Here is a 72,089-nt window from a genome sequence, read left to right as displayed (position 1 = left end):
AAGTGGTGGTGTCCAAATTTATGCCTCCTAGCATTGTGCTTTGATCTAGTGGATAGATAGAGCTTGTTAGTGAAAGCCTTGCTTTTTTTGACAATGCTGGTTATGATGATGCTTATGAATCTGAAAATATTTCATAGGGTATCTTGTTATGTCATTATGAATACCCCCTAGTTAAGATGGAGCATTGAAAATGTAATTAGTGTCGGTCTTCATAATGTAATAAAATCAATTTTTTATCATTACATATTTATTATTATTATTTATTTGTGGTCAAAGCATGCTATTCATGCTTGTGAGTTAAAAGAGTAAAAGATAAAAATTATTTTCAGTAAAGAAATTATACTTGAGTCGGTCCTAGTTGGGATTTTGTAAAGAAAAATAAAAATAATTTTTTATTGAGTCAAAGTCCACCAACACTGTCAAGTCGGCCCTCCTTGGGAACAAGTCATCCTAGGCTCCAAGATTCACCTACTCAACATCCTGGATAGATATATATAGAGGATAGATCAATCAATTTGGAGCACATTCATTCATAATCATCATACATATCTTCTACACCTAACTAATGAATAGAAGGATGGAAAAGAAAGAAAGGAAGAGCTCACACATGTGGGAGAATTTCTGTGAAGAAAGACTGAAGTTTTGATCCAGTTGTAGGCTTGAAATTTCAGGGGCCAATATTTGCATGTGGGCTAATTTTCCATGATTTTTCCAAAAAAAGATTCGCCAATGTCCATTTTTTATAAAATTGGTTTGCCCAAATTTTAGAATATAAAATTCTTTTAAATTAAAAATCGCCAACATTATATAGAGAGTATATATAAAATCATTATAAATTTGAATAATTTTACAATTACATCAATAAACATTTTATATTTTGCATATTAGCTAGGGACTATGAGATTCACCAATGTTTTTAAACTTCAAGATAATTTTCCATCCTTAAAAATTTTCCTTGGTTGAATTTGCATGTGGAGATGACTTAGAGGAGGGCTAAATTTTTGGTGGTAATTCTGGTCCTGGTCTTGGGTCTTAGATATCTCATTTTGATATGATTTTATAATAGAAGGATTTGTTGGGTTTTACCTCTTATGGGGTTTTTCCCTGGCTTGGAGCCTAATTTTTGGTGTCTTCTATCTCTTGTGCATTATGTTCTTTATATTTTGCTAATATGTAATTGCTTGATGATATCACTAATCAAGCAACAACTAAGAAAATAATGAATATAAATCACAAGTAATTACCAAGAAAATAAATTCTATCATCTACTCAGAATTTCAATGCTCCCAAATACTTGAGGAGTATGTTTGGAATATTTTGGGAGATACCCAACATTGTGACTTTTTTTCTAAATTCGGTGGTGTACTCCTTCCACGAGGGATTCACTCAATGAACCTCTGACATATCACGTGCATTCATGGCATACTAAACAATACCCCTAACTTGACTACATATTGGAAAATACCTCTAAAAATCACATTATTTAACCCCCTACCAATATAAACCCAATACACCTTCCCAATTTTAAAAACCCCTACTTTCACTAGATATTATAGGTATCCATTTTTTCATTAATATTTTGTATACCCCTTTATATTTTTTCATTAACTTTGAGCTCCATTTTTTGTACTTGTCAATATTAAAACCCGTTACCCCCTAATATATGCTCAATATGTTATGTTAATTTTTCCTCAATATATATTCCCCAATATGAATGCACATGGTATGGTATTTCTTCCCTAGTGAAGTCCTTGTGACTCCTTCACACTCTACCCTTGCTTTGCCTAAAGTAATGCCAACAAATCCATTGGTTCTCTACATACTCGATAAGGTGAAACTATGACTTTATGAGGGTTTTGAAATCCTACCAATTAGTCACTAGAGTATCTCCCTCCAGCCTCAATATATCCATGTGGATTTCCCCCCATATTGAAGCATGAACCTCTAATTTTAGCCAATAAAATAAAATATTATATTCTTCCTCTATATGATGGACACTAAAAGACACTTTTGATTGTTGCAACCAATGATTTAACTTCGAAGCATCAATATCACCTTGATATGGCTTGATGTTGACCTTAACTTACACTTCGAATAGAGCTCATGAATGTTTCATGGCACTCGAAACGGGTTGATCTTTTTTAGGTTCTTTCTTTGACTCCTTCTTTGTTTCTTCCCAATCTCATGATATTGTGTATGATCAAACCTCTGCATTAGAAGGCCCATATTCTTTGAATAGCTTGAGCTTATTCGGAAATACTACTACGAGGAGGCTCACATTGTGGTTTATATTCGAAGTTGTGCTTCCAACTGAACAAACCTCTCATTTGTGGTATCATGAAGGTTATTCGCAGATTCGTCAGTCATTACTAGTGCTTTTTACTTTCGATTTAACCAATCTGATTCCCCTACAACTCCCCATAAAATACCCAAATAAACCTACTATGATACTAATATGATCTATAAATTGTCATGGAAATTCCACTAGATAGTTCATCACAATAGATTTGATAAAATTATGCTTAAAATATGAAATATACACTATGAGGGTTTATTTCTCCTTAGATTTCTAGACTTGTAAATTAATTTTTATTCCATATGCATGCAAACTATAATTATGTAGAAAATATAAAATAATGAAATAAAACTCACAAAACCATAGGTTAACACAAGATATAACTTTGGAAATCCTTTCTGGGAAAATACTGGGTGGAAGGTGAGGTTGTCCTACTCCCTTTCTCTGAATGGAAAATGGACACAAGTACAAAAAAATTAGGCATGTGGCCCATGGGCTGCTACGATGCACAAATATTAATGTAAGAGCATTGAAAACATGGTTATGGGTGAGGTAGAAACCAATGAGAATGAAGATGGTGATGCAGGGGGTACTAGGCACAAGTATGAAGACTTATAAAGGAAGAATGGTTGATGAACAATGTATGAGAAGGGGTTTCCTAGAGAAACAATAGATACAGTGGTTGATTACCATGTACTCTAATGGAAGGATACTCCTTTATATGGACTTAATCTTATGTTAGTGTTGGAGATACAAAAACAAAAGTGGAGAAGATCAGGAATGAAGTAGACCATAGATCAATCTAGGATGAAGAGAAATGACAACAAGGGAAAGACAAAAAGGGGCCAATTTAATACTCATTAAAAAGGGGGAATATTAAGGAATGATTCATGTTTGTAATGTTTTATGATGATATTATGAAAATATAATAATAGAGTAGACTTATTCTAGAAAGTCTAAATAGGGATGAGAAATGGAGAGAATTGAATGAATATGGGGATGAGAAAATCATAGAGAGATTGTGGAGAGAACATAGGATATAGTTAGGGAGCTTGTCAAGAGAATAAAATAATTATTTTTCCATTTGATCTATTTGTTATGGTCACCTCATCTTATATAAAGGGATCATTTGTATACTAAATGTAACATTGGGAGAACAACTTAATTAATAGAATTTCCCCTAAGGGGGGATTACAATATGCTACCTGTGTCCCTTTCTTTGTGAAAGTGTGTGTTTTTTTTGCTAATGCGACTTTGATGGCATAATTTTGGTATTAGAGCCGGTGTAAGAAATTCTACCATAAGTTAGCAGAGGAGAGTAGAAATTTTGAGTAGATTTTATCACAACATGTTAGCCATTGTTGGTGGTTATTGTTGCATGTGAGAGTTTTGTGTTTATGAGTATGCCAACTATTTGATAAAGCCATGTTGATTGTTCTTCTGACAATTTTTTATCGAAATTAAATTTTATTAATGTCATGGATATGTTCTAAAGTAGTGTTGATCTTTATTTGTGTTAATTTCTACCACGAAGACCAGGATTTTGTTTCACCAAGGAGTTAGAATAGCATGATTGTAGAGTGCTTTGAATTTTGTGTATTTTGAGTGGTGGAATGGTGAAGAATTGTGCATGAATGAAATGTATGTAATTTTCTATGTAAAGGGAGAAGATGTGAATCCATATGTATATTGGACTATGAGATCTATCTCACTGAGCCATTTTCTTATTGGAATCAACTGTCGAAGAGCTATTTATCAACACATGCTCTGCTTCACAACACCCATAGATGTTTGCAAGCTCTACATTGTCAATCTTACATTCTGATTGACAAGAAGTTTGAACCCCATGTGAGAATATGACATTTATAGGTGTCCAAGAGCACACCAAAGCCTAGGTATATGCAAATAGAGAAGTCACATGTGAATCCATGGTCCTCTACACTTACCACCTCAACCAGGTGGCCTGTGGTACCCATATCAACCAGTGCATTTTTCCTTCCGACACTAGAGGTTATGCTGGAAAATGATCTAGAAATCCTCTTAAGTCTTACATGCTACACATGAGTTACTTGATGATGCATGTGGAGTAGGTAGGAGACAATAAAATAAAGATGAAATGGAGGAGAATTTCAATGAGGATCTAGAAATCCTAGTGCCACATTTGAAGGTAAATGACCATGATGAGAATAATGTGAATTTAAAGATAGCACTTTGAGTTACTTATGAAAGGATTATAGTGACATTGTCCAAGTTGTTGGGCTTTCCATTGGGGATTTTAAGAATGAAAGTGATGCTTAAAGCATATAAGAATCAATGGAACCCAGAATAAAGTGTTGGAAACTATGATGGATGAGTGTAATTCAACATTGGATACTCGTCATGAATTAAAGGAGGAAGAGCAAACAAAACTTGAAAAAATTTCATGAGTGCGATATCTTAAGTATTCCTCAGGTGGGAGGAATGCACACATAATTTATTCTTGCTGACCACTATACAAGTAACAACAAGTACTGAAAATAGTTATTGATTGTGTGTTACACACTCAGGTTGAAGGTTGTGAAGGCACTCACGTCTATAATGAGAATGTAGACTGAGGTTGGATGAATACACGTGGGCCAAGAGAAATGGATCAACATCTACAAAATATATCTAGAAATTGTGAAGAAGAAGACTTGTTGTGTTGGAAAAGCCAAGATGAAAGCATAAGTGTTATCTTTGCTAGGATAGATGCCATGAAATTCCATCAAGAGCACTTCAACTTATTGCGAAATATTAAAAGGGATAGTGTGGAACAAACAATAATCATTCACATAATAAAATTAGTATGTTGTTGAATAAGTAAGATATTGGTTGTGGATTGGGACTCCGTGGAGACCTGACCATGGAACAGTATGGAAGCATGGAGCAACATAGAAGTGGAAAAGTGTGTAAATTGAAGACTAATGTGATGTGTGATAAAAATCTATATCAATAGTTTGTAATGATGTAGTGTAATGAGTCAATGATTTTGACTTCAGGTTTTACACCCTCCCCTTATCGACGACCTTCCTCCAGCTGCCTCCCATTGAATTGATATGGGACTCATCCATATTTTTCTCTGTTTCTAAAATGTTCTCAGTCTCATCCATATTTTTTCTGCATCGCAGGCTCTATTTGCCTCTTGTCAAGTATGAGACGACGTTTTCCTACCACTTTCCACCCCAGTTAAAACTTGTAGTTGTAGCTTCCTGCGTTTAGAGCCATTTCTCTTTTCTCATCCCCTTTTTTGGCGTCTAACCTGCTCGAAAACCTTGCACCCCTACTAGAGTCGAATTTTGAAGCACCTGCAACATGACATGCCTGTAATCATAAGAGCAGAAGTCAAGACACCTGAGTGAAACAATAAGTTTTGTCAATTGAAGTGTTTGTGATGTGTTGCTTGCTTGTTAGTTTAAGGAATTGTTTCTTATACCTCTTTTTTTTTGTTCTAATCACCTAGTCATGTTTGAATATCATACTGTGGGGAATGTAGAAATAACAATTGAGCCTCATGATTATTTCATTTTGACACTCTCCCTTACCTAGTTTTCCTTTCCTTGACCATCATCATCAACTCAATAGGCATCAAACTACAAGTTTTTTGACATGGTAATGTATTTAATTGTATTATATTTCATATTTTATAATGTTACTTATTATTGAGTTAATATTTGTATTAGTTACCGAATTCGCACGATTTTGCAACTAATCTCTGTTTCTATAACCGATTCCATGGTTTACCAAGATCAGAGGTGCCAACTAGGAGGAGAAAGATATGGAAATGTGGAGATTGATCCTTTTAATGATTTTCTCCTATTCATTCGAACCAGATCATCAAAAGGACTATTCAATTGTGTGGTCAAAGGATAAAGTCAACGTGGTCGCTAAACAGGCAAGCGAGAGTCCAAAATTCCTACGCTTCATGATTTTTTCTTTTCCAAATAGCAAATCATGAGCAATGATATCTCGATAGATGTTAGAATCTTAATTTAGAATTCTATTAGCTAAGGTAGGCATAAAAGCCTCGAACAATTATTGACACAGGATTTTATAAATATCGTGCAACAAACATGAACAGAAGGTTGATTTTTATGTATGCGACAGTGATGTTTTAAAACTTTGTTTTTACTCTGTTAATGAAGAAAATCCTTTGAAGTTACAATGCACAATTCATTGTTCGATTGAATTTCTATGACCGCCTGTTTGTGCAGGGCCCCTGCAAATAGTCAAGGTTATGCATTCACATATCTTTTCTTTATCATTTTCAATTATTCATACATTTTAGAATCGATTTGCAGTCTTGATTTCATTCAGATAGTGATAGCAATATTTCATTAATTGTTCCTTTTTCAAGTTAATGTATAATGATGTTAATGGTAATGTAATTTCTTTTCATAGATTTCCTTATGATTGCAGAGTGTTTCATTTTAGAGTTGATAGATTTCTTTATAGTTTCATTTTACAGTATTTCATTTCAAAGCATGTGTGATTTCTTTATGATTTTCATTTCAAAGCATGAGTGATTGATAATAAGTAAATGTGTGGTTTTCATTTTGAATAGAAGTTAATTTCATTTTGGTTTTTATGCAAAGGATTGTTAGAATGTTAGATGAATGATTCTTCTTTTAGATTAAATTTGTGTTGCAATAGATCAGTTAAGTTTTCTTAATGAGATAATGTGAGTTTGCTTTAAGTTTCATTTTGCAAGTGTGAAGAGAATTTTTTATTTCATTAGAAAGAAGTAGGAATATTTAATGTGTTAAATTCATTTTTCTTTGAAGAGTAAGATAGGAATAAATTACATCCTTAGAAGTAAATTTCAATAACTCAATCATGCACATTAATAATCTGATTTAATAAAAGGACTTCTAGCATATATAGTGCACTTTCACTTCACAAGATTACCAAATTTGATCGATAATTCCTGTAAATATTTAAGACAATTAAATTGACAAAAAATTTGGTTCCGTTGTCGGGGAAGTGTAAATAGAAGTCTTAGTCTTTTTCATTTTGATAAATTAAAAAAAAAAAAACAAACAACAAAAACAAAAACATGATATGCATAGGGAAAGAGACTCTAGGGGTAGATTTGTAGGTATAGGTAAGAGTTTAATTCCAACAACATCACTCACCCTACCATGACCTTGTAGTGCCACACCACCCACACAAACTTGAATTCCATCCATATCAGGCAAACATAAACTCCCTGAGGTATTAAGATCTGAAATCCAACCTAGAGATTCACCAACTTCATCAACAAAAGCCATAATAGAAGAAGAAGATGCCATATCCCTAACAACATGAGTATTTTTCCTATCTTCAACTGGAGAACAACTTCTAGCTCAAGAGCTAGAAGTTCCTACTGAAGAAGAGGAATAAGGAACCTATTTTAACAAACCATTGATAGAAGAACTAGAGGAACTAGAGGAATATGAAAACCCAATTTTGGAATGAGAACCTATATTAGTTCTGAATAAGCTACACTGGTTGGAGAAGGGGAAGGAGAGGTACATAATTTTAATGGTGAACAACCTAGGATTGGAGGAGGAAGAGGAGGAAATATTGGAGGTGTAAGAGGTGGAGGAAAAGGAAGAGGGAGAGGAGACGATATAAATCCAGAACCCTTTGGATTTCCTATCCTCGATGAAGATACAACTGTGACAATGAAAAATATCTCACCCTCTATCCTTCCAAACTTTCATGGACTAAGGAGTGAAGATCCTAAAACATTTATCTTTGAATTTGAAGTCTTGTGTAGATCATATGATTATATGCATGATGCTCAAAAGTTGAAATTATTCCTGGCAACCCTTAAAGATAAAACATTAAAATGGTTTATGAGTTTAGGAATAAACTCCATAAGAACATGGGAACAAATGAAAACTACATTCTTAGAGAAATATAAGGACTATTGTATGCCCCATAATATTAAGGATGAAGTCTTTAAAATGGTATAGAAAGAAGATGAAAATCTTGAAGACTTCGTTGAAATATTTTCCTATAATGTTAAAAGGGCAAAAATGAATAATCTAGATGAGGAAAATTTGAAAGCTCTCTTATTGAAATCCATTAGACATGAGTGGATTGATATTCTCAATATAATGGGTAAGGGAGACATTTTTTAGTTGTCACTAGGAGAAACTTGTGAGTTATGCATACACATTTCAAGAGGCAAAGCAAGAATTTGGAAAAATCTAAGAGATCCTCTTTTATCAAGGATTAATAAATCTGCAATTGGGACAACAATTATATCAAAATTAGGAAATTTTCTTGATAATTTTAAAACAAATATTCTAGGGAGTCTTAGTGAACAAATTGACACCCTTAAAATACAAAACAAGCAACAAGATGAAAATGATGCATTGTCCATTTTTTTCCCTAAGTGCAAAAGGAAACATGCCTAGAGAGAATGTCCTCTTGATTTAAAGAGTGTAGAAACTTGTGTATATGTGTGGAAAAGCATGATAAAAAAGAATGCCCCTCAATATCAGGTCTTAAAGTTGTCTATCAAGAAGAAGTAGTACCAAATTAGGTAGACCCTCTTTGTTTTATTGCTAAAAGGCCCTGGAAAAATCCACAACCAATACAACTCAAGGTTTTAATACTCAACCATTTGCACAATCATTGCAAAGTAATTGTACTACCCTAATTCCTTGGAAATCTTGGCCACAAAATTGGCCACAAGGATGGAAAAATCCTTATGGAAAATACCCTCAATATCCTCAATTTCCACAATTTCAACAATCATATCCTACTTTTCCTCCACAATATTATCTTCATCCTGTTCAACAAACTCAACCTCACAATTTGAATCCACAACTTTCATTACCATTTCCTCAAAGACCAAACCAATTTCCTGCCCAACCACTCCCAAATCCGAACAATAATAAAAACTCACAACCTATTTACAATATGGAAGGACAAAATTTTCAAACTTACATGATAACTCCACTAGATCTAAACAATGTTTAACTTAGATCTGGTAGAATATTAGAGAAAAAGTCCCCATCAGTTGTTATTCAAGAAAGTGAAAAAGAAAAGATCTTTGAAGAAGAGAAGTCTCTTAATGAAAAAGAAAAAAATCAAAAACAAGTTACTCCAACACATTCAAATAACTCAACTCCTATTATGGAACAACCTTCAGTATCTGTTTCAAAACCACCTTTTCCTGAGAGATTAAAAATTGATGAAGGGGTAGAAAACATATTTCATTTCCTGATTATGACATGTTAGATGAACTAAAGATTTTTTTCATAAATTCATTTGCTACAAAGCCATTAAGGAAATACCAATTTTTGCAAAGAAAATTAGGGAATTAACATAAAAAGAACAAGAAGGAAAATGAAAGAAGTCAAAAGAATCCAACTAGTTGGAAATATTACAGATATCATGATGGGTAAGACAAAAATTCAGAAATATCATGATCTAGGAAGTTCCATTGTGAAAAAACACATAAATGGTGTAGATATCCCAAATACATTGATTGATCTAGGACCAACTATAAACATCATGAGTAAACAAACTATGAATCAATTAAAACTTTCTAATATTCAATATACACCTACACTGTTACAATTGGTAGATAGATATGTAATCAAACCTGATGGTGTATTAGAAGATATATATATCGTTAAATTCTTGGGAATACATTGTCGATTTTATTATTTTAACACCCAAGAATAACTTAGGAGGACATCCATTGCTTCTAGGAAGACCATGGATAGCTACAAATGATGCTTTTATAAGTTGTATATCTGGTGATATGTTTATTTCTGATGGGAGCTCAACAAAGAAATTCGCACTATATCCACCTGCAAAAACAACAATAGAAGTTGAAAATGAAGAATGGATAAATGATGACATTTATATAAGACCAATCTTTGCCACTTCATAAATAGATGAGGAAGATCAAATTTTGAATTTAATGGAAAATAATGAATCTTCATCATATTTTGAATCTATTCAGAGTTTTCAAGAACAATGCAATATTGAATATTTATCATCTCGTCTACTATCCTTTCATTCTATGGAAAAAAATTGGCAATTCTAAAATTGAAATATTTCAAGGAAAATTTTTGAATATCAATAATAATTTGGAATCATTTCAAAAGAAATAATTAATAAAGATTTTACAAGAACATTATTTTTCCTATGCATGTGAATATACTGACATGAAGGGAATTGATCCTAATACTTGTATACATCATATCTACATTTAAGGAAATGCCAAACCAATTCAACAACCTCAAAGAAGAATGAATCCAAATCTAAAGGAATTTGTTAAGGAGGAAATACAAAACTGTTGAATGTTAATTTCGTTTATCCAATATCAGATAGTCAGTGGGTTTCAGCCTTAGTAGTTGTTCCTAAAAGGAATGGAAAATGGAAAGTGTTTATTGACTATAGATAATTGAATAAAGCCACTTTAAAAGATCACTTTCCACTTCCTTTCATAGATAAGGTTTTAGATGCATTGGCAGGAAAGAAATATTTTTCATTTGTAGATGGTTTTAGTGGGTATAATCAAATCCAAGTAGCCATAGAAGACCAGGATAAAACTACCTTTACCTGCCCATGGGGAACTTATGCTTACTAAGTACTTCCTTTTGGATTCTGTAATGCACATGCAACATTCCAAAGAGTAGTATTAGGTATTTTTTTCTGATCTAATTCATGATTGTGTGGAAGTGTATCTGGACGATTTTACAGTTTATGGAAATTCTTTTGAAGAAGCTCTTAAAATTTTGAAAAGTTCTCATTAGATGTAAAGAGGCAAACCTCTCATTAAGCCCTGAATTTTTTTATGATGTTTACTGAGGGAATTATTTTAGGACACCATATTTTAAGAAATGGAATTAGTGTGGACACATCTAAAGTAAAAGTTATTTCTAAATTATCAATTCCAAATTGTCAACGAGATGTTAGAAGTTTTCTTGGTTTCACTGGTTACTATAGAAGATTCATAGAAAACTTTACAAAAATTGCATCTCCACTTTTCAAACTGCTCACAAAAGACTGCGAATTCAATTGGAATTCTTATTGCCAAATTCCTTTGAAACATTAAAGGAGAAAATATCTAAAGCACCCATTCTTAGAGGACCAAACTAGAAACTACCTTTTCACATTTCAATTGATGCTTCAGACATAGCTCTAGGAGATGTACTAGAACAAAAGTATTTAAATCCTTATGCCATTTATTACACTAGTAAAAATTTGACTCTTGCAGGGTTAAATTATACTATAACAGAAAAGGAGTTTGTAGTTGTTGTCCATGCTATCAATAAATTCAGACATTACATCCCTAGCCTCAAAATTTTTTATAAATACAAATCATTCTACAATTAGGTACTTAATGAATAAACCTATCACTAATGGAAAAATTACAAGATGGTTTTTGTTGCAAGAGTTTAACATCACTATTTTGTATCGACTTGGGAAACAAAATACAGTTGCTGACTTTTTGTCTATAATTCAAAATGATAATAATGATGTACCTATAGAAGACAATTTCCTTGATGAATATCTTTTTGCAGTATCTACTAAATCACCTTGGTTTGCAAATATTGCTAATTATTTGGCCACAAGGAAGTTACCATCATATTTATCTCCTCGATAAAAAGGAAGGTAATTAAAATTAGTGCATATTATTCATAGATAAATGAAGAATTATATAAAACAAGGCCAGATCTGATCATTCAAAGGTGTGTTAGAGAAGATGAAGTACTAGAGATATTGAAAGCTTGTCATGATGAACCATGTGGAGGACACTTCGCTGACAAAAGAAGTCCCTATAGAGTCCTTCTCTTAGGATACTATTGGCCTTCCATTTTTAAGGATGCCAAGGAGTATGTTAAGAGATGTGATAGCTGTCAAAGGATGGGGAAACCTATTCCCTCTAATGAAATGCCTCTACAACCTCAGATATTTATGAGCCTTTTGAAAAATGGGCTCTCGATTTTGTTGGTCCAATCAATCGACCATCGAGACAAAAAGGGTACATTCTTGTTTTCACTGATTATGTTACAAAATGGGTAGGAGCTAAAGCACTTCCTTTTGCTACTGAAAATGTTGTAGTTTCATTTCTTTTCAAGGATATATTTACTCGTTTTGGTGTCCCAAGGGAAATTATAACAAATCAAGGTACTCAATTCACATCCAAGTTGGTACAGAAGATAATGGAGGAGTACAAAATCAAACATCAGAAGTCCACTCCATACCATCCACAAGAAAATGGACAAGTGGAGTCCACCAATAAAGTAATTGAAGCAATTCTCACCAAAACTGTGCATCTGCATAGAAGAGACTGGGTAGAAAATCTTCTAGAAGCTTTATGGGCATATCATACCACATGGAGAAACACTACAAGGCATACTCCCTATGAACTTGTTTATGGGAAGAAAGTCCTTTTTCCTATTGAGTTTTAAGTAAAAACTTTCAAGACAACAGTTAAATTGGTTCTTGATATTTCAAAGGCACAAAAACAAAGAATGGAGATGATAAATGAACTTGATGAGATAATACAAGATGTAATCCAAAGAACCAATCTAGTTCAACAACAGAGATCCAAATGGCATGACAAATATATCAAAGAAAGAAAGTTCCAAATAGGAGATTGGGCATTACTTTTTGATTCAAAGTTCAAAGATTTCCAAGTGAAATTCCAAACTCATTGGCTTTGGCCCTATGAGATTGAAACAATGTTTGATAATTGTGCAGTTAGGATCAGAACTGTTGATGAAGAAAGGATTTCCTTTCTTGGGAATGGTCATAGATTAAGAATTATCATAAGCCATTAACAAAGGAGGAGTTTATCAAACATTTTCAAGACAACACTAATTTCCAGTTGGTTAAGAATGATTTTCCTTCTCCTCCAACTTGACTGATAAGTCTTTCTCTTTTCTAAAAAAAAGATAAAATAAGAAAAATAAGAAAAAACTAAAATAAAATAAAAATAATAATAAAAAAAATAACAAAAATTGTATAAACATGAAAACCAACACTGTTGACATGTTTATACAGAAAATTTAGGGTGAAAACCAAGTAATTTTGGCATTCTAAATTTTCTTTCCCATTCCAATTTTCTTTTTGTCCCTCTTTTTCTTTCTAGAATAAAATAACTACAAAATTGCTAAGAATCTGCAGCTTTGACAAAATTCTGCAGTTGATGTTTGATAGGTACTAATAATTGGAGCAATTAAAGAAATGATCAAATCCATCCTCAGAAGCACCTGAAGGAAATACAAAAAGGAGCAATCAAATGTTAGAATCATCAATTCAAAAGGTATGCAAATATTTAATTTAATAATAAGGATCAAAACATTAGTATATGAATTATATGGAAATTATACCGCTGGTTCAAAAACCATCATTGCCGAAAGTAAAATGAAAATATCTTGTCATATAAAAAAAGGTCATAAATCACCCATTCATCCCTCATCATTACACAACACTCGTCTCAAATTCTGAATTCATTGCTGAAATTGCCCAACTCACATCCATTCATACCCTAACAGTCATTTCACTTGTTTTCCCCTCACTCTCATTTATACTCTCACCAAAGCCATTATCCTAAAACCCTGACTCATACCATGTCAAGAAGTGAATTCTGTGGTAAACTTCTCAACCATGGGCGTCATAGTAAGAACATAACCAAATGGAAGAAAATTTATGGAAGGATATTTGCAGGTGAAGGAAATGTTGCAGAAAGCACAGTGGCTAGAGTTCATGGAAAATTTTGATGGTTTTAACAAGGAAGTAACTAAATCATTTTCTATAGCTTTTGATGGCGTAAAGGTTGAAATTGGAGGCATCAAGTTTGTAGTGACATAATATCTTATTTTTGAAGTAACTAGACTATCAAGAGTCAGAAAGAAATGTTTTAAGAATAGGGGCATTGAAGGAGAAGAATGGAATACCTTCTTGAAAAACCCAGGTACGGATATCACTGTTTTTAAGAAAGGAATTCCCAATACAACACTTAAGGATAAAATGGAGAAATTTGTCACCAGTGAAGGAAGATTTGGTTGTATGTTCTTTTACCACATTTGTTTGATGATGCATTTCCTCGAAGAGAATGAATTCAATCTTCCTTATTTTATGTTAAATATCTTAAAGAAAATGTTTAGGAATGTCTAGAAAAGGATCCAATTCATAGAAAACACCATGTATCACCACGGCCTTATAAAAATACTCATTGAATTTCATATTGAAATACTAGTAGATAATTGGGATAGCTTCCTAGTTAGAAATCATTTTAAGGAGGAGGATCAAGAGTCACCTAGCAGAAGCAAAGAAAAAATAGAAAGGAAGAGCAGATTTGAGAATCTTATTAAAAAATTACCTCAACAACAAACACAAGAACAGTTAGAAGATGAGACTCCTATTGCAGAAATTTTAGGAAGCCTTAAGATGTGATTTGTTAAAAGAAAGAAAGCCAGTAAAAAGGAAGAAAGCACATCCAAGAAAACAGAGGAAGCTAAAATAAAGAAGAAAAGAGTTAAAACTAATTTAACCATCTTCCATCAAATGTAAGAAGAAGCGTCGGGTTTAATAAAAACCCATCCCAACAATCTACAAATGTTGTTAATTTGGAGGAAAAAGAGAAAATGGAAGTTCCATCACCTACTGTCATCTCACTTGTTCATAGCCCAAGCCAAAAAACACCAAATATAGATCCAGTACAAGAAGAAATCTATGACTACATTGAGTCTCTAGAGAGGAGAGTTGCAGAAAAGGGTCCATGAAAAATAAATATAGTCTAACAGTCCACAAGAACCTCAACTCATGAAAACTATGAAACAAGAAGTCTTTGAGTTGGAGACACTGAATAGACATCTAAAGAAAGAACATGAGACATTAAAAATGCAGAATGAGATACAAAGGACTGAGAATGATTACATTCTTCTACATATGGGCTTATGGTATGAAAAGAACAAGAAATTAAAGAAAAATAATGAATCTCTAAGAAAGAAGGTCATGAGTCTAAAATGCAGGATTTTGATGAAGAATCCCATAATGACAGTTGCAAGAAAGAAGATAAGAAGGACAAACTTGGATGTTCTGGCCCAAGTTTCTGAGAGAGAGCAGTGACAGAGAAAGATTTCCAATTTTGATTTTTTTGCATGAGGACATGCAATGGCCTCCGTGTGGGGGAATGTTGAGCCTCATGATTGCTTCATTTTGACACTCTCCCTTACCTATTTTTCCTTTCCTTGACCATCATCATCAACTCAATAGGCATCAAACTACAAGGTTTTTGACATGGTAAGGTATTTAATTGTCTTATCTTTCATATTTTATAATGTTCCTTATTATTGAGTTAATATTTGTATTAACTATTGAATTCGCACGATTATGTAGCTAATCTTTGTTTCTGTAGATGATTCCATGGTTTACCAGGATCAGAGGTGCTAGCTAAGAGGAGAAAGATATGGACAGGTGGAGATTGATCCCTTTAATGATTTCCTCCTATTCATCTGAACCAGATCATCAAAAGGATTGTTCGATTGCGTGGTCAAAGGATAAAGTCAATGTGGTTGCTGAATAGGAGAGCAAGAGTCTGAAATTCCTACACTTCACGATTTTCTTTGCCAAATAGAAAATTGTGAGCAACGATATCTCGATAGTTGTTAGAAGCTTAATTTAGAATTCTCTTAGCTAAGTGATGAGTTGTGGTATTGCAGCAAGAATGTTGCAACTCCCAAGGCTACCGAATTTTAATTATCAACCCGGGGTTCATACAAGCTTAAGAGGTATCGACAATATATGTGTAGCATACAATGTGTCCTTCCTTTACTGTCATGATGTAATGGAGTGCATGTACTAAAATCAAACCCTAAACTAATTGTAGAAAATGAAATGCAATGGAAATCCTAATCTATTGCAAGAAATAAAGTACAAAGAAAGAAACATATTCTAATTACATAAAGATCATGAACTAAATGTAAAAGAAACCTAATTTAACCCTATCTATCACATATGATGATTTAAACTAACTGAGCATGGAATCTAATCTAGAGAGTGCTAACTGATGTGTGCATGGATAAATATAAAATAACTTTTTCCTTTTTATATTTTTGCTTGAAAAATGTAAATGCTAATCTTGCTTGGTTTTTTGGCAGGGAAGACAGGTGTGGAGGAAAAGGAGTACAATGGTTCAGATGGCTTGGAGGGAAAGTAGGGGCCCAATCCTGGCTTCTAGTGATGATTTTTCTCAATTCGGGCTCAAAATAGGCCACTACAAGTTTTCCTATAGGATGTCTACACGAAGTACTAGTTCCTATAGAATGTCTACATGATCCCCTGTTTTATTACAAAAAGCAGGCCAAAAGCTTAGGAAATGGTATAGAAGGTGGAATGGAGCTTGGGAAAGGTGGATAATGGAAGAATAAGCCACGGAGGTGATGGACACTACCAAGAACTCAAGAAAGGGCTTCAAGGTGGGTAGATTTGCTCAATGGAAATGACAATTTTTGCTTATAGAACAAGAATTCGGATTGAGATTTTAGTGTATTTTGGCGACAAGGGTGGATGCGACTTGGATGAGGTGAACAAGGTGAGTTCTCCCTACAACAACACATATTATTGTTTACATCTATCCAAAAATTTATCTATACATGGGAAAGATTTATAAAATAACGAAAAATTACTAGTCTAAAAATCAGAAATTCGAGAACTAGTGAGCTAGTAAATCTATCAAATGCCTAACCTAATCAAGTGCAAATGCAATGGGGAATTTTTTTTTATTAAATAGAATGTTTTTTTGATCTAATGCAAGTGGAACTAAATCGATTGAAACTCGTTAGCATGCTCTAAAAAATAACAGAAATTTATTGTTCTTCGCTACAAAGGAGTTCCAGAAATCTAGATTTGGGAATAAGAAGATTAATCCAAGTAGCTCAATGATTACTGTGACCTTCCAAATCTTTTCCAAGAATTAAATGATACTTGTGATCCTACAGAAGAACTTACATTAACCATTTAGCCCAATCCTACAACAAGAAATCATTAATACTAAATGTAGAAATAGAAAGAAACAAAAACAAGAGATGCATGTGAATAAGAAGTGAAAAGAAGGAAAGAAAATGATACAAAAAGGGCTCAAAGGCTCCTAGGATGGCCAAGCCCAAGGAAAATTAGAGAGCTATGAAGGAGGACAAGATTTAGAAGCTGAACATGACACCAATCTTCATTATTTTGATCAATACAATTACATCCCTGCAAGAAAATACAATGGAGCTGCAAAAATACGAGTTCTCTCCACAAGAAGACTAATAAAAGTCTATCCCTAGAGAAAAATTAGAATTGGTACTTATAAAAAATGATTAGGAATCATTCCCCATTAAAGGAGGAAGCTTTCCCCACCAAAATCCCTTGATTAGTGGATCTTGTTTCTAATACTAGGAATCTACATTAAATCAGAGGGAACACATTCATAGGTTTTCTCAATCATTGGAGTTCCACAATGTGTGCCATAATTCAATAATATATTGTTGATTTATTATTTAATATTGATCCACCTATAGTAGGGAGAAAGTCCCTAAATTGTCTCCTCCACCAAATCTTCACAATCTGCCCAATATTCTAATAACATTCCACAGAAATAAATAATATTAGGCACAAATATGCAATTATTCATAAACCTTCCTAATGAATATATTAAAGTTAAAAATACATTACCTAATGCAAAAAGAGAGGTTTAATGCACTGAAGGATCGTCATACACCTTAATTTATGTCTAATTTAGAGGCCCATCATACCCCCTGCTAAAAGTGTTGCTCATCCTCTGAGCAACTTAGTGACCTCATTGTGCCTCATTCATGGCCCTGGTGGCCTCTCTTGTGCATTAAGAATCTTGGCTGTAAGTTTTGCAAGGACAAGCCCAAAAACATATTTGTGCAAAGAAAAATCATTATTTCTTGAGACCATTAACTTGCCTTCTTCTTTTCTTTTGTGGTCTGGATGATTATGTAATGGCCTTGGAGTTTTCTGTTTTGATTAGGTCTCTCTTAGGCATTGCCTTTTTTTGGTTTTTAGCATAATTTGTTCCTTTCTTCCTTCTTGTAGCAGCATTCTGCCTTCTTGTAGTAGTCATTCCTTCTTCCTTCAGAGCCTTGTAATTGTATGGGAGTGATGAGAAATGATGTAGGTTTGTGGAAATGGAGAGGATGCTCTGTTTTTTTTTCAAGAAATTTTCGGGGTGAGGCAGAGGTTAGGGTTTGTTCTTGAAATCATGAAATGGGATGGATGAATGATGGCTAGATAATGAATATGAAGTGGATGGAGGGCTTGGAGTGCTATGGTGACTTGGCCTTTGCAAAAATTTATTCTTTTAACTGTTGTCCTCATTCCTTGAAATCATCACCCTTCATAATTTTACTTTTCAACATTGCATGAGTGAAGGAGTGAGCTACAGTTTACTAGTTGAAGGTGGTTGAGACTGCTGACCCATCCTTAGCTTATAAAGCCTCATCTCTCATGCATTGACAACAAATTTCTAACTATAATAAGCTCAAGAGAAGAGGTCAAGAATATTGCATACATGTACCTCGCTGATGGTTGTTGGAGAGACATGCATGCTGTTGCTGAGTTCATGTTGTTGTGCTACTCATGACTCAAGTACATCTTCTTGACTGTTTTTTTCTTTTTTGTTGATCTAATTTTGCTGATGGGTTGTATTCTTGTTGATGTGCAGCTGTTGGCGGACCTATACCAACCTTCCCTAAAGAATACCTGACCTTTTGACCCATTTCTCCATCATATTGACTCTTGTAGCTTCTTCTCAGCCTTCCTATAGAGATCCTATAGTAATTCATAACTTCTTGTTAATTCAGGATAACCTCTTGTAGCAGACTTGTTTTATCCATATCTCCCAAACGGTAGAATGGATTGACTTGAAACTTTATGAGCATATTTCCATTATCATTATGCACCTCCCCATAAAAAAATCTTGGCCAATGGATGCACGAATCTCGAGAAAAACTAAAAATGGCTGAAGGTGATGGAGGCTGATTTCTTGAAAACCATAAAATGGAAGTTTTTGAAATTTCTTGGGCATGTTACCATCATCCATATGCATCTCCACACGAAACAACTTTTTAAATGGATGCACTGATATCGAGAAAATTCAAAAATGGTTGTAGGTGATGGAGGATGATTTTTTGGAAATCGTGTACTGGAATGTGCTGAAATTGCTTGAGCATGTTACCATCATCCGTATGCATCTCCCCATGAAAAATTTTGGCAAATGGATGCACGGTTTTCAATTTATGGAAAAAATAAATTTCTGCTCTATGTATTTTTGTTTCATGTAGTAAAACAGAGCCTTCCTATAGTATTTTGGGATAGCAAGGAAAATGAGTGGTAGAATCTTGGGAATGATGAGTGGATGGTGGAAATAGATGAGGGTGATGGATTGGCATGGCCTTGGCCTTGTTGGAGCATTTGAGCAAAGGAGGAGAAAGTCAAAATTTGACTTCTTTTGACTAGGCTTGACCAATTTTTTTCTTTTGGTACCAATTTGTTTTTGTTGCTTGCAAATGTTAGAGAGTACATGCATTCATCAAAGGGACACATGGGGCAAGGATTTATTTATTTATTTATATTTTTTTTTCCTAGGCCTACTGGCTGTCTCAATGAGGTTTTCAACTAGTAGGTCTCCCTAGGCGCCTCAAAGGAGGTTTTCACCTAAGATTTTTTTTTTCCAACCCATTGACCACCTCATGGAGGTTTCCAATCAATGAGCCAATCCTCAAATGAGGTTTTCGCCTAAGATTTTATTGTTTTTCTCTTATTTTTCATTTTTTTTACCCTACTCTACTTGAAAAACAAAATCACTTTCAAATATAAGAATACTTCCAATGGAGCCATATGCACATCAAGATGAAAAAAAATTTGATGTGTAGGCTTGCAATATATGATTTGACATGTACCTCGATTTCAGAGACCAAATGATTTTATTTTGAAATGATCAAGCATAGTTGAAGAAGAGAATGATGCTCCATCTTGTTGATTTTCTGGAACCAAACCTCAATATAACTTTGATCTCCTTGGTTTTCTTGCTTATCTGGATCATTATTTATGTCTTTTTCTACCATGACCTTCAAATCTTTCTCTTTTTGCTAATTTTTCTCTTGAATACAAGGAGGATTTGATGTTAACCATGACGGAGCTCTCTCGATCTCTAATTTTGTTGTCTGCTCTTCATCAAATGTAGCCCCATGATCCTTTGGTATTCTCATTTGAATCTTCTTTTTCTAGATGAGGTCCTTCAATGATGTCAAGATACTCACTTTTTTGCAATACTCTTCTTGAGCTATGGTGAATACCATTGAGCTCAAGAGGAGATGTTTGAAAGTGTTGTACCTCAACATTGTAAGTGGGCTGAGCTACTTCAATGTGTGGGTTTGGAAATGGTGGTATAGGTAGTTGAGTGGGAGTGGATATTTGAGATGGATGTGATTGGGGTTGTGGTTGTGGTGGAGGTGAATGGTAGGGATAAGATGGAGTTGGGCATGGAGGATATTGAGGATATTGTGGATGGCTCATAAGTTCCTTATCAAGCATGTTGCCAAGATTTGTTTTGGGGTTGAGATGACCAATGTTGTCAAGGAAAGGGTTTGTTCCAATTACTTTGAGATGGATGTGCATAAGATTGAAATTGTGAATTAGGCTCTTGAATTATATCAGGTTGAATAGACTGCCATGGTCCTCTTGGAGCTACATAACATAATTGCATCAGCAATTGACTTGCTCCATTGTCCTCTTGGTAAACTTCCTTCAACCTTGGTAATGATGGACAATATTTAACATTATCTCATTCTATATGGACAACACAAATATCAACATCTTCTTTTTCTTCATCTTGCATTCTTAACATTTCTACTTGTTCACTTAGATTTCTAAGAATTTGTGTTTTAAAGTTTTCAAACAAATTTCCAAGTTTAGCTTGACTTACCGATCTTGATGTTGATTAAGTTACTCTTGCCCTTCCTCTTGATATGTGGTTGCATGTTTAACAAATTTCTTCAAATGATAATTGGTATACATCACCTTTACTCATGATATCAAGGAGATCAATCCACTCATCCCTAATTGTTCTAAGTAAGAGGGTTTTTAGTGTGTCGAATCCTAAATGATGTAGTTTTTACCTCTTAACATTATACATGAACCTCTCTATTAGATCTTCTAGACTCTCATATTCTCTTTGATTCATTCTAAAGATTTATTCTTTAAGATCATGATCTTTATATTTTTCTAGAAATATCTTTTGCATATCATTCCATGATCTTATTAAATTAGTCCCTAAACTCATGAACCATTTAAGAGCTCTATCATTCAATGTTGCCAGAAACAATCTCAGTTTTTGAGTTTTTAATAAGTAACCATAGGATCTACAAACAATTTCAAATTCAAAGAGAAAGGTTTCAGGATCCTCTGACCTTAGACCATGAGATTTTGGAAGAAAAGATGGAGGGATGTTCTTCATGTGCACACTACCATCAATATATTTGATGGGAAATCTGAGAGGATCTTCCTCATTGTCATCATCTCCATCCATTTCTTCTACATTCTTTGCCATCTTCTTCTTCTACATGTAAATGTGAATGGTGATGTGGCTCTTACTACACCACGTGATCAAATGGGGGGTGGGATGGTGTTGGAGATTTTTTTGTTTTTATGATTGAATGAATACACTAATGCAACAAACTTTTCTATTTTTGAAATGAAATATGCCTAATGCAATTTTTTTTTTGCAAAAAGTAAAAAGAAATGAATCAACTAGGGAAGGAAACAATGCATACTTTGACACCTCCCAAACAACGGCGCCAAAAAATGATGAACTTCGATATTGCAGTAAGAATGCTGCAACTCAAAAGGCTACCGACTTTTAATTACCAACCCAGGGTTCGTACAAAATTAAGAGGTATCAAAAATATATGTGCGGCATATAATGTGTCATTCCTTTGCTGTCATGATGTAATGGAGTGCATGTATTGAAATCAAACCCTAAACTAATTGCAGAAAATGAATTGCAATGGAAATCCTAACTTATTGCAAGAAATAAAGTACAAGGAAAGAAACATATTCTAATTGCATAAAGATCATGAACTAAATGTAAAAGAAACCTAAATTAACCCTATTTATCACATGTTATGATTTAAAATAAGTGAGCATGGAATCTGATCTAGAGAGTGCTAACTGCTGTGTGCATGAATAAATATAAAATAAATTTTTCCTTTTTATCTTTTTTCTTGAAAAATGTAAATTCTATTCTTGCTTGGTTCTTTGGCAGGGGAGACATGTTTTGAGGAAAATGAGTACAAATGGTTTATATGGCTTGGAGGGCAAGTAGGGGCCTAATCCTAGATTCTAGTGATGATTTTCTCAATTCGGGCTCAAAACAAGGCACTATACGTTGGGCCTACAAGATGTCTACATGAAGTACTAGTTCCTACAAGATTCCCTGTTTTATTACAAAAAGCAGGCCGAAAGATTATGAAGTGGTAAAGAAGGTGGAATGGAGCTCGAGAAAGGTGGATAATGAAAGAATAAGGCTTGGAGGTGATGGACACTACCTAGAACTCAAGCAAGGGCTTTAAGGTGGGTAGATTTGCTCAATGGAAATGGCAATTTTTGCTTATACAACAAGAATTTGGATTGAGATTTTAGTGGATTTTTGCGACATGGGTGGATAAGGCTTGGATGAGGCGAACGAGGTGAGGTATCCCTACAAAAGCACACATTATTGTTTACATCTATCCAAAAGTTTATTTACACATGGGAAAGATTTATTAAATAGTTGAAAATTACTAGTCTAAAAATCAGGATTTCGAGAAACAGTGAGCTAGTAAATCTATCAAATGTCTAAACTAATCAAGTACAAATGAAATGGGGTAATTTTTTTTATTAAATAGAATGTTTTTGTGATCTAATGCAAGTGGAACCAACTCGATTAAATCTCATTAGCATGCTCTAAAAAATAGCAGAAATTTATTATTCTTCGTTACAATGGAGTTCCAAAAATCTAGATTTTGGAATAAGAAGACTAATCCAAGTAGCTCAATGATTACTATGACCTTCCAAATATTTTCCAAGGATGAAATGATGCTTGTGATCCTGCAAAAGAACTTACATCAACCATTTAACCCAATCCTACAACAAGAAATCATTAATACTAAATGCAGAAATAGAAAGAAACAAAAACAAGAGATGCATGTGAATAAGAAGTGAAAAGAAGGAAAGAAAATGATACAAAAAGGGCTCAGAGGATCCTGGGATGGCCAAGCCCAAAGAAAATCAGAGACCTATGGAGGAGAACAAGATTTAGAAGTTGAACATGACACCAATCTTCATTATTTTCATCAATACAATTACATCCCTGCAAGAAAATACAATGGAGTTGCAAAAATACGAGTTCTCTCCATAAGAAGACTAATAAAAATCTATCCCTAGAGGCAAATTCGACTTGGTACTTATAAAAAATGATTAGGAATCATTCCCCATGAAAGGAGGAAGCTTTCCCCACCAAAATCCCTTGATTAGTGGATCTGGTTCCCAATACTAGGAATCTACATTAAATGGCAGGGAACACATTCCTAGATTTTCTCAATCATTGGAGTTCCACAATCTGTGCCATAATTCCATAATATCTTGTTGATTTATTATTTAATATTGATCCTCTTATAGTAGGGAGCAAGTCCCTAAATTATCTCCTCCTCCAAATCTTCATAATCTGCCCAATATTCTCATAATATTCCACAAAAATAAATAATATTAGGCACAAATATGCAATTATTCATAAACCTTCCTAATGAATATATTAAAATTAAAAATACATTATCTAATGCAAAAATAGAGGTTTAATGTGCTGAAGGATGGTCATATGCTTTAATTTATGTTTACTTTAGAGGCATGAGCCTTAACTTATGTTTAATTTAGAGGCCCATCACTAAGGTAGGCGTAAAAGCCTCGAACAATTATTGACATGGGATTTTATAAATACCGTGCAGCAAACATGAACAAAAGGTTGATTTTTATGTATGCGACAATGATGTTTTAAAACTCTGTTTTTACTCTGTTAATGAAGAAAATCCTTTGAAGTTCCAATGTGTAGCTGATTGTTCGATTGAAGTTCTATGACCACCTGTTTGTGGAGGGCCCCTGCAAATAGTGAAGGTTCTGCATTCACATATCTTTTCTTTATCATTTGTTACAGTTATTCATATGTTTTAGAATTGATTTGCAGTCTTGATTTCATTTAGATAGTGATAGCAATATTTAATTAATCATTCCTTTTTCAAGTTAATGTATAATGATGTTAATGGTAATGCAATTTTTTTACATGGATTTCCTTATGATTGCAGAGTGTTTCATTTCAGAGTTGATATATTTCTTTATAGTTTCATTTTACAGTATTTCATTTCAAAGCATTTGTGATTTCTTTATGATTTTCATTTCAAAGCATGAGTGATTGATAATAAGTAAATGTCTGGTTTTCATTTTGAATAGAAGTTAATTTCATTTTGGTTTTTATGCAAAGGATTGTTAGAATTTTAAAATAATGATTCTGCTTTTAGATTAAATTTGTGTTGCAATAGATTAGTTAAGTTTTCTTAATGAGATAATATAAGTTTGCTTTAAGTTTCATTTTGCAAGTGAAGAGCATTTTTTATTTCATTAGAAAGAAGTAGAAATATTTAATGTGTTAAATTCATTTTTATTTGAAGAGTAAGATAGGAATAAATTACATCCATAGAAGAAAATTTCAATAACTCAATCATGCACATTAATAATCTGATTTAATAAGAGGACTTCTAACAATATAGTGCACTTTCTCTTCACAAGCTTACCAACTATGGTCAATAATTCATGTAACAATTTATGGTCGATAATTCATGTAATCAAGACCATTAAATTGACAAATAGTAACTATGCCCCCTCATGCAAAAAATATATGCACGAGACTTTTTAGATTATTTTATGGAGTTATGTTAAATTTATTCCATACGAATTAAAAATATAGATTCCAAGGCATGTAAGACCCCTTCTAGTATAGGAATCCATTTGGTTCATGGAAATAAATAGAGATATTAAAATTTAGTACTATAACCAGATGCATATGATAACTCATTCTGTGAAAATAAATAGGACCTCCTGAATGGTGTTGGACTTAGAATGATATTAATTCTCTCCTATTGTTTAGAAATAGCTTATCAGAAATTTGTGTTCTTGTCAAGTCTGTCTTGGAGAAAATAATTATTTTGGGGAGATTGCAATAACCACAAAGGTTTATTCTAGTCAATCATTGAAACTTGACCATCTGACCATTTAGGCCTTCAAATGATGACCAATTCCCTAGTAGAAAGAGGAGATCCTTACAAAATATTCAATTTTCAAGCATTGGGAATTCACAAATAAAGAAACCTGAAGTTTTAACAAAATGAATATTTTTATGCCTTCTATTGTGTTTTGAAGACTAAATCCATGAAAATAAGAACTAATTAAATAATTCCTTATTTTATAATGAAATAAAAATATCTGAATTGAAAAATCATGTTCAATACCTAATTATCTAGAGGAAATTTCTCTATCTCAACAACTAATATACAAGAAGGTCATCTTTAATATATGTCTACATTCCCCGTAGTTTTTGAATATCATACTTAAAGTTGCAAATATAGATAAGTTATTTTAGCAAGGTTGGATGAAATGAATGCTTATGATGCTATTGATTCTTAGAAAAATGACTAGTAATGATGTTATTAACAACTAGAACATGTCCCTGTAGGGCTGGTTCTAAAATGAAAGAATGCCTTAAGACACCCAATAACAACCATAAGAAGAATGCATTCATTAATAAGGAACCTAAATTGATGATCCTGAATGACATTTTTTGGAGCACATGGTGATTCCCCCACATATCCCGGACCTCCACCTACATTGGATATTGCTTTAGAAAATAGATCATTAGCGATCCTCTGAATACATTATTGGTAATTTATGGTAAAGCACTGAAACTTCAAAGAAATTTCCTTTGCTTCGCTATGAAGAGGTTTAATATTCTAGATTTGGACTTGATAAATTATAAACAATGTAAAATTTGAAATGGGAATTGTAAACTCAAAACGAGAACTCTAGCCAAAAAAACCCCAAAAAACATGAAAAACAACCCAAAAACGAAAATTGTGTATTTTGAAACGATGTTTTTTTTAATGGGTAAATTTTCAACATTTTTTAAAAATGGCAGTAAAAACCAATTTTTTTGTGCAAAAAAAGATGAAAAAAACACACTAAAAACGAAAGGTGTTGATGCTAGAATAACATTTTTTGGGGGGTACAATTTCAACATTTTTTAGCAATGGCATTAAAGATAAAATAATGGGACCCGAAAAACCTTAAAATTCCAACAATTTTCATCCATGCCATTAAAGATGAAATATCACGACTCTAAAAAAGCCTAAAATTCTAATTGTTTTCAACCATAGCATTAAAGAAAAAATATCATAACTTGGAAAAAAAATTAAAATTTTAACAATTTTTCAACCATAGAATTAAAAAAGCTAAAGTTTTCAACATATTTTAACCATGACATTATGAACAAATTATATGACAAAAAAAAAACTTAAAAAATGAACACCTGAATGAAAGAGTCATTATTCCAAGAGTAATTTTTATTTTAAAGGCTAAAAGTATAGCTTTTTTCAAATCTTAGCCTAAGACAACTTATCCCATTACAACAAAAACATAAAAATCAACCATCCAAATGAAGTATCCCCTTTTAATGAGGCATTAAAATTGCAACATTTTTTTAAACTATGGTATTAATCAAATGATAACAATAAATAATATCATGGAAATATCACTGTATAGTTTAAAAAATCAATATTAATTTCTAATATTTTTTTACTTTTAATCAAAATATCAATACTTGTAGATTGAATGAAACATAAATTATTTCTCTAAGTTATTGTTGCATTGTGGATATTCTAAACAAATGAATTCATCATAATTAAAACATATAATCCAACAAACATAGAAATGACTCATAACTTCATGTAAGATCATATGAAAGTTAAAATATTTATTTCAAGTTACCATGCAAACATCATTTACATAAAATGTCTTAGACAATTATTCAAAATCACTCATATATTCTGGCACACCATTACATTTTACAACATCTTCAAATGAATGATTAGACGCTGATGAAGATGACCCATATTTTTCTCTTTCTTCAACTAGTGCCCCATATGAGCCAACATGCATGCCCACCATTTCAGGTTTCAAAAGTATTCTAGATCTACAAATAGGTTCAACAGAGACCCATCTCAACATTATTTCCTCTGGTAGAAACCTATTTACAATCTCTATCATCCTGAAGCGAAGAGTTCTTCTCTTTGTTAAATTGAAGTCATAAACAAGTATGCCAACATCCTCCAATTTTAAGAGGTCTGTGTGATGGAGATTTATATTTGTACCCTTTATTTTTCTCTTTATGTCAATTTTTTTTACCAACTACCATCTCCGGATTATACACACCATTTAATGAGTGTGTATTTATGGCATACCAATGTACTACAACACCTGCAACATCTTCATTTTCTTTAATGACCTTTATAACCTTGGCAACCCAGAATGGATAGCCATGTGGATCTCCCATATACTAAAACTATGATCATGTAGCCCTCCTTAACATCATGTACATAACCCCTATAAAGGTATTTCATGACTTCACGTTGTGCACGAGATCTTCTGAAACCAATATAAATTTCTCTTTCCTCTACCTGTGAAGAATTGTTAATACCTTGAGATTGTTGTTGTTCAACAATGTTTCTTTCCTCATGTTCATTTAACATATTTTGAGGCCAAATAAATGGAGTCTTCAAAAGTATATATTCTTTTGTTGATATTGAAATGATATCACTTTTATTGTTGAAGAAAGACTCCCACCAAACAGAATCAACATCAAAGTAACCATATATATATCTAATAGATTTTTTAATTTATTCCAAGCATTCAGAATAATTTATATCTCTCTTCTGCCTTCATGCATTATGAATTTTAGCAACTAATTGTAATAACAATATTTTTTATGCAAATATTGGATGATATGGAATGAACTTCAAAAATGCCAAACCTGATGACGACCCCCATTCTGTAGTAGTTGAATACTTCTTGCCCCATATAAGTGTTTTCCCATCAATTTTTTTGATACAAAATTGATATTGGAAGCTAATTTCATTAAGTTGTTCAATGCATTTCTCCTCACTATGCAATCCCACAATAAACCTTCACATGTCAATAGTTTCTTCCAACACATGAAAAATAGGCTCTGGAATGTATGATTTCTTAATACATTGAATTAATGATGGCATGATCCCAACATCCTTCCTCATCAATGTTACTGAAAAACGATTGAAAATTTGTTCAATATGGTCATGAGTGTTCCCAACAAGAAGGAAACCAACCTTTACCTTCTGAAAAATTCCCTATTCAACAAGCATGTTTAGATATCCAAAAACAATCTAGTTTTTGTTTTCACGACAGGTGATGTCCAATTGCATATACGATACTTCTAGAAGATTACTAGACCAATGAGAGAACACACCATGAATTATGGTTATTTTTAGATTTACATCATATGAATATTTGGATTTGCGAAGTAAACCCTTGGAAACATTTTCCCATTAAAGACCATACAACTAACCAAGTGAAACTAAATAAAATTTTCCTGCTGTAAATTTTTTGTTGTGCGAACAAATTGTGGTAGAAGTGTTTTCTTCTAGTCCATACCATCAATTATCAAACACAAATATTTATTTGGATTATCATAACACTTATTTCGATGCTTGTACAATTTTTTCCTTTCACTTGTTTGTTAATCACGATGATATTGAAGTGCTTTGATAATGGAATCTTCACATAACATAAAATAAACATATTAAAAAATACATTTTCGTAGTTGATAACTATACATTTTTTAAAATTAATGTTATTAATGCTTACCTCTTTCCGCCCCTTGACATTTATCCCTTTTTTATTTAAGAGAAGAAAATGTACTACAAACCCCCATCCTTGTCTTCTTAGGAATATGGACATTGTTGAATTGTTTCCTCCATATCTTCATAAAATATTGATATTTAATAAAATTACCATCTCCTTCAACACCTTCTACATATTCTTTGTATAAGTTGTAGACTTCTTGTCTTGAGAAATTATCTGGAATATAATAAAAATAATAAATTAAAATTAAATGAAGTTATTAGCCGACCTTCAATCAAAATATCTCTTTAACTATTTATCCTACCACAAAGCTCTTCTTCTATCATCATTCAGATTGGTCCTGATGATGGATCCCTGTTGGGGTTTGAAACATTAACAAAAATATGGTTTCTACTGTGGATACTCTGAGGCTAAGCTCAAAAGAAATGAACCACAGATGCCTTAAATCCAGTATCTGGAATATGTATTGTGTCTGTATTTGGCATACGCTCTCCATGCTTTGAAAAGAAGTCTTGCATCCGTGACATTATAGTATTTTCTAATGGACCAAAATCTCGTTTATGATGTACTTCTAAATAAAATGTGGGATCTATTTCCAAATTTTCTTGGATTCTTGATAGACGAAAATTACCAATTGAATGAAACATTTTAAAAGCCAAACTGCAGAGCAATAAAAAATTAATATGATAATCATAACCTGACAATGTAGATTTCATGCACCCCGTTAGTTCCTGTCAAGTCATGTCAGTCACCGATGATCAAATGTGCTTTTACATAGCTATTTTTAGGGTTTTAGGTCAAATTTTTAGTTTCAAAAAGTTTTTCAATAAAAAATTGATCACCGGTTAGGAAGGTTAGTCTCTACTATTCCTTTCAGTCTCATGGTCAAAGGACACTGTTTTGGTCAAGTCAAATCATCATTAGTAGAGTCCCATATTCATTTTTGTTCATAATCCACCTAATAAGTCATCATTAGGTCACCACTAGGTTACTAGGTGTAATTCTGGAAAATTGGTCTTTTTACCATTTAAATTCATGTTAGGAGGAATAGTGGAAATTAGTTTGGTAACTAAGGTTTGAAGGTTATGTTTTTATTTCATTCTCTCAAATGAAATATCATCATAAAATCATAAAAAATAAAGTGTCAAGTCCAAGTGTAAATTGTTTGGTGGGTCCACTATTATTGTACAAAGGGAAAATCGATTTTTCCATCTATAAAAGCTCACCACTCACTCTCTTTCATTCCTCACTTGCCCATTGTTGCATCCAACACTCCATCTCATTCCACCAAGGTAATTCTTCCATGCCAAGAAGGGTTACTTGCATCCAAAAACTGATTTCTAGAAATTGTGCTACGCAAATGACCCTGCCTCTCCTACGCAAATGACCCTGCCTCTGCTATGCATATACCAAGTTGCAGCTCCATCGTTTCTCCAAAAGTGTGAGACCTCTGCAGCTGATTGCTCCATCATGACGACATTCTTCTATATTTGAAATAGGTTGGTGTTTTATCCTAGGGTTCAATCTCCTTTTATTTCCATTATCTATGCTCATTTATATCATCTCTACTTCCTAGGGTTTTGAGAGCAGTTAACAAGCTTTTCACACTTATTTTGTTAACCTTGTTGCTAAAATCATACCTATATGCTTCCACACCATCATATATCCTAAATACACTTACCCACACACCTCCCATCAAACTCACTCCCAAAATTCATCATTTCTACCTAAACCCTATACAAACAATACTATTTTTTTACTAGTGTCTTCTTGTTTTGCAAATTTTCTACTCAACCAATTTTGGTAATTCGAGTTTCCCTAGATTCCTAAATTACCCCACTACTCCCCCAAATTTTCTTATAATTCTCTCACATCCCTATCCCCCTCAGTTTCCCCAAACTCCCTCACATCTCTTGAAAATCCCTTGTTTTCACACAGTAAAAACCCTAATTTGCTATCCTAAGAGATACGTGTTGAGATGGAGATTGAAACCTCAAAGTAGAGGAAGCATAGAGGAGGACATGTCATCAGACATGAGCCTACATCAACCCATGAGGTATTATCTTCTCCCTTTATTATGAAATATTTTGAAGAATTGAAATATCATGACCAATTGACTAGTGCTTTTTCCACTAAGCTTAAAGGGGCCAAAGTGAACATAGCAAGGATCGAAATCATTGTTTCAAAGCAACTTATCTCTATATCTATAGGGATTCTAGACACTGGAGAGATCTGGTTCAAAAGAGAAGACCTTGACCTTCAAAACTACAAAATGTACCTAAAAACATAGTACAAGGCAGCTCCAACTTATATTTTTCCATTCAAACATTTGTTGGATAAGTACACCCCTCTCATGAAAATGATCATGAGGTATTTCACATGTGAAGGTAGGTTTTCAAGGATTTATAAGTACCACATGAAACTTCTGATGCATTTCACCAGTGTACAACAAATCAACTTGTCCTATTACTTGTACAAAAGTTTGGTCAAAATGGCAGAGAAGGTACAAAAGCAAGGGGAGAATCACTACTCTAGTTTGTTTCATCATGGCCTAGTGAAAGTGCTTGTTTGTCATCAATTAGCACAAGCAAATATGTCTTGGGACCATTTTGCTAGTTCAACTTTTCCTCCATCTTCTTCAACTAGGTCTAATGATAAAACAACACCTACAGGCTCACCCATGCAGCAAGAGATCTCTTCTTCAAGCAGATCAACTAAGAGGAAAGACAGGGCAGAAGGGTCTCAGACCTATTCTAGAGGTGATAGGCTTGTGTTTTCTCAAGGGATGGTTGAAGGGGCCAAGCCTACAACAGGTAAAGAGACAGTTTTCTCACAACGTGAAGAGTCCTCTCATCTGGGTACACATGTGTCAGCTATGGAGAAAGAAAAAGAGGGAAGAGTTAAAGATCAGATCATCAGGGATAAGGAGGTTGAAATCAAGAGGTTGGAAGGCAAATTGATTGAGGAAAATGCTCTAATAGCATGCTTGCAACAAGAGAATATGCAACTGAAGGTGAACCAGATGATTCAAGACAAACAAGCAACAATTTCAAGGAAAGAGGATACAAAGGGTAAAGCAGTGGTTGAAATGGAAGTGTCCAAGGGTAAAGGAAAGAAAATTGCATCAGGTAGACCTAGGACTAGAGCAGCTAAAAAAGCTCTTGAGCTACAAAGAGAGGTTTCACCTCCAAAAGAACAGATTATGGTAGATGACCTAATCACTAGAAACATCAATGAAGATAGGGTTTATTGGCTTGATAAGGTAAATGGACACCTAGAGTAGCTCCTCAAGAAGGAAAACAAGAACAACAACTTGCAGAGGCATATGGTTATGCATTACTATACCATAAACAAAGTACCTCATGTCAAGTTCAAGCATTTGAAGAGCAAACTCAAGGAAAAACTAATTGGTCAAAAGGAAAAATAGAAGCTTCATTTACTTGCTGAGGTCTCACTCATGGCATAGCATATCCTATTATACCCTCACTCAGTAATTTTGAGGAAATTTGGAGAAAATTTTGTCATTTCCAAAATTTTGGTCATTTTTTACTGTTTTAAAAACATAGGAATTTCTATAAGCGCAGTGCCTTGGCGCTACGCTTTCATATCAGAGATCCAAATGATGAAAACTTTATATGCATGGATAGATTTTTCCCTAAGGATCTCAGAAATCCACTTTTGGAAGCAGGTCAACAAACTAGTGAAGAGAAAAAGTCAAAAAAGGGGTGAAAAACACACTTTCTACCACTGTTCTGGAACATGCGCTGCGCTTATAGAGTAACCTCGGGAGAATGGATTTTTGAAGGCCTTCCCATGCTCCATTTCTAAAAATTCGAGTTGATCTGGAAACTAGACAAAAAATTCCAGTTGACCATTCTCTTACTTTTCATTTTGACCTCCAGAAGACCTCCAAAAACTGCCTGCAAGTTGGCGCTATGCTTATAGTAGAATGCACTACACTTATAGCAGAATGCGCTATGCTTATACCTGTAGCTCACTTTTTCACTGCAAATTTCACCAGATTTTGTTTTAATGATGTAATTTGGATATTTTAATGACTTGATGATGTAATTATGGAGTTAATATGCATGATAGGTTGTTTTAGTGTTTAATTAAAGCCTCATAAAGGTAGCAAAACTCAATTTGAAGTCTAAAAGAGGAGTTTGTGTTTGACCTTCTTACTTCCTCTGGTTTGTTGAGAGATTCTTGCTAACTATTACAACACCTAAGGATTCAATCCTTGAAAATTGGGAAATGGTTGTTTTGAGTCTATATGTATGTTTTCTCATTTAGTGAGAAGGTTTGGACTTTTATGGAGAGACTTGTACCTTATGTTTTCTTACAGCTAATCAAGGATCAGTTGCAACTATTTTTCAAGAATACTTGTTCAGTGAGCCTATGGTGTTATTTTCCTTTCATATTAGTTTCTAATTGATGAAATCATCTCCCTTTTACATGCTTTGCCTTCTTCTTAAGGTTTTCCTTACAGTCATATAGGAAAAATTCTTAAATCTAAGCTCTGTTTATGTGGAAAATCATGCTTGTGTTTCTCTTCTTCTAAGATTAATGAATTCATGCTTTATACATGCTCATTATGTTTTCTTAAACTCTCAGACCTATACTAAATTGACTAAATCTTAAGTTCACCATAACACACTGTTATCTAGCTCCTCTCTATGCCTGTTACTGCACACTTCATACCTTGACCTAATGGCCTACTCTCATCCCTAGTCTAGCAAACTAAAAACCCTAAATTCTCAAATACTCAAACAAGACTTATATATCTAGCCTAAAATCCATTTATTTTTAGTTATTCATTGAAAAATCCTTAGAGAGATCCCTCTCTGGTTTAGTAGGGCTAGCTAATGAACTGAAAGTGGTTCGAGGTTACCTCTTTTGATCTCCTTCTTAGCCTCAGACATTGTAGGGGATAACACAACCCACTAAATATGAATTTGTCATGCTTTTATTCATTGAAAAATATCTTTTCCTTTTCTCCAATGTAAACTTGAAATCCATATGTTTCAAGCAATCCTTTTGAACATTCACTTGAAATCAGATCATTGATAGAACTTCTTCTCGTGAGATATTATGTTCTACCCCTTGTATAATTGGAATATATTGGATTGATAAAAAAATGTCTACTCCTACTCCTAGATACAATATTTGTTGGCAATGTCTCCATCATTTCATCATCCTCTCTATAAGAATTTTCATCATCATTAGGAGGAATATTATCCTCACTATGATCATTCTAAACATAGTTAAGAAATTCATCAACATCATTGCTTGGAAAATATTCATTACCATCTTCACCTATAGGAAATTCTTCACTACCATCATCTGTGCTTTTGAAATACTAACTTGGAGGATAATCATCATCATCTTCATCCTACCCTTTGTCAGTGTTTCCCTCATAGTCCATAGAATTAAGACTAAGTGGAAAATTTGACTCTCTATTTACTAGAAATTATTCATCCTGCCCTTCTTCAATGCTGCTCTCATAGTCCTTATGTTTAGGACTAAGTGGAAAATGTGATTCTCTATTTACTGGAAATTATTCATCCTACTTGTCGTCACTGCTGCTCTCATATTACTTAGGATTAGGACTAAGTAGAAAATGTGACTCTCTATTTACTAGAAATTCTTCATCATGCCCTTCGCCACTGTTACTCTCATAGTCCTTAGGATTAGGACTAAGTGGAAAATGTGACTCTCTATTTACTAGAAATTATTCATCTTACCCTTTGTCATTTCTTCTCTCATAGTCCTTAGGATTAGGACTAAATGGATAATGTGACTCTCTATTTACTGGAAATTCTTCATCCCGTCCTTCATCAATGTTGCTCTCATAGTCCTTATTATTAGGACTACGTGGAGAATGTGACTCTCTATTTATTGGAAATTCGTCATCCTGCCCTTCGTCAGTGCTGCTCTCAGAGTGCTTAGAAGTAGGATTAAGTGGAAAATTTGACTCTCTATTCATAGTGAAATAATTCCTGTTATATTCATCAATATGAATAGAGTTGTTACATGATGAAGATGTTGATGTTTTAGAAAGAGAAACTTCACTATCAAAAGAATCCATGACTTTCAAACGAAATATGTTGAATGATACAAATGCACTCTTTCCCAATGACAATTTATAGCTTAAAGAATGAAAATTTCCCTCATAAGTTCCCCCCCATAAAGTTTCACCGAAAATTTTCACTCCAAAAATTTTGTTTAAAATATTTTCCTCCAAAATTTCCTTCTAGAATTTATTTAAAAACATTATACTTAAATTTTGTCTTGAAATTTACGACCCTACTTTCCATTCAAAGTTTCCATAGAAATTTTCATTTAACACATTCCTTCAAAATTAAAATAAATATTTTACTTAAATAAATCTTTACTTAAATTATTTAACATTTACTAGATAATTAAGTTAATTTTTATAATTTATATTATATTTTTTATCTCACATTTAACAAAAGTTAGTGTATCATCATAATATTAACTATATATTAATTTTTTCTAATTTTAATTTTTAAAATAATCCCATAATCTCTGCTATATAATAACTTTCATTGTTAGTGTTCCTTCTAGAGCTTTCATTAAAAAGCTTAGAGTGATTTTACGGAGCAGCTACACTATAATCAATGAGACATTCAATGGGATATTTTCACATTTCAAAGGTTAGTTTCCCTTCTATTTTGACCATTTAAAGGGGAATTTGGGCAAAATGGGTTGTTTTATGGTGATAATTTATTTATTTATTTTTTATTTTCTTGGGGGCATTTCAAATCATTAAATCAAACTTTAGGAAATTGTTGAAATAAGGTTGAGTATAGGTCGTGAATCCCCAGAGGTTTACTAGTAGTTATGTGTTAGGAGGGTTGCTAGGTTCCTCCAGGATACCAAAAACAATCTTATTCCATCAATTTTTTTTCTTTACATTTAATTAAAGAAATAGATTTTTTTTGTCAAAATAAAAAATTAATTTTTTTTGCACCTAGGTCAGGCTTGCCCTCCCCAACACCAAGTAGTCGTTGTGCCACGGGCATGCCCCGCCTGGGTGTGCCCACGGTCCCTTGGCAGACAGGGGGCCACTATGTCGTAGGCACACCTGCTCACGGGCGTGCCTGTGACACAACGGTCCCCTAGCAGGTAGGGGGTCGTTGTGCCACAAGCACACACACTCGAGGGTGTGCCTGCAACATAATGACCCCTTGGCAGGAAGGGGGTAGATTCCCGAAATTGGCCCCTTGCCTGGTAAGGGGCAGCTATGTCATGGGCACGCCCTGCCCTACAAAATGGACCCCTGGCAAGAAGGGGGAGTTGACCCCCTGCCTGCCAAGGGGCCGTTGTGCCACAAACACCCTTGGCGGGGCATGCCTGCAGCATAACGACCCCCTGTTAGGCATTCCATGGGGCCGTTGTACGTGGTGGGGTATTACCGTGGAATAGCGGTTCCCTAGCACGTAGAGGATCGATTCCCAGAATTGACCCTCTACTTTCCACGAGGTCGTTGTGCCACCATCACACCCAGGTAGGGTGTTCCTGTTGGCATTATGACACAGGTGTTGTCCTTGATGGCAACTAACTCAGATGATAGATCACAATATAACAGGTTAACAGCATAGAGTTATAGATCAGACTTCATAGAATGAGGAAAGAGAGGTATATGTAGGTTCACCATTGGCCAAGCTGCCTATACACACAAGTTCACTGTATACAAGTCGTGTATATGTATGCACGCACTTCCACAAAAGGAAAAGTGTGTATAGCTTGGAAAACTAAGTTTTTGGTCCTAAGTATTTGGTCCATGGTATTTTGATCCATGGTATTGATCCAAGGTATCGGGTCTGAGGTATTGACCCTAGGTATTTCGTCCGAGGTATTGGTCCTAAGTGGTTTTGGTCCATGGTATTGAGAAAGACCTACAAACTATAAAAGGAGGAGAAGATCATTAGGCCAAGGTGTGCAAATATCAAATATCTGATGAAGTGTGAGATCTAGTATGCAGGTTATTGGGTTATGGTGCATTGTTGGATCTGAACCAAGGATGAAACTTAGCAGATGATGAGGAACTAGATCTAATGATGGGTTAGGATCTTGAGGCGTAAAATGAACTATCGTTATGTTTTTTTGCTCATGAATATTCTAGATTTGAATACTGACGCATGTATTATTCTATAAATGATATGATCTGGGTATGACTGAAGTTTGGAATAGTTGTAATGTTTAAATCATCATTTACAAATCTATACGCAGTTTCACTTTAGAAAAGGGGCGTATACACGCTGGATATGCATATCAAAGCAGTGTATATGCAGGTTCTCTTTGAGGAAAGCACTTATGCACGCAGATTCGACACAAGGAAGTAGCGTATAGCTTATAAAATATGTTTTAGTTGCTTCTGTTTTATGTTGCAGTGTTTTGGGTTCTGGCTTGGGTTCTGGTTATTGTATTCTGGTGACAACATTCTGAATGATCAGATTGATGGAGTGATTGATTGATTCGGTTGTGGTTGGTTCAAAAGGAGATTGGATGATGCAAATATATTTGATGACTGAATGATGTTGTTGATGGATCTAGTTTGAAAATTTATGAAACGTGGTCCCTGGAAGAAAAGAGAAGGTTGTAGCCTTCTGTAGGCCGGCACCTACGTACTAGTAAACATATCAGCTAGTACAATAGATAGGGGGTTGTAGCTCCCTTCTAGTCGAAGTTGGAGAACAAGAGAAGGTTGTAGCCTTTTGCAGGTAGAAGCCTGCGTACTGGTATAAGACTGCACCAGTACAAAAAATGTAAACAGAATTTTCAAATTATTAAAAGAAGACAGAGATGACTGCAGTGGGTGGTTTTCACCCACATTGGGTTTCCACCTTAGATCTTGGTGTTCATGTTTGTTTCTTATGTGTGATGCTTTATTCAGTTTTTACTGCATTATTTAATGAATTCCTGATATACTGGTTAAAAGTTCAATGCATGATAATTTGGGTAAATCAAAAGATCTCTGCATATACATTGGTTGCATTAAGTACAATTGCGTATACACATTAGTTCACTAAGCTGAAGTAGTGTATACAAATCAATTTTGAAAATTAAATTATTGATCTGATAATATTGATTCATCCCCCCCTCTCAGTGTTATTTCCAACAATTGGTATCAGAGCCAGGTCCTTCAGAAGAAGCTTGATCGCTTGAAGGAAGATATATCATCATGAGTAATCAAGAAAGTGAGGGATCCATCAGACTGCTAATCTTTGATGGGAGCAACTTTGTTCATCGGAAGGTAAGAACCACAACCTATCTTCAATCTCTTGGAACAGATGTCTGGGGAATTGTGGAAGGAGGATATACATTTCCATTAGCAATTCCTATAGATACAACAGGTAAAAAGCAATATGAAACCAATGCCAAGGATGTCAATACATTATTGGGAAGTCTGTCACAATCAGAGTTTGTCAAAGTTATGTAGCTCAAATCAACCAAATAAATATGGGACAAAATCGTTTTAAGCTACGAAGGAGACTCTCAGGTAAAACGTGTTAAACTGCAAACTCTCAGAATTCAATATGAAACTATCAAGATGCATAATGATGAAAGTATAGCTAGTTACTTCTTACGTATAGATGAGATTATTAATTGCATGAAGAATCTGGGTGAAGAGATAAAGGAAGTTACCTTAGTTGAAAAAGTTTTAAGATCCTTATCTGCTAAATTTGAATCAAAAGTATCTGCCATAGAAGAAAAGCAGGATCTACAGACTATTACTATGACACAGCTTCATGGAATCTTAACTACCTTTGAGATGAGAAAAGGAGGTCCATCAGATATGAGAGAAGCCGCATTTAAAGCTTCAACAAAAGGAAAAGAAGAACTCAATGAATCAGGACATATTTAAGAAGAAGAAGAGGAAGAAAACTTTGTCAAGAAGCTTCAACGGGGTTCCGAAAGATTCAGAGGTAAACTACCTTTCAAATGTTTTTCCTGTGGTAGAGTCAGTCATTATGCTACCAAATGTCCTCATAAAGATAAATATGATAAAGGGAAGGAATATGCAAAATGGAATAGAAAACAAAGTGTAAGTAAAAAGAGCTACTATACTCATGAAGATAATGATGGTTTATCAAATAGTGATGAAGATGAAAATAGTAATGGCTATAGACTTCTGATGGCTTATGAAGATGATTATTTTTTGGATGCTTTAGATGAAGATATCCTTTATGAAGAAATATCTAAACTCAAAATCGATTTAGAAGAATATAATATGATTATAGATACCTTGACATACCAACTTGTTAAAAGAGAAAAACACAATGAAAAGCTAGAATGTGAAATTGTGGGTCTAAGAAAGAATCTTGAGAAAACAAAAGCTCTCAATCTTAGATTTGCTAAAGGATCAGAAACCTTAAATTAAATTATCAAAGTGCAGCACTCTCCTCTGATAAAGACAGGTCTTGGATATACTGAAGAAACATCTCAATCTTAGAAGCTGTCAACCTCCACTAAAAGCTATCTTGATGCAGCAAAGAGAAATGAACAGTTTGACAATCGTCAGCAAAGACATAAAGCAGATCACCAGGTAAATCAGATTCAATTTACTTCAAGGATGAACAGAAGCCACAACCAACCTCAGGTAAATCGTACTCAATTTATCAATAGAAACTAGAATCACCAGGTCAGTAGATTTGATAATCACAGGAACTTCTTTAATGGTCAATGTTTCTCATGTCATAATTTTGGACACAAAGCTGCTCAATGTGTTTCTTACAAAACCATCATGATTAAAGAAGCACAAAATCAAAGGAATGTGACAGGGATCAAGGAAAGTTCCTATAATAACTTTTCTCTTCTTGAAAATGAAATAGAATGCTCAATCTGTAACAACTTTGGCCATGAAGAATCTGAATGCAAGAGCAAATTTTGGCAAATATCTCAAAAGGAGCAAACTCCATTAAATCCCAAAATATGGAGAAAGAAAGAACCGAAAACAAAAAGATGTGGTATAGCCTTGTATACAGAAGGACAAGAAAACCAGTGGTACATCAATAGTGGATGCTCAAAACACATGACAAGTGACAAAGAAAAACTACACTGGTATAATGCCTTAGAAAAGGAAAAGAGTGTCTCATGTGGAAATGACACTCCTGCTGTCGTAAAAGGTAAGGGCTTTATTTTCTTGAAAGAAAAAGTTAAAGCTGGGAATGTTATGTATGTTGATGGCTTAAAGCATAACCTTTTGAGTGTGAGTCAAATGTGTGATCAAGGAAATGAAGTAGTGTTTCAATCAAATGGATGTGTTGTTCGTGAGATTGATATAGGAGAAACCGTGATAAAAGGTACAAGAAGTCCAAACAACCTATACATACTCAAGGGAGGACAACAACAGTGCTATCTAAGCAAAAATGATGAAAACTGGTTATGGCACAGAAGATTGGAACATCTAAGATTTTCTCAAATAAGAAAAGCATGCAGATTCCAGGCTATTCGTGATCTTCCAGATATTAACATTCCTAAAAATACTATATACAAATCATGTCAATTTGGTAAGCAAACTAGATCTCACTTCATTGAAAAGGAAGGATCAGCTAGTAAGCCTCTTAAACTTGTTCATACTGATTTATGTGGACCATCAAGGAAAAAGTCACCTTGTGAGAAGAATACTTTATACTGTTCATTGATGATTTTTCCAGAATGTGTTGGATAGGTCTTCTAAAGCATAAAGTTGAAGCATTTGAAAAGTTCAAAGCCTTCAAAGCTTTGGTTGAAAACGAATCAGATCGCAAAATCAAATGCCTTAGATCTGATCGAGGAGGGGAGTTTACCTCGGACGAATTCTTTGACTTTTGTGAACAACATGGAATAAAAAGTCAGTTCTCCACCGTAAGGACTTCTCAGCAAAATGGAGTGGTAGAAAGAATGAACAAAACTATTCAACAAATGGCTCGTGCTATGCTAGATGAATATGGAACTCCTACAACTTTCTGGGGTGAAGCTGCATTCGCCGCCATCACTATTCTCAACCAAGCAAATGTTCGAGTAAACAACACTCAAACTCCACATGAACTTTGGTATGGTAAGACTCCTACTGTAAAATAATTCAAAGTTTTTGGAAGCAAATGTTACATCAAAAGGACTGATGAAAAGCTTGGTAAGTTTGAACCCAGCACAGATGAAGGTATTCTTCTTGGCTACTCTTCCCTAAGTAAAGGATATAAATGTTATAATAAAAGATTTGGGAAAATTATTGAAAGTATTGATGTTGTGGTTGGTGAAGCATGCAAAAATCCAAAGCAGATAAAAAATGAAGATTATGATAATGAAGAAGATGAGGATCATTTTCCCACATCAAATCACACTGATTCTGAAGAAGAAACCAATGTAAGCACCAGAAGAATAGATAACAATAGAGAAAAAACTCCATCCAGGTATGTTCAGAAAAATCATCCAAAAACTCAAATTTTAGGGGAAAAAGGGGCAGGTGTGCAGACAAGAAGAACTATTGCCGAAGCTTCAAGCAATTTAGCATTACTATCTTCCACTGAACCTCAAAATGTAAATGAAGAATGCAAAGATGAATGTTGGCTCAAGGCCATGAATGAAAAACTTGAGCAAATTGAAAAGAATAATACTTGGGAATTAGTTCCTAGACCTCATGATAAAAATATCATAGGAAACAAATGGATATTAAAAAACAAGCTGAACGAAAATGGAGAAGTTATCATAAACAAGGCCAGACTCGTTTGCAAACGATATGCTCAACAAGAAGGTATAGATTTTGAAGAAACGTTTGCACCTGTTGCTAGACTTGGAGCCATAAGAATGTTTCTTGCTCTTTCTAGTTTTCAGAAATTCAAAGTATACCAAATGGATGTAAAATCTGCCTTTCTTAATGGAGACTTAGAAGAAAAAGTCTATATTGAAAAAACAGAAGGATTCATTCTTGGAAATGATGCAAAACTTGTATGCAATTTCAGAAAGGCTCTCTATGGTCTAAAACAAGCACCAAGGGCATGGTATTAACGTCTTGACAAACATCTCCACCAACAGGGTTTTTCAAAGGGATCAGCAGATAACAATCTATATACAAAGATGGACACTGATAAATTGCTGATAATTGTTGTGTATGTTGATGATATCATTTTTGGTAGCAACAAAGAATCCATGAGTCAGAATTTTGCTTCAATAATGCAGCAATAATTTGAAATTTCCTTGCTTGGTAAGCTTACCTATTTTCTTGGTCTACAAGTTCAACAAAATAAAGATGGTATTTTTCTCTCACAAACCAAATATCTCAAACAGATCCTAAAAAAGTATGGCATGGAAGATTCTAAACCAATATGTACCCTAATGGTAACAGGATGCAGTCTTATCTCAAATGATGAATCAGCAGCAGTACATCAACCAACTTACAGATCCATGATTGGCAATCTACTTTATCTAACAGGTATCCGACTGGACATCATGCATGCAGTGGGAATAGTTGGAAGATTCCTAGCAAACCAAAGGAATCACATCTTCAGGCAGTCAAAAGGATTTTCAAATATCTTCAAGGAACACATAACTTTGGTTTATGGTATCCTAGGGATACAGATCTTACCCTTCATGCATATACAAATGTGGATTGGGTAGGAAGTGTTGATGATAGAAAAAGCACTAGTGCTGGTGCATTCTATATGGGTTCCAGGTTAGTGTCTTGGTTCAACAAGAAACAAAGTTCAATTGCATTATCTACAGCTGAAGCAGAATACATGGTTGTTTCATCTTGTTGCACAAAATTACTTTGGATAATGCAAACCTTCCAAGATATTCAGATCACATGTACTCTACCCATCTCCATTCTATGTGATAATACAAGTGCCATCAGTATTTCACAGAATCCAGTCATGCACTCCAAAACCAAGCACATACCCATCAAATATCATTTCCTACGTGAACAAGTGCTTGAACAAAAGGTCAAATTGGAGTATGTTCCCTCCAAAGAACATTTTGCTGATATATTCACTAAACCACTGCCCAGAGTAACATTTGAATATCTCAGACAAAAGATGGGAGTAGTTGCTGCATCATCCTGCTGTTAAACCTTATATTCTTCAGAGAAAGGTGGTTATACACGAGTTCCATAAAGCATAGTCGCGTACATACATTGGTTTCTGTGGGTACAGGCGCGTGTATGTTGGTTTGAGGAAAATCAATGGGCCAGAATTAGGAGAAAGGGGTCTGGTATGGTTCAGTGAATTATCCGCTCTACTTGATGATGGTTACAATCTGTTGATGACATGTGGAAATATGTTGGCTCTCATAAGTAGTTGATAACTTGATGTATATTTTATTGATGATGATGCCCTGATAACTCTTCTGATATATGAAATGATCAGATCTAACAGTGAACATTTGGCACAGGTTCAGGGAGAGCATATAATGCATTATTGGCATTATCTTAGAAGATATTGGTACAGATTCACATAATTGTTTTTTATTCAGGTGGAACAAGTTCACGGGGAGAACATGGTTGCTGGTCTGGATGTTGATTGAGAGATGCTGCTGATGATAGTTGCTGATGACTATCATGGTCTTGTTTAAGATATTTGGTCTTTGTTATATATGACATGTATATCATTTAATGTAAAGGTCATGAAAAGACCTAATTTGTAACCCCACTATGCATGGGACGGATGATGTAATGTTTCTTGTATAAACATTTGGTATATCCCCATTTGATTGGGAGATGGATGTATGTATGAGCCTTTGGTGATAGGAAGGTCATTAATGATGCATGTATAGAGTCATGTTATCTTTTTGCAGACCTTACTTGTGCTCAGGGGGAGCATGGACTCAATCATAGGAGCTCAATCAGCTCACTTCAACATATCAGAGAATTCAACATGTACTCAAGGGGAGCATGACCCTTTTCCCTTGATGACAAAGGGGGAGAGTGACTTGGTGTTGCCATCAAGTCCAAAGGGGGAGATTGTTGGAATTATGACACAGGTGTTGTCCTTGATGGCAACTCACTTAGATGACAGATCATAGTACAACAGGTTAACAACACAGAGTTACAGATCGGACTTCACAGAATGAAGAAAGAGAGGGATACGCAGGTTAACCGTTGGCCAAGCCGTGTATACACGCAGGTTCACTGTATACAAGTCGCGTATATGTACACATGCACTTTCACAAAAGGAAAAGCGTGTATAGCTTGGAAAAATAAGTTTTTGGTCCGAAGTATTTGGTCCATGGTATTGATCCAAGGTATCAGGTCTGAGGTATTGACCCTAGGTATTTGGTCCAAGGCATTGGTCCTAAGTGGTTTTGGTCCATGGTATTGAGAAAGACCTACAAACTATAAAAGGAGGAGAAGATCATTGGGCCAAGGTGCACAAATATCGAATATCTGATGAAGTGAGATATCTAGTATGCAAGTTATTGGGTTATGGTGCATTTCTGGATCTGAACCAAGGATGAACCTTAGCAGATGATGAGGAACTAGATCTAATGATGGGTCATGATCTTGAGGCATAAAATGAACTATTGTTATGTGTTTTTGCTCATGAATATTTTATATCTGAATACTGACGCATGTATTATTCTGCAAATGATATGATCTGGGTATGACTAAAGTATGGAATAGCTGTAATGTTTAAATCATCATTTACAGATCTGTATGCAGGTTCACTTTAGAAAAGGAGCGTATGCACGCTGACTCTACATATCAAAGTAGCATATACGCAGGTTATCTTTGAGGAAAGCGCGTATGAACACAGGTTCAACACAAGGAAGTAGCGTATACCTTATAAATTATGTTTTAGTTACTTCTGTTTGCTGTTGCGGTGTTTTAGGTTTTGGCTTGGGTTCTGGTTACTGTATTCTGGTGACAACATTCTGAATGATCAGATTGATGGAGTGATTTATTGATTCGGTTGTGGTTGGTTCAAAAGGATATTGGATGATGCAGATATATTTGATGATTGAATGATGTTGTTGATGGATCCAGTCTGAAAATTTATGAAACGTGGTCCCTAGAAGAAAAGAGAGGGTTGTAGCCTTCTGCAAGTAGAAGCTTGCGTACTGGTATAAGACTACACCTATACAGAAATTGTAAACATAATATTATTATTATTAAAAGAAGACAACGATGATTGCAGCAGGTGGTTTTCACCCACAGTGGGTTTCCACCCACAGTGGGTTTCCACCTTATATCTTGGTGTTCATGTGTGTTGCTTATGTGTGATGATTTATTCAGTTTTTACTACACTGTCTAATAAATTCTCGATATACTAGTTAAAAGTTCAATGAATGATAATTTGGGTAAATCAAAAGATCTCTGCATGTGCGTTGGTTGCATTAAGTACAATTGCGTATACACACAAGTTCACTAATATGAAGTAGCGTATACAAATCAGTTTTGAAAATTAAATTATTGATCTGATAATACTTATTCACCCCCCCTCTCAGTATTACTTCCAAAAATTCCCGTGGCACAACGACCCCTGTCATGTGGGGAGATGATTCTGTGTCGCGAGCATGTCTTGCCCTCAACCCCCTACTTGCCAGGGGGACATTGTGCCTCATGCACACCTTGCCCAAGTGTGTCCACAACACAATGACCCCCTGCCTACTAAGGGGCCTCTATGCCATGGGTGGGTGGGCGTGCCCGTGGGCGGGCGAGCCTAGCCCAAGCGAAAAAATTATAAAAGTTAAAAGTTATTTTTAAGAGTTAAATTTTAAAAGTTAATTTTTGTTTTGTTTGTTTACTTAAGATATGATTCTTTTTCTATATATATATATATATATATATCTATATATATATATATATATATATATATATATATATATATATATATATCTATATATATATATATTCTTTTTGTAGGAAAATGGCATCAAGGAAGGTCTCTGTGAATCTTTATGGACCAAAGGCAATAATTACATCATCTAAAGTTGTAGGTGGACCCTCAATGAATACTACTAAATGAAACTGACCTATTCCACATGGTAAAAATCTAGCAAGTGGCTCCTCAAAGGAAAAGAAGATGATTTCATATTGGATGAAATCACGAGAAATGAGTTGTACAAAATTTGCATGGTATGTGAAAGATAGAGAAGACGAAGAATATTTGAAGATATATCTATATGATGGTATGATTTATGATGGTGAAACATATGAGGTGCCGGGAAAAGTACTAGACATATGGTTGGTGTCCAATGCGTAAGTTGTTTATGTACTTACAAAACTGCCTAAGTCACATGAGAAGATTATATATCATTTTGCATTGTCGATGTATGACATGGATGAAAATTCTACAAAGATATGTAAACAAATCGTAAACGACATTGCACAAAAAAACGTAAGTTTTCTTATTTATATTTATGTGTTTTGCGTTATTGTAACTGTATCATTATATTTTTTATAACTTACTTATTGTTGACATATTATATTTTGTTTGATAGGATTTTGCTGAGGGTCTTTCAATTATGTTGGGGGGAGTTTATTTTATAGAGCGAGATATTATGGATGTGGTCAACGGTTTCCACACAGAGTCAAAAGAAGATATGAGAAAGAAGAAAAATAAATTACTTCATGATGCTACAAGACTACATACAGGTGATCAATAAAGAATGCCTATAGTGGATAAATCTAGTCAAGGTAGACTAGAGATGAGTTGGGTGAATTAGTTATTAATTAATTCACAAGTTATTAACTCATAATACAACTATAGAATACATCAGTTAACTCAGTTGCATGTGAGTGCATGTTCAGTTCAGCAGGGACAGGTGTTAGAGAATCATATTGCTATTAGTTGTGACTATAGTTGTGCACCAGATCTTGCACAATCAAGGGATTGAGTGTGCCAATGAGTTTGCTCACGTATTTGCCCAGTATTGTAGCCTTTGCTCACGTCCAACAAAGTGTGAGTGATTATTTTTAGGTGAAATACGAGTTTGGTAAGCCATTCTCATCAGTTCTTGAGCAGGTATTGAGCAGTGGAGGCAGGCAAGCAGCGGGGGAGATTTGGAGATTAGATCTGAGCTGTATTGTGTGTAACAGGTGGAGCTGGTACTGGATTGCTTGTGATAAGCATTGTACTTTCTAATGTTACATGATTCAATCAATATAATATACAGACAGTGTGAGGTTTTTAGCGAGATGCTTTCCCCGAGATACATATTGTGTTAATGGGTTTGATTGATGCTTTTATGTGTGCCTATGAATGTTTTTGCTTCTGTAAATTGATGATCAACGTAGAGGATATTATGTATTATACATGTTCTGCATATAATTGTATGATCAGGATAATCTCTGTGAATATGTGTTAAATTATTCAAAATTTCTACAGTTAACATTTATCAAAAACCACAGTCATTGATTAACTATCTTATAGATTTATGTTCAAATGAAGGAGATTGAGTTTTGGATTTATTCTCAGGTTCACATAAAGTTTTATTATATAAAATTGAATTCCAATATTTTATTTTTTATTTTTTATGTGTTTATACCAATTTCAATACTTGATGATTAGGTATAACACTAGCATGTTTCCTATAAAAAGGAAGAAATTGCATTACCATTGAAAAAGACTCATTACAATGCAGTTTTATTTAGCAAATAATTAATGCTCTTCAATTTCTTTCAGATGCAATGCAAGAAGTTGGTTTGAAGAAATGGGATTACAATGAATCATGTGTGAAAAAAAGGAAAACGAACCTCAACCACTGTCAGATCAAATAATTGGAAAAGGATACTTTGGGAGATTTGTAGACATCAAAGATCCATTAGAAGAGGAAAATAACCAAACTTAAGCAGAAAATATTATGGAAGAAGACAATAATGAAACTCTAGAAGATGATGATCATGGATCACATGATATTGTTGATTAAATTTAAGTTATGCTTGCAAATCAAGCTTATTTTTTGTAACTATTCATTTTTTATACTTGTAATGGTTTGATTTTAAGATTTTATGAGAAGACTAAGTATTCAATTATTGTTGTTATATGTTTAATATTTGCATTATGTGATTTTCACTTTAATTTTTATGTGAATCATTATTTTTTGAAAAAAATAGGTATTATTATTATTTTTTGACATAAAATTCATACAAATTTCTATTTTTTATTTTGTTAAAATTTTCCCATAAAAATTGTTTATTTGACATGTCATTTTTAGAAAAAAAAGTCTCAAAATGTGTATTTTTATGTCAAATGTTAAAATTTATTGCAATTTTAGTGGCAATTATTTGATGTGCATTGAAATATTAATTAAGGATATATAAATATATAGAAAATTGTAAATTTAAAATATACTATGCATAAAAACAAAGACCTCACTAAAAAAAAATGAAAAGAAAAACAAAAAAACACAAACCTAAAAAACACTTCAAAATAAATATATCCGGGAAGAAGAAGAAGAAAATGATGACTACTTCAAAAAATTTCGACTTAGTCACCGGAGAATCCACAGTAAGAACCATTTTCTGCCAACGTTTCAAATCCCAACCGGGATCCATCATCAGGACAACTTGAATGCTTGATAGAGAAAGAGCTGCTTTAGGGTTTAAATAGTAAAGGGGAGAGAAAAGATGAAGGCCGGCTCTCAATTTTTGAAAAACAATTATTTTGATGAGAAGTCGGCTGACAGATTAATTTAATTAATTAATTAATATATATATATTTTTTTTTTTAGGAATAATGATATTAAAATGATGAAAGTTTATGTTAAAAGAATTAATTCTAGAAAATTAAATTAATATTTAAAATTTTTGATCAAAAATATTAATTAATAATGAAATTAATTGAAATAATTATTATTATTATCATTAATTAATATAAATAAGTAGTAATAATAAAAATCATCATAATTAATGTCAGAAAGTTATTAATCTAGGAAAATTTTATTTTTATTTTTGTATTTATTATATATGAAGGTATAATTATTTATTTATTTTTAGACTAGGCTTAAGCTTCGGAGGAAATTAATTGCTATAAAATATTATTGATATCATTATTAATAATTCATATTTATTAATCTAATAGTTAATAATAAAAATTAGAATTAATAATATTAATAATGAACATAATTAGAAACGATTAAATTAATCCAAGAATATTGTATTTAGAATATAATTGAAAATATTAATCAAGGATTTAATTTTTATATTTATTAATTATATATTTAATTATATATAATAAATGAGTTAGTGTTAATATTTATATTTTTAATTAGAATAATTATCAAAATCATTTTGAGTAAAATTAAAATAGGTTAGAACTATTATTTAAAAGGTAAATATTAATAATATGTTAGAACTATTATTTTAAAAGGTAAATATTGATAATAATTATTATTATAGGGTTAAAATAGATATTTTAATATTTAAGAAATCAAGAAATTAATATGGTTAATTAATAAATGGATTAATTAATTAATGATAATTAATAATGTAAATGTTTAATAGGAATTAATTATTATTATTATTATTATTATTATTATTATTATTATTATACCGGAAGGGGGTTAATCTTTCTGATTAGGGGAAGCCAGCTTCCACTAATTTCCATACCACTGTCTCTGTTGAGATTATGCGGGTGCTTGATAATTTCAAGAGCTTCTCTGATCTTTCGTCTATGGTGATGCTCTTCCTTAGCGATAATAGAGGCGCTTTCCAAGCAGACATGGTGCTTAGTTTTTAATGAGTGTTCTGCCAAGGCGGAAGTACGAGACCTTTCATTCTTAATATCAGCTCCATGTTCCTTGAGTCTTGTCTGTAGGGAGCAACCTATTTCACCAATGTAGCTTTTTCCACATGAGCAATCAATTTTATAGACACCTTTAAGTTGATGTTTATCAATATTATCCTTGACAGATCTCATACCTTGCCTAATCGTTCCAGGGGCTGAGAATTGTGTGCTTATGTTTTTCCTTCTTAGGATTTTCACAATCTTATCTGTAACTCCATGAATGAAAGGTAGAAAAACCCTACCACCTTCAGGTTGATCTCGGGTCTTAGGTTCATGAGATAGCGTCCTTTTCTCGGCTTTCTGAATAGCTCTTTTAATCTCATTTTCTTTGTAGCCTATGCCTTTAAAGGTTGATACTAAATGCTTCTTTTCTTCTTCCAGATGATCAGCGTCAGAAATTCGAAGGGCCCTGATAGCAAGAGTGTTTAGAACACCAAGCTTCTAGGCTGGATGATGGTGGGAATCAGTGTGAAGGTAGTTTTCTGTATGGGTTGACTTCCTGAAGACTTTGTGCCCTATGGAGCCATCCTCTTTTCTCATGATGAGGATGTCTAAAAAGGGGATGCTCATGTTTTCTTCAAGCTCCATGGTGAATTTTATTTCTGAGGAGATGGAATTTAGGTGAATAAAAAACTTGTCAAGCTCTGCTTTACCATGTGTCCATTTTATATTAGTATCATCGACGAATCTCTTCCACCATGCTGGTTTCAGAGGGTAAGATTCCAGGGCCTTCTTTTCAAAATATTCCATGTATAAGTTGGCCACGATTGGTGAAAGGGGGGATCCCATTGCCACTCCAGATGTCTGCTCATAATATGTTCCTTGGAAGGTGAACACTGTTGATCTCAAGCAGATTTCGGCCAATCTTGCAGTTCCCGGATCAGTAACCTCTTTTATAACCTGAATGGCTTCTTCAAGAGGGATCTTAGTGAATAAGGACACTACGTCAAAGCTAACAAGGATGTCATCACGCTCTATCTTCTCATTCTTAATGAGATTCACAAAGTCATGGGAGTCTTTGATGAAAGAATCAGTGTTTCCGACGAGGGGCTTGAGGATTCTTGCAACATATTTAGCGAGCTCATAGGTTGGGGACCCAATGGTATTGACAATTGGTCTAAGAGGGACTCCATCTTTATGTATCTTGGGTAACCCATAAATCCTAGGGATGCATTCACTAGAGGGAATTAATTTCTTTTTTAATTTATCATCAAGGTTGGATTCCAAAATTGCCTTTTTCACCTCTTTCATAATCTTGGGGATGGGGTTACTGCTCAACTTCTTATAACTACCACATTTGAGGTGTTCATTCATTTTTAATATATAATCTTCTTTATCTAAGATCACGGCTGCTCCTCCCTTATCTGCCTTGAGAACCACAATTTTATCATTGTTACGTAGGGATTTGAAGGCCTTTTGTTCTGCGATATTCAAATTACTTTTGGGGGCTCTGGCCTTTCTCATAATAAGGGAGCATTCTTGTCTTAATTCTTCCTTATCTTCCAAGGGAAGGTTGTTAATTCCATCCTCTATGTTACATATCATTTTCTCAATGGGAAGGTTTTTCGGAGCAACAACAAATCCAAGACCTTTTCTGAGGACATTAATGACCTCAGGTTCTAAAACTTGGGAGGACAGATTTACGACTTTCTTCTTTAATTTTGATTCGCAGGTGTTGACATCTTTGCTGTTAATTTTGTTTATAACCTGTCTGAGCGAATTACAACTTTCCAGTTGAATGGGCGCACTAAATTTAAAAAACAATTATCCACACTTAATACATTAGAAAATTTAAAGTGTCGAAAATAAGTCTTTTAAAAAAAGGGGTTGATGCTCTTGAGAAATCTAGGGCATCATTAGTTAGGAGATTTCTCTTCTTGATAATTGCTTGGATATACTTTTACTTCTTGGACACAGTATGTAGGCTTGTCAACCAGGGCGAAAACCTCTCACTCTTTGAGAGGAAAACCAAATAAAAAATTCTTCTTATAGATCTTCAATTGACGAATACCAAGACTAAGACAAAGACCCTTGACTCTAGTATCCTCCAAAGACCCTTGTCACTAGCCTTGATGCTCTGCCTCTTCTTCTTCTCAGCTTCTTCTAGATCTCGAACTGCTCTCCTCGAATTCTTCTAGAGAATCTCAGTCTCTTTTCTTCCACATTGATCTTCTCAGCTTCCCTAGAGAATCTCAATCTCTTAGGTTAACCTTATTTCTAGAACAATCTTCACTCCTTGATAAGTCTCTTTAAGAGAGAGATCTATAACACTTCTTCTTTGCTTCTTCTGTGAGATCATATACCAAAGAAAGGTCACTTCAATGCAGTAGAAAGTTCTTTGACCTTCTCTCTATGTCTTCACACGTGCTTTCTTTGTACATGGGAGAGTATGTAAGCTCAAACCAGAAACCCTAGAAGAATCCATTCCTTCGCTATCCTTTCTTTGTTCTTCGCTTCTCTCTTCTAGTCCTTTCTTCACACTTATGCTTGTAGGCTCTTCTTCACTGAATTGCTTGCCTTTAAGTGAGGTCGAGTGTGGATATATATACACATTGTCTCATGTCCTTTAGGCCGACATGATAACTTGAGGGAGAGTCGACGTAATCTTCTATGTTTCTCCATTCGTTGTAGGCCGACTTGAAGAGGGCTAGTGACAAGGTCTTGGAGGAATACTTTACATAGAAAAGTATGACTCTTTACAATGTGTAACAAACAATGTAAACTTTGAAACGGGAACTATAAACTCAAAATGGGAACTCTGGCCAAAAAACCCCAAAAAAACATCAAAAACAGTGCTAAAAACGAAAAGTGTGTATACTGGAACGATGTTTTTTTTTTAGGTGTCAATTTTGAACGTGTTTTAAAAATGGCGGTGGCTACGAAATTTACTACGAAATTTTCGTGCAAAATATAGCTTCAAAACGAAAGTGATGATACTGGAATAATGATTTTTTTTTTAGGGTCAATTTTCAAACTTTTTAAAAAATGCTAATAAAACCAATTTTTTATGTCTCAAACAAAGTTAATTTTTAAGGAAAAAACACATTAATGTTTCTGGTAGAATATCATTTTTCTTTCCTAAGTATAAATTTAACATGTTTTCAACCACACCATGCTAGATACAAAAGAAATTGAAATTTTTTCAACTATAAAATTAAAAAACCATGACATTATGAACAAATTATATCACTGAATGAAATCAGAAGTCTTTATTTGTATACTGAATAAAACAGACATTATATCTCTAATTTGATATTGCATTGTAGATATTTAAACAATAAAATTTATCATACTTAAGACATAATCCAACAACATAAAAATGCTTCATAACTTCTCATTTAACAACATATGGAAAACATTAATTTTATTTGAAGATATGATGCATACATCAGTTATATAATCTGTCTTAAACAATTATTCAAAATCACTCATATTTTCTTGCACACCATCACAATTCACATCTTCAGATGAGTGACTGGATGCTGACGAAGATGTTCCATATTCTTCTCTTTCATCAACTAGTGCCCCATCTGAGTCCACATGCATGCCCAACATTCCAGGTTTCAAAAGTCTTCTAGATCTACGACTGGTTTCAGCAGACTCCCATGTCAACACTATTCCTTATGGTAACAACCTTTTCAGAATCTCTGTCGTCTTGAAGCGAAGAGTTCCTCTCTTTGTCAAATTGAAGTCATAAACAATTATGTCAACATCCTCCAATTGTAATATGTCTGTGCGGCGGAGATTTATATTTGTACCCTTTCTTTTTCTTTTTCCACCATTTTTTTTGTCAACTACCATCTCTGGCTTATACACACCATTGAATGGGTGTGTATTTGTGGCATACCAATGTACTTCAACACTTGTAACATCCTCATTTTATGTAAAGACCTTTATAACTTTAGCAACCCAAAATGGATAGCCTTTGGGATCTCCATTTGCTAGCACTGCAATCATGCAACCCTCCTTAATATCATGTACTGAACCCCTATAAAGGTCTTCCATGGCTTCACGTTGTGCACGAGATCTTCTGGAACCAATATACATCTCTCTTTCCATTGCCTGTGAAGAATTAATAATACCTTGAGTTTGTTGCTATTCAACAATGTTTACTTCCTCTTGTTCATTCGAAACATTTTGTGGCCAAATAAATGGATTTTTCAAAGGTATATCTTCATTGGTTGTTGTTGAAATGATATCACTTTGATTATTGAAAAATGACTCCCACCAAACTGAATCAGTAATGTCAAAGTACTCATATGTATATCTAATACATTTTTTAATTTCTTCTAGGCAATCAGAATAATTTATATGTCTATTCTGTCTACGTGCATTCTGAACTTCACCAACTGATTGTAATAACAATATTTTTGATGCAAATATTGGACGATCTGGAATGAACTTCAAAAATTGCAAACCTGATGACGGTGCCCATTCTGTAGTAGTTGAAAACTTCTTGCCCCATATTAGTGTTTTCCCATCAATTTTTTTTATACGAAATTGATGTTGGAAGCTAATATCATTAACTTGTTCAACGCATTTCCCCTCACCATATGATCCTAGAATAAACCTTCGCATGTCAACAGCTTCTTCCAATACTTCAAAAGAAGGCTCTGGCATGTATGATTTCTTAATACATTCAATTAGTGATGGCAAGCTCCCAACTTCCTTCCTCCTCAATGTGACTGAAAAACGACTGAACATCTGATCAATATGGTCATGAGTGTTCCCAACAAGAAGGAAACCAACCTTTACCTTTTGAAAATTTCTCAATTCAACAAGCATGTTCAGATACCCAAAAACAACCTGATTTTTGTTTTCACGGCAAGTGATGTCCAATTGTAGATACAAAACTTCAGGAAGATTACCAGACCAATGAGAAATCACATCATGAATTATGGTTATGGTGAGATTTGCATCATTATGAATATTTGGAGCTATGAAGTACACCCTTGGCAACATTTTCCCATTGAAGACCATACAACCGACCAAGTAAAACTGAATAAAATTTTCCTCTTGTAGATTTTTGGGTGTGCGAACAAAATGTGGTAAAAGTGTTTTCTTCTGGTCCATACCATCAATTATCAAACCCAAATATTTATTTGGATTATCATAACACTTCTTTCGATGCTTGTACAACTTCTTCCTTTCATTTGTTTGTTGTTCGCGATGCTCCTGAAGTTCTTTGACAATTAAATCTACACAACATAAAAGAAATTCATTAAGAAATATGTTTTCATAGTTGATGACTATACAATTTTAAAAGCAAAAGTTATGAACACTTACCTCTTTCTGAGCCTTCACATTTGTCCCTTTTTTATTTAAGAGAAGCACATGTACTGCAAATCCCCATCCTTGTCTTCTTAGGAATACGAACATTATTGAATTCTTTCTTCCATATCTTCACAAAATATTGATATGTAATAAATTGGCCCTGTCCCTCAGCACTTTCTGCATATTCTTTGTATAAGTTGTAGATTTCTCGTCTTGAAAAATTATCTGGAATATGTATTGTATCTCTATTTGGCATACACTCTCCATGCTTTGAAAAGAAATCTTTCATCCATGACATTGCAGTATTTGATAATGGCCCAAACTGTCTTTTATAACGTACTTCTGAATAAAATGTGGGATCCTTTTCCAATTTCTCTTGAATTCTTGAGAGACGAAAATTCCCAATTGAATGAAACATTTTGAAAGCTTTTCTACACAATAATAAATTCCTAATATGATAATCATAACCTGACAATGTAGATTGCATGCAGCCAACTAAATATGAGTTTTGCATGCTTTTATTCATTGACAAATATCTCTTCCTGCTTTCTAATGCAAATGTGAAATCCATACGTTTCAAGCAATTTTTTTGGCAACATTCACTTGAAATGAGAGCGCTGATAGAACTTCTTCTCGTCAGATATTCTGCTCTACCCCTTGTATAACTAGAATAGTTTGCATTGATACGAAAAGGTATGCTCCTACTCCTCCATACAATATTTCTTGGCAACATCTCCATCATTGGATCATCATTTTTATAAGGATTTTCATCATCATTAAGAGGAATGTTATCCACACTATGATCAGCTCTGATTTTCAAATTTTGACTGAGAGGATACCCTTCATCTTCCCCTTCTTCAGTGCTACTGTCATAGTCCTTAGAATTCAGACTAAATGGAAAATCTGACTCGATGTTTAATGGATATTCTTCCTCATGTACATTGTCAGTGCTACTCTCATAGTCCATAGAATTAGGACTACGTTGAAAATGTGGCTGTTTACTTATTGAAGATGCTACATCCTGTCCTTTGTCACTACTACCTTTATACTGATTAGAATTAGGACTAACTGCATCATCCTGTTCTTCATCACTGCTGCTCTCATAGTCCTTAGAATCAGGACTAAGAGGGCATTGTGATACTCTAATCTTTTGAAAATCATCATCCCGCGCTTCATCACTTCTGCTCTCATAGTCCTTAGAATCAGGACTAAGAGGACATTGTGATACTCCAATCTTTTGAAAATCATCATCCCGCGCTTCATCACTGCTGCTCTCATAGTCCTTAGAATCAGGACTAAGAGGAAATTGTGATAGTCCAATCTTTTGAAAATCATCATCCCGCGCTTCATCACTGCTGCTCTCATAGTCCTTAGAATCAGGACTAAGAGGACATTGTGCTACTCCAATCTTTTGAAAATCATCATCCCGCGCTTCATCACCGCTGCTCTCATAGTCCTTAGAATTAGGACTAACTGGACACTTTGACACTCCATTCTTTTGAAATTCATTATCACACTCATCATCACTGCTGCTCTCATAGTCCTTAGAATTAGGACTAAGTGGACACTTTGACACTCCATTTTTTTGAAATTCATTATCACACTTTTCATCACTACTGATCTCATAGTCCTTAGAATTAGGACTAAGTGGACACCGTGACAGTCCATTATTTTGAAATTCGCCATCATGCACGTCAAAACTGCTGCTCTCATAGTCTTTAGAATTAGGATTGAGTGGACACCGTGACCCTCCATTCTTTTGAACTTCACCATCACACTCTTCAAAACTGCTACTCTCATAGTCCTCAAAATTAGGACTAAGTGGACATCGTGACACTCCATTCTTTTGAACTGCACCATCATGCTCTTCATCACCGCTGCTTTCATAGTCCTTAGAATTTGGACTAAGTGGAATCTGTGACTCTTTATTAATTTGAAATTCTCCATCCCCTCTTTCATCAGTGCTACTCTCGTAGTCTTTAGAATCGGGACTAAGTGGAAGAATTGACTTTCTATTCATAGTGGAAGAATTCCCGCTATATTCATCAATATGAATAGAGTTGTTATGCGATGAAGATGTTGATGGTGTATAAATCGAAACTTCACCATCAGAACAATCCATCCCTTTCAAATAGAAGATGTTGAATGATACAAATGGAGTCTCCTAAGAATATTATATAGCTTAAAGAATGAAAATTCCCTCCAAAATTATTCCCTCCAAAAATTTTCGCGAAAATATTTCCCTCCAAAAATTTTCGCGAAAACATTTCCCTCCAAAAATTTTCGCGAAAATATTTCCCTCCAAAAGTTTGTTAGATTTATTTACCTTTATTATTTTATTCTACAATTCATTGAAAAACATAAACTAATTTTTTTTATGAAAGCAATCACTGAAATTCAAATTGTAAACTACAACTTCTATATTAATTATTCTAATAGTTAAAGTATATAATATTTACTAAACAACTAAATTTTTTTTTTTATGAAAGCAATCACTGAAATTCAAATTGTAAACTACAACTTCTATATTAATTATTCTAATAGTTAAAGTATATAATATTTACTAAACAACTAATTTTTTTTTTTAATTTTTATAATATATTCTAAAAAAAATTAATCCCACATTCAATCCATTGTAAAATAACTCTACAATATTCGCTCTATAATAATTTAAAACAAATTATCCCACATTAATCGTACAGAAAAACATCTTCGTAATTTCACTTATATATTAAATTTCGTTATCACTATTACTTACCTCACATCCAGGTTTTCTGAAGTTCGTTGAAAGACTTGTGAATTTGTGGAGCAGCTATATTGCTATCAACAACATATTCAACGAAGAATTATCGCAATTGAAAGGCAAGTTCAATTTTTTTTCAAAATTTTCATATTAAATTAATTTAACGAAGAAGATTTTTTTTTTAAATTAATAATTTTTCCAAGCCAAAATAACAATTATGTCAATCGTGAGCATGGTGGGCCCAATCAAACTCAATCACCCAATAACTGTGGGTAGGCCGTCGTCGTGCTCCCTTCCCCCAACCCATTACCGATCTTTCCCATTCACCCATGCCCTCTTCCCCCTTCTACCCTACCCATGCGCCAGCCCTTGCCACCCCTAACTCAGCCACCCATGCACCCTTTCCCCAACACTTCCTTCCCTACCCCACAACTCTCCTCCCCATAAGCCCACCCCCTAACTCCCATTCCCCTCCAATCTCAACTCCTCCCCCCCTTCCTTAACGTCGGTCCCATGGGCCCCACCCCCTAACTCCTTCCCCGTTCCCCCTCTCCCTCCACCCCCTTCTTCCCCCCCCCCCCCCCACCCGCACCCGCACCCTACCCCCCCCTTCTGCCCCTACCCCTACCCCCCCTACACCCTAATCCCTACCCTTAGACCCTTACCCCCCTTACCCTTACCCCCCCCATCCCCCCCCCCTACACCCTACCTGCGCCCTACCCCTCTACCCCCGCTACCCTTACCCCCCCCCCCACCCCCCCTACCCTTACCCCCCCACCCTACCCGCGCCCTACCCTTAACCCCCCACCCCATCCCCCTACCCCCCCATTCCCCCCCGCCCCCTACCCTTACCCCCCCACCCCATCCCCCCCCTACCTGCGCCCTACCCTTACCCCCCCACCCCATCCCCCTACCCCCCATTCCGCCCCCCCCCCCCCCCCCCCCCATCCCCCTACCCCCCCCATTCCCCCCCGCCCCCTTCCCACCCCGCACACCCTCCGTCCCCTACCCGGCCCACCCCGCCCACCCCTCCCCCTCCCCCACCCCTCCCCGGCCCCCTCCGCCCACCCCTCCCACCCCTCCCCCTCCCCCGCCCCCTCCCCGGCCCCTCCGCCCACCCCTTCCCCTCCCCCGCCCCCTCCCCGGCCCCTCCGCCCACCCCTCCCACCCCTCACCCTCCCTCGCCCCCTCCCCGGCCCTCCGCCACCCCTCCCCCTCCCCCGCCCCCTCCCCGCCCCCTCCGCCCACCGCTCCCCCTCCCCCGCCCCCTCCCCGCCCCCTCCGCCCACCCCTCCCCCTCCGCCCAACCCGCCCCCTCCCCGACCCCCTCCGCCCACCCCGCCCCCTCCACGACCCCCTCCACCCGCGCAATGCCACCCCCGGGCCGCCCCGCCTCGCCCGACCGGCGGCGGGGCGGGGCGGCCCGGGGGTGGCGTTGCCGCGCGCAGCGCCACCCCCGGGCCGCCCCGCCCCGCCCGACCGGCGGCGAGTCGAGTTGCTCTCATAGTCCTTATGATTAGGACTACGTGGAGAATGTGGCTCTCTATTGGAAATTCGTCATCCTGCCCTTCGTCAGTGCTGCTCTCAGAGTCCTTAGGATTAGGATTAAGTGGAAAATTTGACTCTCTATTCATAGTGAAATAATTCCTGTTATATTCATCAATATGAATAGAGTTGTTACACGATGAAGATGTTGATGTTTTAGAAAGAGAAACTTCACTATCAAAAGAATCCATGACTTTCAAACAAAATATGTTGAATGATACAAATGCACTCTTTCCCAATGACAATTTATAGCTTAAAGAATGAAAATTTCCCTCCAAAGTTCCCCCCAAAAAATTTCACCGAAAATTTTCCCTCCAAAAATTTTGTTTCAAATATTTCCCTCCAAAATTTCCTTCTAGAATTTATTTAAAAACATTATACTAAAATTTTGTCTTGAAAGTTACGACCCTACTTTCCATTCAAAGTTTCCATAGAAATTTTCATTTAACACATTCCTTCAAAATTAAAACAAATCTTTTACTTAAATAAATCTTTATTAAATTATTTACCATTTACTAGGTAATTAAGTTAATTTTTATAATTTATATTATATTTTTTATCAGACATTTAACAAAAGTTGGTGTATCATCATAATATTAACTATATACTAGTTTTTTCTAATTTTAATTTTTAAAATAATCCCATAACCTCTGCTATATAATAACTTTCATTGTTACTGTTCCTTCTAGAGGTTTCATTAAAAAGCTTAGAGTGATTTTACGGAGCAGCTACACTATAATCAATGAGACATTCAATGGGATATTTTCACATTTCAAAGGTTAGTTTCCCTTCTATTTTGACCATTTAAAGGGGAATTTGGGCAAAATAGGTTGTTTTATGGTGATAATTTATTTATTTATTTTTTATTTTCTTGGGGGCATTTCAAATCATTAAATCAAATTTTAGGAAATTATTGTAATAAGGTAGACCTAAGTTCAAATCCCAATGAGTATAGGTCGTAAATCCCCAGAGGTTTACTAGTAGTTATGTGTTAGGAGGGTTGCTAGGTTCCTCCAGGATACCAAAAAAAGTCTTATTCCATCAATTTTTTTTCTTTACATTTAATTAAAGAAATAGATTTTTTTTGTCAAAATAAAAAATTAATTTTTTTTGCACCTGGGTCAGGCTCGCCCTCCCCAATGCCAAGTGGTCGTTGTGCCATGGGCATGCCCCGCCTGGGTGTGCCTGCGGTCCCTTGGCAGAGAGGGGGCCACTATGTCGTAGGCACACCTGCTCACGGGCGTGCCTGTGACACAACGGTCCCCTAGCAGGCAGGGGGTCTTTGTGCCACAAGCACACTCACTCGAGGGTGTGCCTGCAACATAATGACCCCCTAGCAGGAAGCGGGTAGATTCCCGAAATTGGCCCCTTGCCTGGTAAGAGGTAGCTATGTCATGGGCACGCCCTGCCCTACACAATGGACCCCTGGCAAGAAGGGGGAGTTGACCCCCTGCCTGCCAAGGGGCCGTTGTGCCACAAACACCCTTGGCAGGGCATGCCTGCCCCCTGTTAGGCATTCCATGGGGCTGTTGTATGTGGTGGGGTATTACCGTGGGATAGCGGTCCCTAGCACGTAGAGGATCGATTCCCAGAATTGACCCCCTACTTTCCACGAGGTCGTTGTGCCACCATCACACCCAGGTAGGGTGTTCCTGTTGGCATTATGACACAAGTGTTGTCCTTGATGGCAACTAACTCAGATGATAGATCACAGTATAACAGGTTAACAACATAGAGTTACAGATCAGACTTCATAGAATGAGGAAAGAGAGGTATATGTAGGTTCACCATTGGCCAAGCTGCCTATACACACAAGTTCACTGTATACAAGTCGTGTATATGTATGCACGCACTTCCACAAAAGGAAAAGTGTGTATAGCTTGGAAAACTAAGTTTTTGGTCCGAAGTATTTGGTCCATGGTATTTTGATCCATGGTATTGATCCAAGGTATCGGGTCTGAGGTATTGACCCTAGGTATTTGGTCCAAGGTATTGGTCTTAAGTGGTTTTGGTCCATGGTATTGAGAAAGACCTACAAACTATAAAAGGAGGAGAAGATCATTAGGCCAAGGTGTGCAAATATCAAATATCTGATGAAGTGTGAGATCTAGTATGCAGGTTATTGGGTTATGGTGCATTGTTGGATCTGAACCAAGGATGAACCTTAGCAGATGATGAGGAACTAGATCTAATGATGGGTTAGGATCTTGAGGCGTAAAATGAACTATCGTTATGTTTTTTTGCTCATGAATATTCTAGATCTGAATACTGACGCATGTATTATTCTGTAAATGATATGATCTGGGTATGACTGAAGTTTGGAATAGTTGTAATGTTTAAATCGTCATTTACAAATCTGTACGCAGTTTCACTTTAGAAAAGGGGCGTATACATGCTGGCTCTGCATATCAAAGCAGTGTATATGCAGGTTCTCTTTGAGGAAAGCACTTATGCACGCAGATTTGACACAAGGAAGTAGCGTATACCTTATAAAATATGTTTTAGTTGCTTCTGTTTGTTGTTGCAGTGTTTTGGGTTCTGGCTTGGGTTCTGGTTATTGTATTCTGGTGACAACATTCTGAATGATCAGATTGATGGAGTGATTGATTGATTCGGTTATGGTTGGTTCAAAAGGAGATTGGATGATGCAAATATATTTGATGACTGAATGATGTTGTTGATGGATCTAGTCTGAAAATTTATGAAACGTGGTCCCTGGAAGAAAAGAGAAGGTTGTAGCCTTCTATAGGCCGGCACCTACATACTAGTAAGAATATCAGCTAGTACAATAGATAGGGGGTTGTAGCTCCCTTCCAGTCGAAGTTGGAGAACAAGAGAAGGTTGTAGCCTTTTGCAGATAGAAGCCTGCGTACTGGTATAAGACTGCACCAGTACAAAAATTGTAAACAGAATTTTCAAATTATTAAAATAAGACAGAGACGATTGCAGTGGGTCGTTTTCACCCACATTGGGTTTCCACCTTAGATCTTGGTGTTCATTTTTGTTTCTTATGTGTGATGCTTTATTCAGTTTTTACTGCACTATCTAATGAATTCCTGATATACTGGTTAAAAGTTCAATGCATGATAATTTGGGTAAATCAAAAGATCTCTGCATATACATTGGTTGCATTAAGTACAATTGCGTATACACATTAGTTCACTAAGCTGAAGTAGTGTATACAAATCAATTTTGAAAATTAAATTATTGATCTGATAATATTGATTCATCCCCCCCTCTCAGTGTTATTTCCAACAATTGGTATCAGAGCCAGGTCCTTCAGAAGAAGCTTGATCGCTTGAAGGAAGATACATCATCATGAGTAATCAAGAAAGTGAGCGATCCATCAGACTGCTAATCTTTGATGGGAGAAACTTTGTTCATTGGAAGGTAAGAACCACAACCTATCTTCAATCTCTTGGAACAGATGTCTGGGAAATTGTGGAAGGAGGATATACATTTCCATTAGCAATTCCTATAGATACAACAGGTAAAAAGAAATGTGAAACCAATGCCAAGGCTGTCAATACATTATTGGGAAGTCTGTCACAATCAAAGTTTGTCAAAGTTATGTAGCTCAAATCAACCAAATAAATATGGGACAAAATCTTTTTAAGCTACGAAGGAGACTCTCAGGTAAAACGTGTTAAGTTGCAAACTCTCAGAATTCAATATGAAACTCTCAAGATGCATAATGATGAAAGTATAGCTAGTTACTTCTTACGTATAGATGAGATTATTAATTGCATGAATAATCTGGGTGAAGAGATAAAGGAAGTTACCTTAGTTGAAAAAGTTTTAAGATCCTTATCTGCCAAATTTGAATCAAAAGTATCTGCCATAGAAGAAAAGCAGGATCTACAGACTATTACTATGACACAGCTTCATGGAATCTTAACTGCCTTTGAGATGAGAAAAGGAGGTCCATCAGATATGAGAGAAGCCGCATTTAAAGCTTCAATAAAAGGAAAAGAAGAACTCAATGAATCAGGACATATTTAAGAAGAAGAAGAGGAAGCAAACTTTGTCAAGAAGCTTCAACGGGGTTCCGGAAGATTCAGAGGTAAACTACCTTTCAAATTTTTTTCCTGTGGTAGAGTCGGTCATTATGCTGCCAAATGTCCTCATAAAGATAAATATGATAAAGAGAAGGGATATGCAAAATGGAATAGAAAACAAAGTGTAAGTAAAAAGAGCTACTATACTCATGAAGATAATGATGGTTTATCAAATAGTGATGAAGATGAAAATAGTAATGACTATAGACTTCTGATGGCTTATGAAGATGATGATTTTTTGGATGCTTTAGATGAAGATATCCTTTATGAAGAAATATCTAAACTCAAAATCGATTTAGAAGAATATAATATGATTATAGATACCTTGACATACCAACTTGTTAAAAGAGAAAAACACAATGAAAAGCTAGAATGTGAAATTGTGGGTCTAAGAAAGAATCTTGAGAAAACAAAAGCTCTCAATCTTAGATTTGCTAAAGGATCAGAAACCTTAAATTAAATTATCAAAGTGCAGCACTCTCCTCTGATAAAGACAGGTCTTGGATATACTGAAGAAACATCTCAATCTTAGAAGCTGTCAACCTCCACTAAAAGCTATCTTGATGCAGCAAAGAGAAATGAACAATTTGACAATCGTCAGCAAAGACATAAAGCAGATCACCAGGTAAATCAGATTCAATTTACTTCAAGGATGAACAGAAGCCACAACCAACCTCAGGTAAATTGTACTCAATTTATCAATAGAAACTATAATCACCAGGTTAGTAGATTTGATAATCGCAGGAACTTCTTTAATGGTCAATGTTTCTCATGTCATAATTTTGGACACAAAGCTGCTCAATGTGTTTCTTACAAAACCATCATGATTAAAGAAGCACGAAATCAAAGGAATGTGACAGGGATCAAGAAAAGTTCCTATAATAACTTTTCTCTTCTTGAAAATGAAATAGAATGCTCAATCTGTAACAACTTTGGCCATGAAGAATCTGAATGCAAGAGCAAATTTTGGCAAATATCTCAAAAGGAGCAAACTCCATTAAATCCAAAGATATGGAGAAAGAAAGAACCGAAAACAGAAAGATGTGGTATAGCCTTGTATACAGAAGGACAAGAAAACCAGTGGTACATCAACAGTGGATGCTCAAAACACATGACAAGTGACAAAGAAAAACTACACTGGTATAATGCCTTAGAAAAGGAAAAGAGTGTCTCATGTGGAAATGACACTCCTGCTGTCATAAAAGGTAAGGGCTTTATTTTCTTGAAATAAAAAGTTAAAGCTGGGAATGTTATGTATGTTGATGGCTTAAAGCATAACCTTTTGAGTGTGAGTCAAATGTGTGATCAAGGAAATGAAGTAGTGTTTCAATCAAATGGATGTGTTGTTCATGAGATTGATACAGGAGAAACGGTGATAAAAGGTACAAGAAGTCCAAACAACCTATACATACTCAAGGGAGGACAACAACAGTGCTATCTAAGCAAAAATGATGAAAACTGGTTATGGCACAGAAGATTGGGACATCTAAGATTTTCTCAAATAAGAAAAGCATGCAGATTCCAGGCTATTCGTGATCTTCCAGATATTAACATTCCTAAAAATACTATATACAAATCATGTCAATTCGGTAAGCAAACTAGATCTCACTTCATTGAAAAGGAAGGATCAGCTAGTAAGCCTCTTAAACTTGTTCATACTGATTTATGTGGACCATCAAGGAAAAAGTCACCTTGTGAGAAGAATACTTTATACTGTTCATTGATGATTTTTCCAGAATGTGTTGGATAGGTCTTCTAAAGCATAAAGTTGAAGCATTTGAAAAGTTCAAAGCCTTCAAAGCTTTGGTTGAAAACTAATCAGATCGCAAAATGAAATGCCTTGGATCTGATCGAGGAGGGGAGTTTACCTCGGACGAATTCTTTGACTTTTGTGAACAACATGGAATAAAAAGTCAGTTCTCCACCGTAAGGACTTCTCAGCAAAATGGAGTGGTAGAAAGAATGAACAGAACTATTCAACAAATGGCTCGTGCTATGCTAGATGAATATGGAACTCCTAATCATAAGGACTATGAGAGCAACTCGACCCGCCGTCGGTCGGGCGGGCAGGGCAGGGCGGCCCAGGGGTGGCACTGCGCGGGCGGAGGGGGCCGGGGAGGGGGCGGGGTGGGCACGGGGGTAGGGGCAGGGAAGGGTAGGGGTGGGCGAGGGGTTGGGGGGGGCGTGCGGTGTGTGGAGCGGTGGGCGCAGTGGGGAGGGGCGGCCGCGAGGAGGTGTTGGGGGGTGTAGGGGGTTTGGGGGGATGGGGGGAAGGGGGTTTTGGGGGCGGGGGATGAGGGGGGATGGGGCGCGGGAGTGTGGGGGGATGGTAGGGGGTAGGGTGAGGGAAGGGGAGGGGGGGCCGGGGAGGGGGGAAGCTTAGCGGGTTGTGGGGGGCGCGTGGGTAGGGGCTCGCCCATACTTGCCTAAATGTCTACTTAGCCTCATTATCCCTCACCTGACCTCCCGCTCGCCCATCGACTCGCCTGCCCGTTAGAGGTGGCTGGGAAATTTTGATTATACAAATAAAAAATTTATGGTATATTTTTGTTATTAATTTAAGTTAATATGTTTTGTTATTTACTAATTTATGTGTTTTTTTTTAGGAAAATGGCATCAAGGAAAATTTCTGTGAATCTTTCTGGACCAAAGAGTCTTAAAGGTGTATCTTCAAAAAACATTGGTGAACGAACTCCACCTGAGCTCATGCCTACAAATATTTCAAGTGCTTCAAGTGATAAGAAGTTAATCTCAGATTGGAAAAGTTCAAAAGAGGTGAAATTTCCATCAAGAGTCTGGTATGTGAAAGAAAGAGAGAGCACAACTGTGAATATATATCTATACATTGATATACCCCATAATAATGAAAATTTGGAGGTGATGGGAAGAGTCATAGATATGTGTTCGGTACCAAACACTGAAGTTGTTTACGTACTTACAAAAGCTCTCAAGTCACATGAAAGGATTAAATATCGACTATCATATTCATTATATGACACGAGAGAGGTATCTACAAAGTTGTGTAAACAAATCGTAAATGAGATGACACAAAACATCGTAAGTATTGTTATTTGTATTTTTATTTTGCGTTTTGAAAGTGTCTCGCTATACTTTTTAACTTTGTTTATATTAACATGTGATATTTTGTTTGGCAGAATTTTGTTTAAAGCCATTCAATTAGGTTGGGAGGCATTCATTTCATAGAGCATGATATCATGAAAGTTGTCAGCCATTTTTACTCAGTGTCAGAAGAAGATATGGAAAACATGGAAAATGTAGTAATTGATGATGCTACAAAACTACATCCAAAGAATCAGAAAAAAAAGGCCTCTGGTGGATAAATCTAGCAAGGGTAAACAAGTTACTTTTGAGGATGATGAAGTTGAAATTGACAATGAAGCATATGTTTCCATTATTGAAGATGACATTGGAACTGAAGAAGGTCGTAAAAGACCAAAAGTAACAATGCCCAAGAATAGATCTCTTGAGAATGTTATGACGAAAAAAAGTAGAGTTGAAGATCTTGAAGTAGTCATTACCAGCAGTCAAGAACCTAGTGAAACTTCAAAAGAAAGCAGAGAAATCATTACACCAGGAGCTGATTTAGATGATGGCATAATCAAAACAAAACAAAATGCCATTCGACAGAATTTGACAAAGAGAAACTTAATTGATGGTGGTCGTACATTTCAGTTAAATGTCAGAAAAACCTATAAGGCAAGTGAAGGACAATGCCAATATCAAGTCAGAAAGCCACATCATCTACATGTTCACAACTTGAAGACATTGATGAGGTACAGTCCATATGCTCATGTGGTTAGTTATGTGCTTCTTGTTGATCCACTTCAAGTTCCCAACAAAGAAGCATTTGATAATTCAAAATGTTTTGAATACAATTATTATGTGCTTGGGGGGAACCATTCTGTTGAAGCTCAAAGACAATTGATGGAGGAATATCCTAATAACCCACGTTTTGAAACAATGAAATGTATCATTTATGCTGGTTTAAATGAAACAGAAGCAAAGTTAGGGGCATGGGATCATAATTCAGATAATGAATATAGGATGTCTATGACTTTGATCCAAAAGGTTAGATTTATTCATAGTGAATTCCTAGAAAAATGTGGTGGGGATAAGATAAATATTACTGCAAATTTCCGAAAGGAATGTTGTATGGAAATAGGCTATCAAATTGAAGAGAAAACCAATTCAAAAGGTGGAAAAGACAGCAGCTATAGCGATTTATTCAGAGGTGTTGATAACATTTTCCAATTGGCATTTAGAACTGGAGATATTTGGAATTTGATTGATGACATTTTTAGCATGTGGGAAGACATTGGCATTAAAAGCCAGAGGGTCAAAAAGTCTAAGCCATTGATATGTAGCAACAATAAATCAGCTCCTGAACTGAAGCAACTTCCAAACGATATGACCATCACGCCTTGGAGGGCGATGCAGGGAGTGAAAGATGAAAAAATTGTCAAAACAATATTATCTCGTGTGAGGTCAGGGGAATTATCATTGGAAGAAATGTCTGAAGAATTTCAAAAGTAAGTTTGCTGTATTATTTTTACTTATTTCCAGGATTATAGTTATCTTTTAAATAAAACATGTTGTTATTGGTAGTATTTGTTATACATATCATTATATTAACTTTTTCTTACTTTATCTATTCAGTCACAAAGTTTACATGAAAATTCAAGAACAAATGGTTAAATTGTTGAATGAAGATAGTTGGGATGATGTTGTACGCAACTATCCAGATTCAAGTTCTACATCAACATTAAAGCTTTTTATCTTGCATTTAAAAAGGTAACTTGATTTATACATTCAGTTTTAATCATCTGTGTACTATTTTTAATTTAAAACTTACACATACATTTGTTTGTTTGGTAAAAGATGAGGAAAGAAGATAATGGAAAGATTGAAAGACTGAGAAAGCAACGTATTAAGAATGTTGAACTTGATCCAACTCTTAATCATTTCATTTGGAATGGGCTAGACACTATTCAATATCAAGTAATACAAGGTGACTGTGAAGACATTGCTAAACTCGTACCAAAAAGGGATTATGCCCTGGTTATTGCAGATATTCCCCATGGTTTCAATATTCCAAACATTTACTATGATAGTGACCCTTATACTTATCAAGCTTTTAATAAAGTAGTGGCGGGATTTATGGAAGTGACGTCGTCACCATTATGGAGATTTGTGACATTTCATTCAGACACACAATTGGCAATGGTATTGTCAAGCTTCAAGGGGAAAACAAATTCAAGGATGCAGCTTACATGGTAAGATGTTTAAAGTTATATTTGATTAATGTTGAAAAATTCATTTATGTACAAGTTAATTGAACTTTTACTATTTTATGTTACAGGAAAAACTCAAATCTTCTTAACAATGAAGATCAACAATTTATAAATGACTGTGAGTTCATTCATATTGATAGTTGGGCAAAAGATGATAGCCATATGTCTATGATTTTTAATCGGGTGGACAGAAAGAGTCATAGCCAAATACTGACTTATGATGCTGTTGTGAGAAAACTAACATATGAAGACAAAGAAACGAAAGGAGAGACAGTTAACATTTATCAGAAACCACAATTATTGATTAACTATCTTATAGACATATGTTCAAATGAAGGAGATTGGGTTCTGGATTTATTTTCTAGCTCAGGTAGGTTTTTCCACATGGAATTGAATTTCAATATGTTTTTTTTTTTAATTAATATGTCATTGTACTAATTTACTTCATTATTTTTTTGTGCTTGATAATTAGGTACAACACTAGCATGCTGCCTTCAAAAAGGAAGAAATCGCATTGCAATTGAGAAAGATCCATTACAATGCAATTTTATTCAGCAAAGAATTAATTCTCTTCAATTTCTTCCAGATGCAATGCAAGAAATTGGGTTGAAGAAAGGGGACTTTAGTGAATCATGTGTGGCAAAAAAGGCAAAGGAACCCCAACCACCATTACATGGAATGTTTGGAAAGACATATATTGGGAGATTTGCAGACATCAAAGACCCATTAGAAGAGGAAATTGCGCAAAAGGAAGCAGAAAATATTGTGGAAGATGACAATGATGAAACTCTAGAGGACGAAGAGTTTGGATTACGTGACATTGTTGATTAAATTTAAGTTATACCTGGAAATCAAGCTTTGCAATGTTTTGACTTTGACATTTCATGAAAAGAATAATCAATGAATTAAAGTTGTTATGTGTTCAATATTTGTAATTTGTGATTTTCGCATTGATTTTTAAGTTAATTATTATGTTTTGAAAAAAAAGTTGTTATTATTATTTTTTTGACATGAAATTCATAAAAAAACTATTATTTGACCATTTTTAGTTAATATTTTTGTATAAAAATTGTGATTTTGACATGTTAATTCTAGCAAAAAATTATCAAAACATTTAGTTTTTTGTTATATTTATGTTAAAAATGGTTATTTTTATGTCCATTGTTAAAAAATATTGTTTTTTAGAAACAATTATTTCATGTGGATTGAAAAATTAATTAAGGATGTATAAATATGTAGATTATCTAAAATTCAAACTATCGACTTTCTAATTTAAAAACGCAAAACAATAAAAACCCCACTAAAAAAAATAAATTAAGATAGAGAACAAGAAAATATGAATAAAATGGCCACTTCAAAAACTATCAAATTTAGAAAATAATTTTTTACATTTCACACACTAGAAAATTTAAAGTCAAAAAATAGGTCTTTTAAAAAAAGGGTGTGATGCAGAATACTCACTTTTTAAAATCAGCATGAAAATCACTACCATTCTAAAACTTAATGCACATGAAAAAAATTAAAGTTCCAAAAACCATGTTCTAAAAAAAACATGTGTATTCTGCATTACCACTTTTGAAAATCGGGTCATTTTTTTGCTATCTCTACGAAACGGGTAACAGTATCAGTTCCCGTTTCAAAGTTTACATTGTTAACATGACTTCATTACATGACAATGAATCTTTTATTATTTTATGACTATATGAAAAAATTCCTAAAGGATCTCAATGGGAGCCTTGACTCAAAATAAGATCCCTTGCTCGTGAAACCCATGACGCAAGCATTACAACAATTTTATTTTTCTTCTTTACATTTGTTTACTTAAAATCACAATCACATGTCATTATGAAGACCGAACCTAGTTACACTTTTCAACACTCCCTCTTAACCAGGGAGGTATTCATAATAGTACTTGGTCATTCTCAATTTGAATAATTTATCATAAGAAGAATAAGATTTGTAACCCATTTTTTTAGCATCATATCAACCAACATTTTTACATTGCAAGGCCATGACTAAAAAATCTATCTCTCCACAAGAATTGAGCTCAATGCTAGCAAGACCAATAATTTATAGACACTCTCATCATTGTCTCTCTTGGAACATACCCTACCCAGGTACTCAAGGTGTATTCCATGAGGACTATTCTTATCTTGGACTCCCCAGCCATCAAAGGATATTGATCCTCCATGACTACTCTTCTCTTGGATGCCCTATCTCATCCTCAAAGAGTATCAGACACCAAATGATTACCAGATCCTCTCATTTTGTCTTCCTAGGTGAAGACCAGAATGATGTGTCTATCTCTCCCTCTTAATTAGGGAGGACACATCTATTCCATTAAAGGAATTTACTCATTCCTACACAAGGAATTTACCTAATCTCCCTCTTGGCTTAGAAATTTCCAAGTTTTTTCCAAGTAAAAAACTTTCCAAGCTCCCTCTCAAAATAGGGACCTTTAGCAGCTCTTTAGGTGGAGATGATGGGACAACCAACTGTTTGAAGAACTCCTTTCTTTGATGTCATGAATTTATTCTTTGTTGTGGAGTATTCATCTTTGGGGACTTCTTTATAGGGCACATACCATCCATCACTTTCATCCATTAGTCATGTCATCATTTCTTTTATGGGAAAGTGATCCATCAGTCTTCATATGGCATTTCTTCATGTTATGTTACCTTCATCCGACTTTATTTTCCAAAAGGTTCCTGCATCCTTCTACATGATTCTTCATGGAATACATTCATAGTATTTCTCTCAGGTATCCCAAGATAAGCCCATCAAGATACTAGTGTATAAATAATGAGTACTTAAATCATAATTACCTTAGTGATGGTATTTCCTCATGATATCTTCCTGCAGGTATCAACATCCAACATACATGTTGACACATATCCTAAAGATATGCTTTTTCAAGGGTCTCCATATTTTCCATACTTCCATCACAGTATTCATATCTTTTCGGGAGATTTCATAGTCAAATATTCTTGGTCCTTTAGATGTTGACTTCCTTTACCATGGTTGCATAGCTTCATGATATCTTCCTTCCTTTATTCACACATTTCTTTCCCAATAGCTTCAGAGTTCTTTAGTTATAATAAAACACTTAAT

Source organism: Pinus tabuliformis, chromosome X (assembly GCF_031772625.1).
Source record: "Pinus tabuliformis cultivar Carrire ecotype Pingquan chromosome X, CPIR1, whole genome shotgun sequence".
NCBI lineage: Eukaryota > Viridiplantae > Streptophyta > Pinopsida > Pinales > Pinaceae > Pinus > Pinus tabuliformis.
This window is presented reverse-complemented; position numbering follows the sequence as displayed.